Genomic DNA, 72,089 nt, shown 5'->3' with positions numbered 1-72,089 from the left:
CCTCACCATGGGGGCCTCGATCTGCCCCTATCCCCCTTCCCTCCCCCACACCCTTTCCCCCCACACACTTACTTGCTGGGCACTGCTCCACATGTGCTGGGTGGCATTTCTGGCTACCTGCAGCAGGCTGTGGCTGCATGTCTGTGCTTTGCATACCCCTCCCCATCCTGGTGCAGCTGCCCAGAGCCCCCGCCTGCACTTCCCTGCACCCCTGCAGTCCTCTGCACTGCCACCACTGCCCTGCGTTTAGGGAAGGCTAAGCCCCATTAGTCCCCAGTTCAAAGGAATGCCCTGTGTGGGGTTCCCCCCACCCCTTGGTAGGGAACTCCAAGTAGAAAGGAAAACAAAACAGAACATGTCCAGGGTACTTAGCTTGCTTCCTATGCAGGATCTGGGAGAACCTCTGTTCACCAGAGCGCCCCAAGGGATGACAAGTTTGAATGATCACAAACTCCTCCATGATCATTTCAGGTTGGACATAAGGAAGAATATCTTTACTGTCCAAACCCTCAGGGTTTGGAATAGATTGCTGCCGGAGGTGGTTCAAGCACCTACTCTGAACACCTTCAAAAGATATCTGGATGTTTATCTTGTTGGGATCCTATGATCCCTGCTGACTTCCTGCCCCTGGAGCAGGGGGTTGGACTCAATAATCTTCCAAGGTCCCTTCCAGCCCTAATGTCTATGAAACCTATAACCAGGAAACCAGGAGGAAGAGACCTCTACCAGGAAAAGGATGCACTGTCAAACACACAAAAGATAAGAGAAGAAAAGGTGGAGGGAACGTGAGTAAAGGAAGAAAAAAGGACCAGGTACTCCTGGATATCCTTCCCATTCTAGTAATGGGGTAGGGGCCCTGTCACACTAAGAATTTGTCTTTTCTTAAAGTCTTAAGGTATTGATTCTAGGTCTTCTCATTTTTAGCACAGGTGTCATACATCACTTAAAGAATATGTTTGATTGAAGCTTGAGCCCAAACAATGCAGTCATAAGCTATGGCCCCACAATATATTAGTATAAGCTCCCAGTGTTCATAATTTACCAGGTATTAGAAATCCAGGAGGTTAGACTTCTTTCTGAATGTTGAGGAACAAATTTAGTCAGACACAAGAGGAATCTACTGAGTTTAATATTTTCTCTTCACATTCATGATATAAAGAGAGGATTTTAACCTCAGGATATTGTAATGATACCTTTTGCAATAATAAGAGGAAAATGTCAGAGGAAAAGTAAGGAGGAACTAAACTTCTCGTACAAGTTGTAGCAAAGATTGTTTTTGTCAAGTATGAAGACAGAAGTTAGTGCTCCAGGGTAAAACCAGGCCATGGGCATGTTCAGATGTCCAGTTTCATTGTACATTGAACAGTCAAGTTGTAAGTACAACCTCCATGGTGTCCTATTCCAGGATGCGCTACTTGCCCTCTCATCTTGATATGGATTCCATTCTACATCCATTAGAAAGACAGAGGAGAGAATTCCAGGATTTTACACAAACAGAACGTAATAATTTTCCATGCTGCTTTTGGAGCATGAACTTCATCCAAAGAGTAAATGGCAAAACCCAGGCAAGTCAGAAACTAAGCCACTTAAAAGGCATATTCCTGTTCATTATGCTATCATTTTTTAGGTGCTTTTTAAGAAAAAAACAGTATCCTAGCAAGAGCTTCCCAACAAAGATTAAAAAAACCCCTAGGTGCAGATTAAGAAGCTCTCAAAGAACTCTGAATTCAAAATGGACATATGTGCCCAGAGCCCAATATGGCAGAAGACTCCTAGGGGCTGAGAGACCTGCCTTAAACAGTTCTTCTTTGTGCAAACAGTGAGACTGTCACAATCTGGGGTCAGGAATAAGGATATCATGCAGGAATAGAAAAGCTGAAGATGGTCTGCAGCTATATTGAGAAACTCTTTAATGATCTTCTCTACCTTATCTGGAATTCTCAAAGCTTTCGTAAATGACAAGAGAGCAAGTAAGTTTTGCTCCACACTTAGGAACAAGTGAGAAAAATCAGGCAACAGCTACAGGATTTCTCCACAGGCAATAAATCATCAATTCAGCCCAAACTATCTGACAGGCTACGTGTAGCTGTAGCATATACCAGTTTCTGTAATGGATCTGGAATCTTACTTATTAAAAAGCTTAGAGATGCTTCATCTACAACATTCAAAAAATATCTCTCTCTATTAAGACAATAAAGGAATAAAAAGGCAACATTGACTGTAACTCCCCTGGAATATGAAATAATAAGTCCTGTCAAAAACAAAGAAAAGTACATACAACTGCCATTCCTGAAGTAATTTATTTCTCACTGTTGCTCCCAAGGAGTGATTCAGGTCAATTATATAAGATGTTTAAAAAAAAAAAGAAACACAGACATTCCTTCCTCCTGGCCAACATGATTTCTGCTGGCACTTCAGAAAGCATAACACTTTTAAGAAGATCCCCTCAATGTATTTAAAGAACCCAAACCTGGACAGAGTAGCCTAATTTTAGTCTTCTTAAAATGTGCACGCGTGCACACACGTGCACACACACACAGACACAGACTTGGAGAAGAGTCCTATTTTGCTTTACATAGCCATTTGCTACCCTGTTCCCTGTGTAGGGTGAACATACAAGCATACATGCACAACTCCATACCTGAATGTAAATCGCAAAATAGCCAGACAAAAGACACAGCTGAGGGGAAGAAGAAAGCCCTCCCATTTTTTAACCCACCAAACTAGTTTTTAGGGCATTACCAAGAAGCAGAAGACCCTGGGTCTAGACCAAAAGAGAGCCAAATCTTTATCTCTTGCTAACTACCAGGACACTGCTTAGGCATTATCTAGTGTCCTTTCTAGCCCTTCTCTGGAAGATGAGCCAGTGCACCTTGTATTTAATGTATTCTAGAAGAGCAGGAGATAATTTTCTGCCCCACTAGTAGCAAGGGTCCAGGCTAAAACCAATAACCCTCTCACTTGGAGAGCAGAAGTCATGCACCTTCCAACTCATTTTCTTTCCCATGGCCTCACATATCTCACATATCATAGGGCCAGCTTCAAGAGGAAGGCTGGAAAAGAGTCTAGAGTTACAACTCTTTGTAACTACTATTTGGACCCATATGGTAAAACATGTTTTTTTGGTTTCCATCTTTGACTTGCTTAGACTGTAAACACTTTGAGACAGAGCCAGTTTGTATTTGTGTCATATCCAATACCAAGAACAGTGGCATTGATTAACAAGTTTATAAACAGTGAATATAATAATTAATATTAGGGCATGATGGCAGAGCGGTTGAGGCCTCTTTCTACAGTTCCAGAGGCATGACAGCAAGCCCTGCTCTGGACTTGTGCTGAACACTGCCCCTAGTCAACCCATTTTTAAAGAATACCAGGAAGTCAAAAGCATCATGATGGCTAGGGACAGAAGTTACACATAAACCAGTTGAAATGATAAGAAACTGGTTTAAACCTATAACAGAACAGAAGCTCAGCGCACATACCCCAGTTTCAAAATGGCTGCAAGTGGTTTAAAATAAACTTGGTTGAATGTAGTATCAGACTTAACTGATTTGGGTCAAACCAGCTTATGAAACTTCTGTCCCAGACCCCTTCCTGGTTCAAGTTAAATCACAGTCCCCCAGAATCCCAGCATGTTTCTCACCCTGGGCTGGGCTGTGCTGTCTCTTCCTTAGAGGAGGGCTGGCCCTGCCCCTCTGCTCTCTAGCTGAGCAGTGAGGGCTAGCTAATGAGAGGGATGGGGGGGCAAGCCCAGCTGGGGATGCAGCCCAGTCTGTGGGGCAGGGGGGAATGGACCCCCTGCCAGGCAAGCCCCAGCTGGGGTGCAGGGAGGGGGTTGAATACCCCTTCCCCCACTCAAACTTACTGCTGGCTGCAAATACAGACTACAAATCCCAGAAGAAAAAGTGATGAGCAACCTTGCAGAGTCCTGCTGCTGTAATTCTGGACTGCAAATCCCAGAGAATTTGGGGGCAGCAAGAAGAAGAAGTGAACACAGCCAGAGAGCCATGCTCTAGTGCCCCCCAGCTTCTGCAGGCCTGTGGCTGTATTTCCTGAATCAAAGGAAAATGTCTGTTCACTTCTGTTTCAATTTAATCTGTGCAGTTTAGACTAACTTGCAAAGATAGAATAGATTCAGCCTCAGGCTTTTTGACTGTCTGTACTTAGCCGATGTGAATCACATTGCTCCTTGTGTGATGTGGCTCTTTTGGCTATGGAACCTGGCATGCCTTAACCAAACTAGCCCAATAGGCTTTTGTGTTCAGGCAGAATTTTGACTTGACATTTTACATGAATGTTAGTTGCCAATATAAATGAATAGAAAAATAATAATCATTCATGGGCAAAAACAGAAGTAATTCCAGAGCTGAGTTCATATCCTAAAACTGTGTTCCTTACTTCCTTCTCCAATTACTTTCCTTTCTTAAATAAAAAATAATGCACTAACAATACATATAACTACTCTGGATTCCTGGGAAGACCCAAAAATTGAAGGAAGAGCTAATTTCTCCACCAAATCCTCTGTGCTTCTTGCTGGTTTTTTGGGGTTTTTTAATGAAGTCTGGCTGCACCTCTTTAGGGGAGGTAAGCCAAACCCAGGAGAATAAAAATCTTAAAAATAAAGGAGTGTCTATCAGTGCATTTGTGCCTATCAATGAGTGTGTGTCTGTGCGTGTGTGTCTGGAATAACTGAAGCTCTGTTCTAGTCAGCAAGAACCTGAATTCCAGCCTGAACTTTGGGTATCAGATGATCATCATAATGATTCTTGCTGCCACTTTGCACTCAGTGGCAATGCATGTGATGCATCTGCAGCCGCGCTGAAATTAGCCCTATCCTGATGTCCCTCTCTAAATGTTTCCCCGTTATCTCCTACTTGTCTTGATAGCTAATACAGTTCCTACAGCTGCTATATCATATTAGGTCAGAGCGATGAAAACGAATGCCATTTTCTTGATGGCTTATGCAGAATTGTTGTAATTTGAATCAAGTCTCCCTAGTCTCTTTCTTTCTTTCTCTCCTTTTTTTTTTCCCCAGACTGAATATATATTGGGGCCCTGGCGGGCTGCCATTCTAACTGCACATTAGAAATGGTAGAGTTTTCCTCTATCTGATTCTATAAAATGAGTTCACCAGAAGGTGCAGACCCAGCACATTTGTGGTTTTTCCTATAAATTACTTTAACACTGTGTCCAATCATATATATAATTTCAGATTTTCAATTTCAACTCACTGCTGTGTCAGCACAGACTCCACTGATATGTCTAACGTATTTAGCTTAAAATGAAACGGATGGCATTTCATTACCAGGAAGATAATATTTTTGAATATGTTTGCTGCATGGCAGGATCCATCATTATTCTGCCATTTTATGTTCAGAGTGTGTAATAGCTTTTTAATGCTTTGATGTATTTTATTTATATATGTAATATTTTTCTAATACCATAGGGTGGTTTAACTCATTGGACACATTATAAAATCTTAATTGAATGCTTTTAAATATTAGTTAGGGGGGAAAGGCTGAACAAATTGCCAATATTTCATTTGAAATTTAATAAAGGCTTGCTGAAAAGCCCCCAAAAAACCTGTCTCACTCTTACTCCTTCCCTTTGCTCCCCTGTTCCCTTCAATACTAAAAACACTTTGAAAGGGGGAAAAAAAAGGGAAAGAAAATCCTATGGTCCCCTGAGATGCTAGCAGCTGTCAGCATGAAGGTAAGTAACATAGGAAATCATGAACGTGCCCAACTGTGAATGACAGAAGCCCTCTTATTGGCTGAAGCTTCTGACAGGCCTGAAATCCTTAATATCTAGTTTCTCAGTCTTTTGACCAAAGTCATGGAATTTTAAAACTACTAAGAATTTCCTCAAAGTTTTGCTTGCAAGGAAATGGTGCCACTTATGTACATTACTGTAATGCCATGGCTAAAAGCATTCCAGCTGAACAGTTAAGTATGAAAGGGCATTTCTCGATATTAGCAACAACAAAAAAAGCGAAAATAAGCTATGCTAACTGTGCCTTGCACTGGACTATTCGTGTTGTTATGTTCTGCATGTGATTGAAAAGGAATGCTCTCTTTAAGTGGAGGTTGACATACGACACTGTGTCAGGTAAACTGTGCCCTTCTATATCTAAGTCCATAAATTAATACTTTGTTATAGCTTTTCCCTTTAAAATAGCTTCAGCAAGTAGACATCAATTTAATCCTCAAGTATTTTTTGTGCATTTGTCTTTCATGAAAAAACACATATTCCTGATTTTATATTTCATATACCACAGAAATGGCTTTATTAGTATTTACTTCTGTGATACAAACAAATATTATTATCCCAACCACAGATGAGGAAAGTAAGAAACAATGAGATTAAGACCATTTTTGCAAGCATGGATGACTAACATTAGGTAATTAAATCCATTTGTGTGCTTAATTTCAGTGGGGGTAAGCAACTTCAAATACCATTGAAGTATATTACATACTCCTGAAAGCCATGTCATTGATTTTGGTATCTGAAGATGAGGATAAGCACCTAACTTGTAGTACAAAATTAGAATTTTTTTTTGTCCATTATCTAGATCCTCAAAGGGACTGAAATCAAAATGAATGGAGTACTTAAACTGTTTAAAGAACTGGAGCTAAGTGATTTGCCAAAGGTTATACAGCAAGTCTGTGGCAAAGCCAGATTTTGATTTGCCTATCTTCCGTTCTAACTTGAAGTATAAACTCCAGTGCAAAGCAGTGTTTTATTTGATATCTAAAGGTAGAGAGAAATAAATAAAACATAGGGAATCATTGTCATTTAGTTTTTTGCTCTTAATTTCATTTTTTAAGGTCGTGCCTATATGACAAGCTAAGGAAATATTCATGACTGAAGAAATACTACTAGCCTTATAATTGCTCTTTTTGTATCCTTCTCCACACATCTAAGACTTGAAGGTAGTCAAGCATCGGAACAGGCTACCTAGGGAAATTATCGACTCTCCATCCCTGGATATTTTTAAAACAGCTTGATAGACACTTGGCTAGGGTGGTTTCCTGAAGGATGGTCCTGCCTTGAACAGAAGGCTGACTTGATGACCTCATGAGGTCTATTCTAGCCCTACTTTCCTATGACTCATAGTGGCCCACCACTTACCATTTGCATTTTTCTTTCACTGCTCCTTTTATCCAGACTGCTTACCCAGCTTTTACAACACAAGAACAAAGCCTCCAAGGGGTGACCTCTAATTGACCTATGCAGCCTTGTCTAAAGCCCAAGAAACTCATAAAAAGATTCCCACTAATTGTAAGGAGCACTGAATCAGGCTCATACACAGTATACATTTTCCAAATATCATGACTTGAATGCACAGCTTTGAGTTTGTGTTTGTATGATCTATTGTTTGGACATTCAAACAACAAGCTATCAACTGCATAAGCTGGTATTAATACCCCCAAATTCTGGCACATACTTCAGAGCTTGCAGGGTTGTACATATCAAGGGACCAAGCTAAAACCTCACTTAAAATTAGTCTTTGGGTAGGTTAATGGAGGAGGGGTTCCTTGGTCCTTAATTCAGAGTTCATTCAGCCTCTTTAGCCACATGCAAAGGCAAATCCTATTATTCAGATCTCCAAGATATAGTTTCACATAGAATTTAGATCTAATGCATTTGCTGCAAATGTTTTTGAGAGTCCCAGTAGTGAATGTTCACAATGGCCTTGGGCAAGTCACTTCATCTCTTTGTGTCTTACTTCTCTCCCATCTCCCCATGCAAAAAGAAGTAACAATGCTTGCCTACTTGAAGTCTGAGCCAGCCAAAATTCCACCAGCATAAATCCTCTAAAATCTTCCTAGGACACCTAATGCCATTCAAACTTTGTTGCACCCACATCACTCAACACAGGGCACAGTCTTAAAGAAATCATTTTGCCTTTAAAGTAAATGTATACAATTACATATATCTTTATTTAGAAGCCACCCTCAATTAGCAGCTGCCCTCATTTTGTAGTTGTGCAAATACCCTGCAACCCTCAGGGGAAAGTAATTAACTTAATAGAAGCTGCCCTCCATTTAAAGCTGGAGAGAATATTAATTAAATATTGTAGAAACCACAGATTCTAAATGAAGATATATGGCAAATGCAAATCAAGGAACACGTACCAGCGCCTGGACCAAGGCATTTTAACCATTTTGAGAAGTGGGCTGTATTATTTACCTATAATGTACTATAATACAATATAAGCCAATGAGCGTCACAGAAAGCTACTGTGAAACACTCTAGCTTCCTGTTCTTTCTGAAATTAAATTGTAAGGCAAGGAAATGGTTCCAGACTGTCTTTAAAGAAGCCAACCTGAATCTCAGCTGTTGTAACCCCATTCTAATATAATAAAGGGCTTAGTCTGTCTTTCCATAACCCTTTTGAGCAACTGTGCATGCACCCCTGAAGAGGGCCGATGGCAATTGGCTGCACAGGCTCTGCCTCCTCAAGCAGGGAGAGAGCCACCAGGGCCTCAGGCAGGGGAGGTAATTGCAAACCCTACTGCTCTGGGGAAAGACACGGAGGCAGGCAGGGGGGAGGGAGGGAGGCGGTTGTGGTTGCTCTGGGGGAGGAGACAGAGGTGGACAGGTGGGAGGGACCGCCACCACCATCACCACCACCTCAGGCAGGGAGGCAGTTACAAGCCCCACTGCTCCAGGAGAGGAGGCAGAGGTGGACAGGCGGGGAGAGAGCCACCGCCACTGCCACCTCAAGCAGGCAGGTGGGGGAGGCTCTGCTGCTCTGGGTAAGGAGGCAGAGGCAGACAGCAGGGAGGGCGCTGCTGGAGCCTGGAGAAAAAATGCCCGTCAAGAATGACAGGCAAGGTGTGGCTCCAGCAGAGTGAATCAAGTGGAAACAGAGTAGAGGAGTGTGCTGTGGGGCTGGACATGGTGTGGCAGAGGGCATGGGGACATCACACAGAGCAGTGGGGGGGTGGAGGGACACACAGGGATGGATGCAGAGTGGGGGGTGGTTCACACGGCTAGATGCACAGCGGCAGCAGAGCAGGCTGGTAGGTGAGGGTGGCAGCCACTGCATGCAAGCTTCCGCCCTCCCCCCCCATTCCTGGGAGGCGGCAGTGGCGCAGGGTGTTCGGTGCCAGTGCTCCTTTCCCACCTGCCCCCTTCCCCCATCATTCTTGATGGGCAATTGGCTAGTCAAGAAAATAAAATTATTTTTAGCCAGCATCATTTAAGTCAGGGCTTTCCAACTTTTAAGTGGCCAAGGATCAAACACCCCACAGCCTGCACTAGCAGAGGTTGCAAACCTGCAGGCCACACCAGGGCAATCCACAAACCCCGCTCAGGGCACCCCCCCCCCCCCCACTGCACCCCACACTCATGCAGCCCAGGTTCATCCTCAGCTCCCTGGGCTGCACTGCACTGCTCTGCCTCCTTGGACAAGGACAAGCAAAAAAGCCAGAGAAGGGAGGCAGGGGGAGCCTAGAGCAACTGGATGCTGTTGCAGCTGAAGTGATGAAGGGAACAGCAGCCAGGTAGGAAACCAGGGACCACAATAAACCCTCCCAGGCTGCATCTGGCCTGTAGGATACTAGTTGAACAGCTGTGTCTTAATGTTTCAAATAAGTCATGTTGGATATACTGCATGCCCCAAATCCTCAAAAGGTACTCAGAGAGCTAGGTGCTCTTGAAAATCTTAACCTACATCCTTCCGTCATCACTTAAACACATGATCAGCACTCTTAAACATGTTTGGCCAGATCCTCCATGGGTGTAAATCAAGAGTGATCAGATGAAGTGAGTGCTGCTGACATACCCCAGCTGTGTAGACAAACCCTGTATGTGCATCTAGCTGTTAGTATATCTGTTGTAAAGCTGCAGGCAGAAACTGGCTTCCCACCTCTGTTCTTTCGTATGAAGCATCATCTTTTGTATGATGTGCCTCGGGAAGAACTCATATCTAACTAGCTGTGTTCACTCTTAAAATACAGCATAAGGCTCAAGTAGCTGAGTGAAAAAGCACAACACAAGGCAATTAGTTGGCTGGGCAAATCTTCAATTTCAGGAAAGTGACGCAGAAGGCCAATTTTCATTTTCAGCCTGGAGCCAGGCATGAATCTCACTCAATTAATAACAGGATGCAAGTAGAACATCTAAAACCACAAATGTTCTGCATTTGCAAAGTGCAGAAAATGTGCTTGGTGCTGTACAATATGTAGGGAAAGACCATGTAAATACCTTTTACGGCACCAGTGTTGTTAAATAGCCTTCATGGCAATACAAATCATATCTTCTAACCTCGTTTCAAGATCACACTTCAAAACTGGCAGAAGTACACCGCCTGTGCTTTCTTGGAAAGCTTCAAAAAACAAGGGATACTTCTGAAATTTGCACTGGTGTTTTCATTGTGTGTGCTGTCCTCCATTCCTAGCACTACCATTCAAAGTTATGAGGACACTGAATGGTTTCCCCTAGTTTTCGCTACTATGAGATAGAAGATCAACACAGAGAAACTGCATGATTAGGTAAAATCAGACTTTGATTTATATTTCTTTTGCAATTAGCACCCTTACCCCACTTTGTGCATAGCATGGCTGCAGATCAATGAAAAATCAGGGTCCAATAAACCTTTGGACAGGGTGGGATAGAAATTTAATAAATAAATAAATAAACGTATTGGTTGCTTTGGCCAGAGAAGCTATCTTCATTTTCTTTCCTGTAGCTTAAGGTAGCTTTCTTCGGTGCTTCTGGAATTTGTTGTGTGGAGTTATGCATTCGTGTAAGAATTTCTGTTTCCTAATTTTAAAGATGTATTCAAATGCTCACATTTTTCTCCTCAAAATAAAAACATTAGGATTCCAGAACATAATTTGATTATGTGTAGGTATGGATGAATATATTGTACAACAAAGAACTAACTGAAAATCATCCTTATTTTCTTACTTCCTATGGAGCAATGTTCAGAGAAATTGAACAGTTTCTTAAATTGCCTATGTGGAATAAATTTCAGTGCTATGCATTGATTTCTGAAGGCCAGGCCTTATTTTAGCCTATGAAGCAAAAAGTGGTCATACAACTACCTTAACTGAGCAAATGAGGATTCTTTAGGTATGAGGTATTCCCAAAGTGGTATCATTGCCACTAAGGTGGGACACTGAAGATGTGACCAGAGTACTGCAACACTTTGATACCATCTGCCTGACATAGCAGATAGCATGTCCTTTTACAGCATCTAATGAAGTGAGCTCAGTCTAACAGAAAAGCTTATGCCATATGTCTCTGATTTAGATATCTCCTAAGCAACAGGTACCCAAGTCCCAGTCTCACCAAGGCACTGTGCCCTCCAATGGACCCAAATGCGTTCTGTGCCCTAACATCAATACAGACCACATCATCACTGGACTGAATATATGGATTATAACATCTAAGGTTCATTCATTTGCAACTCCACCAACGTCATATATGACATCACCTGCTTAAAGTGCTCTTCTGGGCTGGGGACCAAAGTTACACATTAACTAGTTGAAGTGATCAGAAACTGGTTTTAACCTGTAACGGAACACAAGTTCAGTGCACATAAACCAGTTTCAAAATGGCTGAAACTGGTTTAAGATAAGCCTGGTTAAATGTGGTATCAGACTTAACTGATTTGGGTCGAATCAGTTTATAGAACTTCTGTCCCAGACCCCTTCCTTGTTCAAGTTAAACCAGAGTCCCCCAGCATCCCAGCATGCTCTGTAGTCTTGGGCTGAGCTGTGCTCTCTGCTCCACAGAGCAGGGCTGGCCCCGCCCCTCTGCTCCCTAGCCAAAGCAGGGGATGGGCATAGCCAGGAGCCAGCGAGGCATGGCCCCCTAAAGCAAAGGTGGCAGGGACGGGGTTTATTCCCTGACACGGGCTGCTGCACCCAGCCAGGAAGACCTGGGCTCGGGTCTGTGCCAATGGGACAGGCAAGGAGAGGACAATTAAACCACCTCCCTCCCCCCATTCACTTGAGGCTGCTGTTGGGGCTGGCCATGCCCCCCACTGCTCCAGAAGTGAGGGGAGGGGGAGAAATACCTGACAGGGACTGCTCTGCTTCAGCCAGGGAGACCCTGCAGGGGAAGAGGAGGGAGGGGGAAATATAGCCCCTGCTTGGCCCCTTCACCTCAGTGGCCCATGCCAGGCCAGCACCTGGCCATGTCCCCAACCCTTCCCCTACTGCTGTAGAAGTAAGGGGGAGGGACCCTGACATGGGCTGCTCCACCCCAGCCAGGCAGATCCTGCCTTGGGTCTGTGCCACTGGGACAGGGAATGGAGTAGGGAATTAAAACCCCTTCCATCTCCTTTTGCTTCATGCTGCTGCTGAGGCTGGCCAAGTCCCCTGCTGCTCGAGCAGCAAGGGCAAGGGCAGAAAATGCCTGGCAGGGGCTGCTTCCCCCTTCCCCCTCTAGGCACACCCAGACTGGGGTCGCTGCAGGCCAGGGTAGGGGTTTAAATCTCTTCCAATCATATTCAACCTGCCAGGGCCTGTCCATGTGCTCCCCCCACCCCCCCCCACACACACAGCTTCCCTGCAGCTTAGGGCTTGTGTAGTGCCCGCTTGCTTCTAGCCTGAGCCACTATAGGCATGTGCCTACATTTCCACAATCAAAAGTGAATGTCTATTCACTTGCAAATTGGTTCAAGCCATGCAGGTTAGACTAACTTACAAAGATTTAATCAATTCAGGCTCAGGCTTTTTGAATGTCTGTACTTAGCTCTGCTGTCTACATGGTTCAGACTGGATGATCCCTACATTACAGGATGAATGAACACCGCTTTGATATCAGCTACAGAAAGACACACAAGCCTGTGGCAGAACACTTTAACCTCCCTGGACACTCCATCACCAACCTGAGGATGGCTGTTCTCAGACTGCAACTTTCAAAAAGCAATTTGAACAGGAAATTGCAGAGCAAGAAATCATCCATAGACTGGGTTGTGTTAAGTATGTCTTAAACAGAGGCTATGGACTCTTATTCTGCTACCTAGTTAGCTTTAGTGATCCCTTTGTTACTATGGGTTTACTGCTTGTTTGCTTGTCTCTGGCAGAACTGTCCCCTCCCTCCTTTTCTCTCCTTCCCTGCCCCAACCCTCATTTTTTGTATTCTAATTTCTCTCTCCTTCTTATACTCTGCTTCAGAGTATAAGACCCCTTTATCAGGGGTTACTAGGAATAATGGCCACAATTGTTAGAGAGAAGGTTTAGGCTGGACATCAGGAGGCATTAGTTTACGTTTAGGGCTGCCAAGCTCTTAAATGGACCCCCAAGGCAGGTGGTGCTTTCTCCTACCTTGGGGGTCTTCAAGAGGAGGCTGGATAAATATTTGGCTGGGGTGTTATGACCCCAGCACTCACTCCTGCCTGGGGCAGGGGGTCAGACCTGATGATCTGTTTAGGTCCCTTCCGACCCTAAGCACTATGAAACTATGCTTTCTGCATGTCCTTTCACAGCATCTGATGAAGTGAGCTTCAAACCACACAATCTTGTGCCACACACACACACACATATATATATATATATCTCAACTTTGGTTAGTGTATAAGGTGCAAATCAACCCTGACTTTTCCTTAGTTAGTCCTTAATGGTGGTTTTCACACCATGTTCCAGAGAACCCCATGGCTCCATAACAAGCCATCAGGGATCCACAAAGAGATTGGAGGTAATGGAGGAGAGGTCTGGGAGGCAGTGTCCCACCATTGCCAGTCCAGATGACCTGGGTCCACATTAGTCTTTTAGATAGAGGTAGGAGTTCCATAGCAGGTAAAGTGATACAAAAGGGTTCCACGACTTTAGGAAGTTTGGAAGCCACTAGTCTATAAGGTGCAAACCTACCCTGCTTTCTTCATAATGGACTCTTAACAGACTAGTTACCATTGTGTAATGTAGAGCAGCCTCACAGTTTCACTGACTTACAATAGCACTAAGCTAGCTCCTGACAACTTCAAGAATTAGGGGAACACAAAGGTAGCTATTCATTCCTAAACCTCTTCAGACTTTGTGCGGAGCATTGCTCTCACAGATTAGATTTCAGGATTAGAGTCAGTGACTTCTGTCTGTAGTTGGACTTTTTAAACAACATGTATACTTTAGCTATTCAGCCAGCACTTTCTTTGTCATCACCAGCAAGCTCCAGTAGTTCAGCTGACTGTAGCAGGCCCTAAAATGATGAAAATACTATTACCTCTTAGTGCTATTTTAGCTCTTAGACTTCAAAATCCTAAACTTGGGGCTTCCATGTAAAAAAAAATGCCATTCAGTTCTAATTTCACATACCAATCATAAAGTTAAAAGTCATATATTTGATTTTAAGCAAGGATTCACTCTAGCTTTCCTTAATTGTCATCACCAGATTTTAGAATAACGATTCCATAACATTTTCTTTCTGTGTACAGATGATATAAATGCTCAGGGACCATATAGTCTTCCAATAGCCCAGTCTCCATTGTTTAATAGTCAAAATATCTCATTCTGCACACCCCAAGGAAAAATGCCAGAGACCATTTTGAGACTCTCTGCTATCAAGTAAAACTGTCTGTACTTGTCATAACTTAAAGGGCAGGGGGTCTTACAAAATAATCTCGCCAATCAATTTAATTTGCTTATTGCTGTGAGTTAAGTAAACCTGCAATAGAAGTAGAGTATCAAAAATGATTTTAGAAAAATGTCATTAAGACAAAATTATTGAAAGAGAAACTTAATTGCCATTTGCTTCTGTGAAAAGAGACTGTAAAAGAATACATATATTTTAGGGACATTTAAAGTTTGGCATATCAGTCCTTGACTTCAGTCTTTGGCACTACTGTTAGAGCTATGACATTTGAAATGTGACCATCCCCAACAGCCCAGTTGCCAGACATAAGTCACATTGGCAAGAAATAGCTCCATAGGGAAGAGAAGAAGCCTTCAACAGAGGATTAATAAACGTCTGTCTGAGTCCCTTTATCAGCTGGAACAAGTATATCCTTCCAAAACCTTCTCCTATCTGACAGATCCAGAAAAAGGAAGGAAGTCCAGGGAAAGTCATGCAGGAATTAAATAGGATGAGTAAAAACATTTTTAAAAATACAGAAATTAGAAGAAATTAGATGAAGTAAGATTTTACAAAGATCTTTAATGACTAGTTTTCAAACCATTGAACAGGTTGTGATTTTACAAGTGTTTGCCTTGTCTTTAGTGAAGCTGGTATTGGTCTCAGTAAGAGCTCAAAAAAGAACTGGTTTTTACTTTTCTGTATTTTGCATTCCATAGTCCAATTTGCTTAAAGTACTCTAACATGTTCCCTCTTCCAAAGAGCTGTTTTGGTTTTATTTTTTCCATTATGGCTGCTGCCAATAATTTATTTTTGTTCAATGTTACGTTTAGAAATGGGCTGAACTAATTCAGAGTCCTCCAATTTCAAATTGGGATCTGACCTATGACCTTGAGTTTTTCATCCTCTCATTAACAATTCCACAAACGACTCCCCCACTCAGCTAACTTTTAAATCAAAACACATTGTTCTTGCCCCATGTCATCTCATAGTGTAGCCCTGCACAAGCAGTACAGGGCACCACAAATCAACTGGCAGAAATTTTTTCTCCTTTTAGTGGAGTAATGTTTGAAAATCTGATTGTCAAAAGCAGGGACCTGAGTTCCAGAGGTAAAAATGTACATGCAATGTCCACTTATAGTTGCACACTTATTGACTGCAGTTCTGCACACAGATCAGTGGCTGGCACATATAAAGGAGCTACTTAGACCCCTAAATGGTACTTGAGCAAACAAAATCCCTAAATTACTATAGTAACTGAATGCAGCAGCAGATTGAGAACAGGGGGGCCACAGTGATGTGACCACACACACCGCCTGTGATTGTGCTACACATGTACAGTGAGCTCTGAGTCCACTGCCTGCTGAGCATGGGCTCCTACCAGGGCTCCCCATGCAGTGAGCACTATGAGCTCACCTGGTACTCTATGCAAGATCAGGCTGGAGCCACCAATTTCCAAAGCCCAGGAATGAGCACTATTGCTTCTTGGCCCCTCTTTTCCTCTGCCACTAAATTCAATGGGAGGGAAGGATGGAGGGAGAGGGCAAATAGTGGCACCACTCACCCCATGGGCTCTTGAGCAACGTGAAAGCAGTGGCTCCGGCCAGAGCTTGGACCAATCAAGTGGCAAGCCCATACAACTCTCTGTAGGAGCCCAGGCACACTAAGGGGTGAGCTCAGAGCTCACGGTGCAGGTGCAACACAAGCAAAGCGGGTGAGGGGTACAACTGCATCACCACACCCGCTTTGGATCCACCCTTGACAGCATGCACCAAAGTAGGCATGAAGCAGCATTCACATTTGCATGCAGACCACAGACAGTTCAAAGAAAGAGCTTTTTTAGGGGACAGTCCAAGACTGAGAAAAAACTCCCACAGAAACTAAAGACCATCCAACCCTCAACATATTACTCTCTAAAAGCAAGCATGCTTAATTGACCTTGTCTTTTCTCATACGAAGATAAAGCAGCACGTGCATTTAAAAAAATACTTATCAAAATACACTATATTGAACTAACAATTTCCCTTGTAGAATAAGGGCAAGAGAGAAAACAAACCATACATGACAGAGATTAGTCATGGCACTCAATATGCAACTGGAAAGCAGTTAAATGCACTGTGGTGATATGGCCAATGTAGGAATTTGTACAGACAAGAATAAGCTTCAGATCTCTGTTCTTTAACTTTTTTATGTTATAGACCTACATAGCATGTTTGTTTTATATGTTGATTTATAAAAATAAAATAATAAAGCAATAGTTTTATAACATGTAGAGTCAATTCCTCACTCATGTAAGAACACTAACTTAATTCAAGCACACACCAACTGCAGAAACTTCCTCAGCCTGACAAAGGGTTTTTAAACATGAAAGCTTGCTTATAATTCTTTTTCCAACTATTTAAGTTGGTCTAATAAAAGATATCAGATTCACCCAAAGAATCTCGTCTTCAAATCATTTCTGCTTTTCAGTGAAATCTGGAATCAGCACCTCAGTTTTGTTCATTTCTAAACCTCTTGTTAATATGTAATATTTCTACATTTTTTAAGTACATCAATCTCTCATGTACTTTTAGTGTATCATTAATGTATAAAGCATGTTCATATACATAAATGTATAGACCTGTGTTTAGGAAAGGGGCTCAAAACCCAGAGTAATGCTACTAGTAACTCCCCTCTTTGGAAAGCAACTCCTAACTCCTAGTCTTTAAAGATACTTACACTAATACAGTATTTTACAAGAAAAATATTTCCAAAACCAAACATGGACATTACAGAAAAATTCTATGAGATAACAAATTATTTGTGGATCCTTTATTTGAAATGTTTTTCCTTAAGATTCAGGTGGAAGATGCCTCAAGTATATTCTAAGACACAGAGAGGCTTGAATCTCTTTTACTCATGGGCCTCTCTCTACTGCTACCCCTATGCAAAGGGGCCTGAAAGTGAGTATAAACTGTAAGTCACACCAACTTTAAAGCCCCTTTACACTGCCAGAATTGTGCAAAGGAAAGTTAGTGTATGAGGCTTCTACATCCTGGAAAGCAATGGTTCTCAATCATTTTAGACACAAGGCACTCCTCCATAACTTACCTGAATTTGGCAGCAATCTGGGCGAGAACCACTGTTTCAGCTTACCTCAGTGATTTTCAACCAGGGTCTTGCCACCTCCATGGCCAGGTGAAACTGCTCTACACACCTTGTATGGAACCAGACTGGGAAGACCTATAAGATGAGTTGGCATTCCTGCCTGCTTTACGTTTATCTGAAGACCCTAATTCAGGCAGGAGTGCCTACTCCTGCTACAACCCTACCTGATCTCACCCCTTCCCTGACTCTGCTCCTCCTAGAAACAGCAGTCCAGGGGCAGTTCTGCACAATTGGTGGTAGGGCAGCTTAGAGATCAATCTATGTGTTTCCCAGGATGGCACACTGCCACCACCAGGTGGAACTGACCTACAAACCTGTTCCACCAGGTGGAACTGTCTCCACCCAAGAGGGGCATGGAGAGGTGAACTGGGAAAGGTGGAGGCACCCTGAAAGGGTCTTGCAGCATCCCAGTTGAACACCACTGTTTTAGAAAGTAGGGGCAAAACAAATCAGCCAGTGTCAAACCTAAGATGCCTGGGAGTTTTAAGAAATGCCTTTAACACCATCCTTTTAAGCACATTTTTACGGCAAGCTATATAAGTAGTATATGATTTTTATCTCTGTTCTATAACAGCCAAAGTGCTAATCCCTCATGCAGTATTACTGTATTGGTACAAAGTTCATAATTTAGTAATTCATAGATTTGCCATAAAATTCATACATTTATTAGCTGGATTTCTATCTGGTGCTACATGGTTGGAAGTCACTAAATTTTAAATGACCTAGATGAGACACACGATGAAACAGTGGTTTATTCAGATTAGCTATTGCACACTGATGGAAAAATTCTCCATTATTTTAGTATATGCTACTACATCTGAATTAAAGAACAGTGTCAAGTTTAACATCAATTCCAGATCTCACTCTTGCCTATTTAACATGATCTGTATTTGCAAAAGGAAAAATTATTTACCAATAGGCCATGTAGCTCTAAATAGGACTGCCTTATAAAATTCATAGATGTTCTTATTTGTATCTGTATTGCACAAATTGGGTGGGACTCACTCCTAGCTGACATCTGTTTTGTCCATCTCTTACCACTCAAAAACTTCCCTCCCTTCCTCTCCCTCTTCTTCTCTGTCTCCCTCTTTCTCTCTCCCTCTCCTTATTAAATACCAATGGAAACTAAATATTCTTCTCTTAATGCTCAAAGCTTTCAATTGCTTAGACCCTTAGCAACTTCCAGAACTGTTTTCCTATTTTCAACCTCAGTTTTGGTTGAATTATTCACATGTGTTCATGCATCTTTGTAGTGTCTGAGGTCAGAGCCCTAGAGCCAGCCTCTGGGTTTCCCAAAGCATACCTCTGGGAATCCTATCTGGATAGGCCAGTGATGGGAGGAAAAACATGTATTAGCAATTATTAGACTTTATGGTGGACCTGTGCTGTTGTCCCTGGTGCTCGGTTACTAAGACAAATGTGTGTGATATAAATGGGGATAGAAAAACAGAAATACAGAATTTTCTAATTTTTTATTATATTTAATAATGGGTGTAAAAAATCTGTGCAGGAAAGAGGCTTGGGAAAATATATCCATTCCCCAATACAGCAAAAAATACATTAGGAATCACCATCCAAAGTGCTGCATAATCACAAACACAAAAAATTGCTGTTTAATGGTATTATGGGACACACAAGCAGAGGGATCAAGGTGTTCAATATTGTGGTTATGCAAAAGAAAACAGGAGTCATATGGTTTATAAGTGGAATAGATTGATTTCTCTTCTATAGATTTTGCTAGTGTTTATTGTCAAATGCTTCTGCACAAAGACAATTGTGAGCAACTTGACCTCATTGTTTTTGCTAGATTAAAAGGACTATTTCACGTCACCTTGTGCCTCCTTCCCAGTGGCTCTTGGTAAAATTACGGTGGACGTACTGCAGAACTTGCAAGCTATGTAAAGCTGCCTAGATGATAAAATATATTTAGAACTGGAAGTCCGCTGAACATAACAGACAGTAAATCTACAAGCTGTATTGTTTCATTTAAAGTCGGCAGGTCTCAGAGCAAATAAGGAAAAATGTAACTTCTGCTTAAAAAGCTTATGCCTCCTGAGCCATGCAATTTCTTTGGGTAATTTGGTGCTTGCTAATTATCATGTCATGACAGTTTTGAGCACACTAGCAAAACTGTTAAACAGATCTTAGCACAAATTGGGCATTGATGTTGTGGGTCCCTTTAAACATGTACATTCACACTGTTATGCCATTACATTTATTGGTTATTATAGTAAATGGCCTGAAATAACCTTCATGTTACATGTTACCATGGATGTTATTACCACCTATTTGGCTTTGGTATTCAGCCATAAAAGAAACCCCTGCTAAATTGTGTATGATAATGGCCCTTAACTTACCTCTGCTGACTTTGTTGCCTTCCTGCAAGGAACACATTCGTCATATAAGTTCATTAGTATATTATCCTCGGTCCAATGAGGAAGTTGAAAGACTTAATCACATCCTACACAGACTATTAAGAATTAAAACAAGCCATGGAATACAGTTGAAACAGATTTTCTTCATCATCTTGAGACTATACCAGATGCCTGCTACTGTATCATTGAACAAGCATTTTTCAGAGAAAGGTCCTTAATGACCTTTAGAAGGCTACTTTCTTCTTTAGCTATCTGTTATGTATAAAGATAAAGTTGCTTTCTGGTGGGTTAGACTCTGGACAGGAGGGTTTGAATAGGAGAGAGGAGACAGAACAGTAACCATGGTAAACTCAGATTCTTAATTTTTCCTTTCCTGTGTTTTCCAACAGAAGCCAAACCACTAGTGGCAAGAACTGGTTGGGAAATCGCTTCCCTAGCCCACAGACATTTTCTACAATAGATGAAACCATAAAGCACAAAGTGAGAGAGCAAGACAGCAAGCACAATTGTGGGAGCCTGTTTCCCTCAGAATAATCAATAGCCTAATGGCCAAGACACTCAACTGAAATGTTGCAGGCCAATATTAAAGCTTGTGCCTTGCCTGATTCCATAACAGAGATCTAAACCTTAGTTTCCCTCACACCAGGTGAGTACCTGTACATTTCTTCAGAATATACCTGCCTGGTTATACTGGTGACAACTTTCATTCTATCATGAATTCATCCTCAGGGGGCACAACAGGATAGTGAATCCTGATGCCCGAAGTTTCATTTTTATGTATAGATTATGACTAAGTACAGACATTCAAAAAACCCAAAGCAGAATTGACCTAAGTTGCACAGTTCTCTGTAAGCATCCTAGGTTAGGTCAGCAGTGAACAGAGCACACATTCGCCCTTTGGTGGGTGAGGCGCACGCAAGCTGCCTGAACTGACAGCAGGTTGGGAGCGCTTAAGCACACCTCCTAGCATGACCCATGGGCTCTCCAGGCTGCTGGAGACTGCCAAACACAGCCAAGTTCCTGAGCCACCCCTGATTTGCTGCCAGGCATGGGCAAGCACATCCCCAATCTTGTCACATCGTTGCAGACCCTCCCCTGTGTCCAAGCCAAGAATTGCAGGAGAGCCCCGAAGTAAGTACTTTCCATTATAAGCTGCACATCCCTCCATGTCTCAGCCTGCCTTCACCCTGACATAACATCCTGCTGCCCAAACATGGAGACCCAGGACCTGTGGCACGTCCTGTTTATCACCCTGTGTGACTCTCACCTGAGGTTGCAGGACATCACGCGTGCCCACCTGGACATGATACAGCAGTAGGTCACCATGGCACACCCGGCAGTCCAGCAGCCACTTGCTGTTCACCAGAGCTCCAAGGGGCCCAAACCTTCCTTCTGCCAAGCACCTCCTTCCCTGCCCCCACTGGCCAGGCTGCTGGGGTCACACTGCAGCCACCACAAACCATCCTTCCTCCCAGTAGTTTCCCAAGTGCTCAAAAGGCTATAAAGGTAGAACAGCTTTGCAACTATCCCCTTACCCATGAAGGATTACTCAGAAAATTGCATGCTTTTGCTATAAGACAAATCTTTTTTGAGGTTGTCCCAACGTTGCAGAGACTGAGGACATCATTGTTCAGCTATTTTTTTTTCGCTTGTACTTTTTGGTCATAAAGCAAAACTGAAAATGATTATACTACTGCTATTTGTTCTGTATCCATTCAGATAAACAGATCAGTCCCTAGGATAGTCACTCTGCCAACTCATTATGTGCTCTAAATAGACACACTGACAACATTTGCTGTGCCTAATTTATTTAGAGAAAAATACTAAGCTACATAATGAGCTACGCTTAACTTCAGTATTAGGATGAAAATAGGGTTAGAAGGGTCCTCTTAAGGTCATCTAGTACAACACCCCATTCAAGACTGGATCATCCCTAATTGAACCATCTCAGCCAAGTGTCTGTCTAACCAGCTCTTGAAAACTTCCAAGGATAGCAACTCCACAATTTCTTTAGGTAGCCTTTTCCAACGATTGACTACCTCATAATCATAAAGTTCTGTCTAATCTCCAACTTAAAATTTCTTACGCTGCAGTTTGAAGCCATAGCTCCTAGTCCTGTCCTCTATGCCTACAGAGAGTCCTCTGCCTGCAACACAGAGGCAGCTGGCCACACCCCACATGTGCCTGAGGTTACCAGGGGCATCTGCCTGTTTGCCCCAGCTTGAATACTCAGGGTCCTTCACAATGCCTCTCCCCCTGCCCTAGTATTTCAGGACCCTGCAACTGTAGGCCAAAAAAGGCTTGCAGCATGCCAGATGTGCATGGCCTGGATGCCTGCCAGCAGTGGCCTGTGTCACAGAGTTGCCTCTGTGTAGGCCTAGTCCCGATGTTCTGCCCCCTGCCACCATGACCCACCAAAGGTGAGCTACCTGCACTGGCTCCTGGTTGTGGGGGGTGGGATGGGGGTGGGAATGCCATGCTAGGGTCCAGCTGGCAGGGTACCTGGCTCTGGCCTGTGTGATGTGGTATGCAGAAGCCAGGGTCAGGTCTGTGGGCTGTGCCCATGAGTGGGGGGGTTCTCCTGGGCTCAGTGTCAGGTGTGTGTGTACACTGTGGGGGGTGTGGAGGAACAACCCAGGGACACAGACTCCCAAGTCCTTGGATGCAAGCAGGTGACATAGAAGCCTCCTTTCCTCTACCCCCCACACCTCTCCCTGCTGCCTGGCTGCGGCTGACAGATGGCTTGAGGCAGGAAGTGGGGCTGGGAAGAGAGACTGTGCTTGCTTGGGTCTGGGAGAACTCAGGGGCAGGGCCTGCTGGGCACTTAGCTGGAACAGCTAAGCATAGACAGAATGCTAGAGTACCTCCCTGCAAGGGGGGCTAGAATGGGGCCGCAAAGGAGCCTGGGATACCAGTGGATAGTGACCTAACTCGAATCAATAGGGGAACTGATACTGAAGTTTGATGCACCATTCTAAACTAAATCAATTAAGTTGAAGTGCACATCGATCCAGGTCTATCCTAAACTGGGTTCTACCATTTTTAGACCAATCTATGTGCACCAAACTTCTGCTCTGTTACGGTTTCTGATCACCTGGACCAGTAAAAGTGTAATATCTGTACCTGGTCTGTATGTGGTTCACTGTATATTGAAGATAGACGTTCAGAACCAAAGGTAACACAAGCTGGATTCTCTTAACTTAGCTGTCCTTACACATAGTCTAAATTAGGGAAATTTACACAGTGAACATTGAAACGTAAAGGAAAATTAAAGTAGGGCACATCTACTTTAAGGTGCACTTTCTTACACCTTATTATTCTTTACAGATTTTGTTAATGTGTGGACCTTCTGGACCTTCCACATCTGAAGGAAAGTCCTTTACTCACCCTACTCAATTGATCAAATTCAGTTGACATGAAAATGTGGTTTGGATGCAAGTTACCCTGGTAAATGAATGCAAGTCTAGAAAGAGCATAATGGGAGTTTAAGATGAGGTCACATAAACAGTGAGGAGACCAGAGATGGTGAAAATTATCCCAGCTTGGACCCAACCTAGAGTCACTTAGGCACATCTCTGTTTTTTCCCCAGAGTCTTCATAACATTTGGGTATGATAATGACCCAGTGATGGGTTGGGGAGGGGGAGTGAACAGGGCAGCCGAAGAAGTCTATGCAGTCCGCACCAGCTGGGCTGCTCCACCAGAGTGCAGCAAGCCTGTCCCTCAGCTACAGCAGCCAAGCTCATGCTGCTAGAGCCATTGTAGTAGCTGCTGCTCAAGAACAGAGAGCAGAGGCGGGTAATATTCTGCACCCCTCCACCCCATCCCCTCTCCTGCTCGCCAGTGGTCAGCATAATTCTGACATATCTTGCTACACCTCTGAGCAGATAAGTAATTTGGCTTGTCCATGGAGTCAGCAGATTGCAGCCAGGCCTTGCCCTCTTCTGTTGAGGTTAGTCAGCAAGTTCATTGTTCTCCTTTGTATTGCTTGGGTGATTTTCAGAAAGTGAAAATGCTAGTAGCACTTCCAAGAAGGATACATTGGTAAGCAATCTGATAGTAAGGACTGAAATTCTCCTGACACTTTTTGAGCTACCAGGCTCTAAAGTAATTGCTTTGTTTTAAGACCAGTGAGCTCACAGAAAAATTCTGGAGGGTTTGTGGAAGGCTACAAAGAAAGGGATTTGAAGTGGGAATGGGTGGTGGTACAGCTATCCTTTCCTTCCTCCACAGTATATATTTATTCACCATCATCATACCTATCTTTGGACTAGAAGCAAGAACATACACAAGAGTAACTGAAGACTCATCTAACTTTCATGGCACTGTAGAACACCCCAGATGTTGGTCTGCTTTGATCGGGCCTATGGTTTCCAGGGATGTACAGAATATTTTAGTAGATGCTGCATTTAATAAGAGTTGGACACCCTTTACTGCAGATTGACAAATGACTCCCATATTTTCTTTCATGCCACACTCCCACAAAAAAGACGCACACCTTGGTTTTGAGAAGGCAGATTGAAGGAAAAAAAGATTTTTGCTAAGTTATGGCTACATAGAGCAGGAACAAAGACTAATCTTCATCTCACTCACCCTCTCTCTCCTTTCTAACCAAAAGCTGAAACATTAACTACTCCTGAAGACTGGTCTCCATGAGTAGTTCTACAATTTTGAAAGGATCTAAAAGGTCTGTAAAGCTTAGAAATAGGAGAAGAGAAACCAATAGAATATCAAGACCATTAAACAGGAAATACAATAATTAATACCTGTAGAGTAAAAAAAAAAAAATAGTGAACCATTAAACCAACTGACTCCCTTGGCTGCCTGAATAGAAGTGCCACTGCTGCTGCTGAGCAGTTAGTTTTGGAGCAGAATGCTTCTATTCTGGGCAGAAAAATAAGCTTCCTCACTTAAAACACACACCCCAATATTGGGAACTTATGCAGGGGGGCGGGGGGGAAGTGAGTGTGATATATGAGAAAATATAGTATTTGAAATATATTTGGCTGAAACTGTAGACTCCTCCAGTTTGTAGATATATGAATTTTCAGCTAGCTTCACTTCTATTTCAAGATTAGGTCAGAAGTAGGTCCCCTTATTTATTTTCTTCAATAATCAAGGGTAAATCTCCTTCTCCATAACTTTGTTTAGGGTATCACATGTGTTCCAGTGCTTCTTAGAATGCTGGACTGAACTTGATAAAAAAACTAACACTGAAATACTTAAAGATGCCATTTTTGTATTAGACTTAATGCACTACTCTCCATCAAATTCTTCTGGCATGTTTGTACCAGCATCTCTCTTTCACAGCTTGCTTACAATTTGTAGCTTGTCTATAATTGTTACAGAAACATGCTTTCACTTAACTGATGACTTTGTAGTGCTCCACCAGAAAGCATTCTGATCAATAAGAAAGGAGTGTTTCAAAGTGTGCCAATGGGAAGAAATTCTCTGAAACTCTCAGATTGCCAGCCTTCAGGGATGTTACTGTACAGATTAACGGCGTTCAGTGATAGTTTACATAATAGTTTATCATTACACTAGTCATGCCAATGATAATACTCTATATGCTCCCTTCTGTAACTCTGAGACAAGCATATCAGACTTAGGATGTGCATTTTAGTAACTAAGAATGGGAGAAAAAGTACATGAACATGATTACTGTTCATAACAAGAACATCCTCATAAACCGAATTTCAACTCGCAGTTTGTCATACTGACCACCCACACACACACTACCCACCTCCCATTTCTTTATCATTGTTCAACGCAGCAAAAGACTTAATTGCCCCAGGGTAGTGTGGTCAATCTTCCTGGAGATTCAGCTGCCTGCTTTCATCTCACAGACCAGGAAGAACTAAGCATTTCCCTTCAGGAAATCTATATGGTCTAGCAGTTCACTGTGTAAGTGATGCCTTATCGATTTCTGCCATAGCTTCCATAGCTGACTCAAGGATCAGAGCCTCTGACAATGGCTAACAAGTTTAAACCATTAGTCCCATTTGTAACTACTCGGTGAAAGGCTTGTCAGTCACAACATACCATATACTGCAGCTTTTAGTGGATTTCTAATCCCATTCATTTTGCCACAATGACCCCTGTAGTTAATGGGGGTTATCGGGAAATTATTTTTTTCTTCAAAAGCTTTTCCTTTTTTCCCCCTGCTTCTTCTTTGGGGAACATAAAAGCCATTTAGGTTGTGATGTTACAAAACAGCAATGCAGGCAATAATCTGTAGTTCTCCAGTGAGAAAATCTGTACTCGTGTTTTAGAATGTTGTGTCTGATGCTAACAAACACCTTTGCTATTTAGGTGCCAGCAAAGTAATTCATTCTGAATAGTGAAGCTTCTTGAGAGTCATATTCTTCCTTTAAGTGGCCATATTAAAAACCCTAACCCTCTGCAAGGTTGAAGAGGCATCATTACTATAATTTTATCCTATTAAAAATGTTTTCTTTTTTTCTGCTTCACTTCCCACCAAGTAGTAGCTTGCACATTGTCATATTAAAAGAGAAATGGCTTCCTTAAAATTGTTTTTGTGATAAAGGTGTTTAAGATGCCTAATCACAAATGGTCCACATTACGCTCACACCAACTAACCCCTTACTCTGCAAGTAGTCACATGGGAATCTGAGGGTGTCATTCTGGACATGATGGTGGGTAGCAGAACCTGGTGCTACCAAAAAGTTAAGACAAAATTGGAGCATTTGAAAATTAGCCCCTCCTTTATATGCCTATGTAGACTTGCACAGAAGATTCTGTGTTGTATCTGCTATGGTAGGTTCTGTTTACACACATTGCAAGAGAAAGCTTTCCATCATTCATACATTCATTAGATACTTATTCTCATCAAGAGACATACTGAACCTCACATTCAGACTGGACTTTACCTTCAGCTTGTAAATAGGGTACAATGTTTTTGACTGGCCTAAATTTAAATACAGGGTACTTTAGCCCACCTCGTGCTTAAAAGCTGAGAAGACAATTTGCCTATAAAGTCTCATAAAGCATGTTTTAGGTAAAACTTCCTCTTCCTTGCTCAGAGCTGAAGTAAGATGAAGTGTTCATTAGCACTGGGTTTTCCCAGAGAACATTTTCTGACTGCATTGCTGGCCTTATCTTGAAGTTACAGTACTTTATTTATTTAGGCAGCAGCCATAAAGAAGCATAAGTAGAGACAGCATGGCCTTATCTAATCTTCCAGAAAAAAAAGTTAACAAATCCAGGGCAAAGATGACAGAAGTGTAAAAAATAACAGTTCTTCTTAAAAATAAATCAGAGAAAGAGAGAAAGAATTAGATGTATATATATTTCCTCTAAAACAGGAATATAAGAAATCAAATCTTCTGTTGGTGATTATCCTTTCAACCGATTATCCCTGGGGATGACATCCAAAGGATGCCATATTATGACTGCTTAATTGTACTATGCAATATAGGAAACTGCACTTGTTTTTCAGGATTGGAACAAGTCTTTGACATTTAAATACTGTTATATACTTTGTTAACAAACTTACTGGTGTGTGTGGAATGTGGAGCTGTGAAGGTGGTAAAACAAGAAAGACTATTTCTCATTAGTATTTTGGGAGGATGAAACAAGGATATTGAATGTTGAACCCTAACTCTTTTTAAAATGGTGTTGAGACCTGGTGCACTTAAAAAGTTTGTAGAATCCGAGACCTCAAGAGCAATTTCCATAAAGATTGCTGGAGAATCTCCCAGACACTAAAAAAGCAGGGAAGTTTTGTTTTTGCCCTAGTCTATCACTTCTTAGTTAAAAGTCAAGACAGTTCTTCACAGTAGTTTATTCTATGAGTTTAATTTACTGTTAAGAGTGCACAAAATAAATGAACATGCTGCATGCTCAACTGGTCCCAAAAAGAGCAAAAATGATAATGGATTGTCTAGTGACATCTTGTGGTGCAAAGAGAGAATGGCACATTAGGGAGATGAGAATGGCTATTATTATTATTATCAGCACAACTCCAGAATGCATAATAACACTTCGTGTCTGGCTTCTGACTGCTCTCACAGAGGACTGTTGCAGGATTACCATCACACCCTTTTCATTATGCCACCTAAAATAATTCTGCTGAATGGGATATTAACTTATAATTAATCATCTCACATTAATGTAAATTTATCCGTGCAAGTATATTTAATCAGAGCTCTTTCATTTTTCATAATATTTTAATAACAGAGAACTAAAGTAGACTTGCAAGATATAAAAGTTACATACATAGTGTTTATAATCTGAGCCTATTCAAGGGATTCAAACTCCAGGCTTTTAAGGAAGATGAAATATGACATCATTTGAAGCCATGCATTATCATTATGATTACCCTGTAAAACGTATATACTTACAGATAGGCACACACTGCCCATTTTTAACTATACCATTCATGAAGGTCCTTTGTGACAATGAGATGGTTTTCCAACAAAATAATGATAAGATAATGGGTCTTAAAATATTTTAGGAACCTCAAAATAGCAATCTATCACAAGGAGTCAGAAGGAAAAGCCTTTTAAATAAAGGCAGCATGAATTCATACCAGTGTAAGTATGTGCATAGGTGTGTTTTTGAAGATTACTTTTTTCCTCCTTGCATTCATTTTTTTGAATGATTGCTTGGTAGCTCTACAGATACTGTAAGGTTCCAATATTTCTAATGAGTATTGATGGTAGCTGTCTCTTTAAAGGAACGGCTTGTTGTGAATAATAAATCACACCTCATTGTAGGAAAAAGAGCACAACACTTAGAGCAATATCATTTCCACCCCGTCTCCTCTCAAAATATCAATGGAGCAGATATGCAGTATTCTGATTCAAATGCGTCTGTTGTCTAAAGAAAGGTCAACAATATAAGTATTGTTGAATATGCAGGTCTTTGTAAGGCTCTACTTATCCCAGCTTAACTGAGAGAAGAAAGTGCCCATTGCTGCTTGTTACCCATGTCTTCCCTCAGTTTGGATTAGTTTTAATGTGTTTTTTGTTATTTGTTTTCAAGCACTTACTTTGCTTTCCAAACAAAGAAGTGCTCCTTAATATAATAGTAGAGCAGCTAACAAATTGATCGACAGTGACTACCTTCTCTAAACACAATAAGCAAAGAATTTCATAGACATTACGGCTGGAAGGGACCTCAGAAGATCATTGAGCCCAGCCCCCTGCCCCAGGGGCAGGAAGTCAACTGCGGTCACAGGATCCCAGCTAGATAAACATCCAATTGACTCTTAAAGGAGTCCACAGTAGGTGCTTGCACCACCTCTGGCGGCAGTCTGTTCCAGGCCTTGGGGGCTCAGACTGTAAAGAAGTCTTCCTTATGTCCAGCCTGAAACAGTCTTGGAGAAGTTTGTGACTGTTTGACCTTGTCATCCCATGGGGCGCTCTGGTGAACAGGCGTTCCCCCAGATCCTGATGTACACACCTTATATACTTTTATAAAGTTACATCACAATATGAAGCAAAACTTGTTGGTACCAGAGGATATTATGCACTATGTATTGCTTCTAACTGGTTTCCACTCCATTAAAAATAGTCATTGCCAAAGCAACAATTGTTGATGTACTGGATAATCTTCTGGAGGGAGATTATGATCTGATGCATTTATATAAAAACCATTAAGGCAAGTTCTTAAGTAATGCTAAGGTAATGTCCAGTGCTAAATTATTCCTGCTCAAAATTAAATATATATTTCTGGAGGACTTCCAGTTAAGGATCTCAAAATACTGTATCAATAGCAATTAACCATGTGAGCTATCATCCTCTCAGTTTTACAGATAGGGAACCTAAGACATGGTGCCACCCAACAACTTACGCAACACTCCAGAGGAGATCTGTGTCAGAGCCTTCATTTCCTGACTCCCAGTCCTATGTTTTAATGTCAAGTTCAAAATGGATTTTTTTTTCAAGTGATAGTTTCAAGAATTTCCAGTGAATGTTTTATACCGGGAGGCAGCCATATCACTTGAATCACCTCTCCACTTTCCATTTGGTTTATAGTTGTTCTGGCTGCCTAAGACGCATCACTTTCCTCAAGTTAGAAAATAAAAACAATAGCAAGTGGTATGTTCTATGTTCAATGGCCTTGTAATATACATAAGAAATGGATTTTAATTTTTGTAGATGAAATAGGAAATGATTTTCTCTTTCCTTCCCCTCCAACAATTTTTATAGGTTTCCTTCATAGTTAATGGATAAATAAATACAAAGTGGAGGAGAGGGAGGATGAGAATTCTTCTAGTTACTTAAATCAGAAACACAGTCACAATGAACAACACCCAGTAATGAACCGCTGAGCCTGCAGTGAAAAAGAGATTTCATGAGAAGAGAGCAGGGCCTTGTTTATTACAGCCATATTTTCTCCTTGAGAAAAAAAAAAAAAGAAACACAGTGATGCCCACTGTAATAAAACATTTAAAATAAAAAAATGAAAAAAATCAAAGTGTATGACACGTAACATGATTGCAAAACTGGAATCTTATAAAGCTATCTGAGCTAGAAGAGGTTTGTAGCAGCATTGGAGGTTATCATTAATTTTGGCTCCCAATTCCCCAAGTATGCTGCGGGGCAGAGATGCTGTGAGGGACAAAGTGAAGGTTATTCTTCCCAATAAAGGACACTGGAGTGGCAATGAGAACTGGAATGAAACAAATATTTGTTATAAACTCAGGGGATAAAAAGACGTTTGAATTATTTAGAAAATCGGGCACAGTGTCTGCCCTTTTGCTGTGTCCGTATTGTGCTGAGGGAACACCCGCAGATACCCTGCCCTGCAAGTAACAGGCTATATGTGGTATACAGTGCTTCCAGTCAGTCTTCTTATCTTTTGAAAGTACGGATACCAAGGAGCTGTACTCATACAGCACACCTCTTGTAATAGAGCTTGTAAAGGATTGAAAATTCTTTTTTCCAAATGCACTGAGGCTCATCTCAGTTAGTAAAGTTAAACATGAGTAAATCATTCCCCAAGTTTGATCATCATAATTCCTTCTTAGATGGCTTTCACTCCTCACTTACAAGACATCCAGAAAGTTCATATTATAACACTGATTTGTTCAACTATTGTCATATTCAAACCCACCTTTTGTCCTTAATGTAGGCTAGTCTAGGCTGTAGTAGCCCCTAAGTTGCTTAATGGCAATATAGTTTACCATTTGATTTCATTTGCTTGACCAAAGTTTGGGTAGAGAAGAAGCAAAGTCAAGAAAACATCACAGGTGAGAACAGTCTTAGAAAGTGGAAGCAAGTCAAAAGAAGTCAACTAAAAGTTGGTTAGATGTAGTGGTTTTATACAAGTTAAATCTAGTTTAAAACAAGATATAGCTTAAATAGTGGATGAAAATAGGCATATGAATAATAATAAGACCTACTAGGATTTTTTTTTATATTTTTTTAATCTTATTTAGTAAGCTTTTGATATTGACCCAGGTCATAGAATATAAAAATCCAGATTCAACTCTTTATTCTTCAGCCTTGAACAATGGTGCTTGCTGAACAGCCCATCAGTAGATGAACCAAGATAAGCAGTCTTTTAAAATTTAATTTTAAACCTAGGTAAACATCCTTTCCCTAACAGGCTGGCCACCTGCTAGAGGCCTTTTAAGACTTTAGGACCTAGAGATTTTAAAGCTAGTATCTTTCAAATGTTAATATGACTGGTATATCTTTAATGAATATGCATTTTAATATTTGTAATCATTTGCTTCATATGCCTTGCCTGTACTGTTTGGTCATTTATATCTTATTATATTCCATAGTTAAATTTCCTATTAACATGTATTTACATTTAGGTTTTTGAGTATTTAATTCTGGTGGGATTGGCTCTTCAAAACTTCTTTGGTTCCCACAATGCAACTGGGGAGTCAACACCACCTACAAAATGGTTGACTGTTGCCACTTCTCACTGCTCAAAATCATGAATTGGGTCCCCAAAAACTTGTGAGATAATTAATGTTGGATTCATTGTTTTCTAAGCCTATAGCATAGCTCACTTTATCTGTTCAAGCTTTTCTCAGCAATTATAAAGGCATAAACCTTTTTTTTTTTTTAATGAAGGGTGATATTCTCATGTAAATCACATGATTCTAGAACCTGGGGTTTTTAAGAAAGCACCAAATACAAGATGTGAAGTTCAGTAAAGCCTGTGTTTACTGGCATTTTAGTAACTGGCTTTTCTATTAACCAGAATTTCCAGTTGGCCAGCCAGACACTGGGGGTGGGGAGGGGAGAAGGGAGGAAAGCTCACACGCAGCCGCTGCCACCGCTGCCACCACCCACCACCCTGCGCTGCTGCTGTTCCACATCCTGCCACCACCACACACCCCCCCACTCTGCATCCAACCACTGCCACCCTCCTTCCTTCCCCCCTACCTTAAAAGCCAGAATAAGAGAGTAGATATTTAAAGGATCATTAAAGGCCATTCTGAATAATTAGCAAGCAACGTAACACAAGTTACTTAAGCACTATCCACAGCAGAGAAATAGCTACCGATATTTGCAAGCAACCAAAACCAAACCATTATAGCTAATGATCTTCCAAAAACTTTCAGGGTCACTTAATGCATGCCCATAAGATACAGGAAAATAAGACACAGAAAAATAAACACAATTTCACTAAACTAAAATTATTTGCTTCTAATTTTCCCTGTCCTTCTATTGCCTCATTCTCATTTCCTTCCATGCCTCTTTTACTCATTTTACTTGTCTTCATACTACTTCCTTTATTCCTTTCTAGGATTTCTTCAAATCATTACCCTCTCTCTATTCTAGCCATGCATTTCCGCTTCTGTCTTTCAAAAAGCAGCATCAGCTTGTCTTTGTGCATCACATTTATATTACCATTCTCTTTTTTCCAGCTTCCTCCCTTCTTCCCTATTTCCTATTTATTTGTTTCCCATATGCTCTACCTTGTTGTATAAGCTGTCCCCATTATTTCTCCCTATCTTCTCACCCCAACACCACAGGTACTTCTCCTTACTTGATCTCTCTATATACTTTTCATTCTCTCCCTTTGCTTTCCATCTGCCTTCTCACAGGTTCTCTTTCCTATCTCCAGAGTTTGACTTATTTCTTACTCTCTTCTTTGAGAGGGGATCTGGGTCTTCTTCTTCTCCCAGGGCCTCTCAGCTTCTAATCCCTGAAGGAGCACTCCATGGTTCCCAGACATTAATGCTGATTAGAAGCTGTGTCTTATGCTGTTCTTCCAGGCTTGTACCCAAATTAATGAAGCCCTAAAATTTGGGGTGGCTTCCATCTACTCTGTTCTGGTTTAGTACGCTGGGAACGGCACAGATAAAAGGGTTGTGGTTATATGATGCACTTATTCAGTCCTCTTCCCCTAAGTCTGCTTAGGAATTCAGCTCACCTTACGCCCTGAACCATTCTTTCTTTCGTTACAAAAATTCATTGCCCTCTGTCAGACTGAAGAGACATAAGCACTCCAAGAAGAATGTGTGTGCTTACCTGTAATTCCTTCCTAGGCTTCATGCTGTTGACAATTTGTTCTCAAATGGTTTTCAAATATCTGAAAGGCTGCCATTAGTAAGAGAGAGAACAGTTGTTCTCCCTTTCTGCAGTGTGCAGGACATAAAGCAATAGTTTTAAACTACAACAAAGCAGAGGCAAGGCCTTGCTACACCTTATACTGTAACGCACATAAATGTTAATCAGTTGAACGTTATTTGGCTTAGTGGAGCAGTCAGTCACACTTTATGGCAAACAACCTATTCTGAATGTCTCTCACCTGCACAGCTGTGACTTGCCACTAGAAACTTGGTAAGCAGGGCAGAATGAGGACCTGTACACATCCCCAGGTGGAGGTGGTACTCCTGGGGACCAGGATGCTGTCAGAAGCATCGCTGGCAACCCCAGGTGATTCCAGAACCTGATGCATACAGGGCCTGGGGCACCTGTAGCGGGGTGGGGGGTGCTTCTGACTGTGGGGGGCAACCCCAAGCTCAGGACAGGAAGGGGGGGGATGGGGAACGCCCCCCTCCCAATCCAGCTCCATCCAGAACCTCTCCTCACAGCTGCACCTGAGCCCCCTGCCACTGGGGGGGGGGGGAACCACACAGTGCCCATGCACTTGCCTTGGGGGAAGGGGGTGCCTGGCATGGGGCATGGTGGAACCCGGGTACAGTGGGAGGGGATGAAGGAAGGGAGCCTTTGAGCAGGGGATAGGGGGGAAGACCTGAGGGAGCTGGGTCCTGGAGATCTACCTGAGACACCAAGATTTCCTAGAGACCCCCCCAGGTTCTCCAGAGACCACCAGAATCTCCAGAGACCCCAGAACTCCTGAGATCCCCAGATCCCCCAGAGAACCTGAGATCCTCAGGGCCCAGAGATGTTGAGACCCCCCAGATCCCTGGGAGATCCATGGAGGCCCCCAGATTCCCCCCCCCCTGCCTCCCACCCCCCACCAGACTCTAGCCAAAACCCCTGGTGCAGGGTCATGTGGGAGGCCGCTGAACTCTGGAACCTCAGCTACTGAGACAGGAGCAGCCATGGTCAGGCTTGCCCAGCCTGGGTGTGCCCTTGAGTTTATCAGCAAACACCTGGGGAGAGTAAGCAAGGGCCTGGGGTCTGCCATGCTCCCAGACACCCCCAGCCCACAAGGGGTGCCTGGCACAAAGAAGAAGCCCCTGGCAGGAACCTTTCCCCGTATCCCCATATCAAACACCTACCCCTGCCCCGTCTTGGGGCTGTGAGACTGCTGCTGCTCTCTGATTGCTGCTGCTGCAGGGCCAAGGTCAGGGGCTGTAACTACCTGATGCTGGCAGGAAGCAGCAGTACCGCTACCCTCAGAGGTTTAGCATCATGTGCAGACTCCACTGCTGCTGGTTGTGCAGACTGTGCAGTTTGCATCGTGTCCAGACTACACTGTTGCTCCACTCCTGCCCAACCCCTATCCTGGTGCAGTGAGAGGAGCAAAATGGTCTGGGCAGCAGTGAGAAGCACCATGACCCCGCGGTGCTCCAGGCCGCCACAGGTGCAAATTTAACAAGGTGTTCTGCCCATTATTACACATTTAAACTGTAGCTAGAAGTCTGGAACAGTTGAGTTTTTGGAAGGAAATAAAACAAACTGTCAAAAAGTAAATCAACAGGTTGAAAGGTTCATTTTTTAGTGAACTGCTTTGTATGAGAAATCCTACCTGGAAGCACATGATAAAGCTGCAGTCAGCACTTCCCCAGTTGGAAGGACTGATTTGCCATGGGACAGAGTTATTTATTTCTAAGTTTCTCCATGACAGTGTTATAAAGGAGAATAATCAGGTGAATGGTTAGCACTGAGGGTGGGGCAGCACCAGTAGCAGGCAAATTAAGAAGTCATAAGAAATCTACTCCACAAAGAGGGACACCCTCTTCAAATATTTGCTATTCTGATGACCTTTAACTGTGTGTACGAAATTAACATTGTTAATTTTGCCACTAGGTCTATATTCTTTCTTAATGACTAAGATCAAAAGGCAGCCTCCCTTATTTATAGGCAACACAAACTTGTCATCTCTACCTAATTAGTCAAATAACCAGACAGCGCCGTATTCATTTCTACATAACGACTTCCAGTGTAATCTGAATTTGAAAAAAAATTATTACTAGACTCCACTTTTCTGAGTATTTCCTTGTTTTACAAATCAGGGTCAAGTCAATGCATTTTTTCCAGTGTAGTCAGAGGCAAAACTCCCATTTGCCTTCTTTCAGATTTAGACCTAGCCCATGATGTCAGCTTAATCACTGTATGGCTGGCTAAGTCTACACTGACTCCCCATCACTTCCTTATTTCAAATGAATTCTGGACCAGGCCCCACAGCAGATATTTAGCAGATAGAAAATATACAAGCTGAGCACTTTTCTTTCTAGGTTTCAACATTACCCTAAATTTACTATAATTAGTGCAGTTTAGTCATTCGAACCTGGGAGAAATGGAGAAGGCAGAAGATAAAATACAGACCATATTTGTAATGTAGATGTTAAAGTTCATTGGTGTTTTTCATCCTCTTAAGTGCTGCCTTGAATGTCTTCAATATTTCAAGTTCTCTCTTCAAAATTGCATCAGACATCTGGGATAGCTGACTGTTCTTGTTAATTAATTCTTATATTTAGTGCTCTGCTGTTGTCACCATTTGTTCATGGGCTTTTCTTTTGATTATTATCATAATATTTGTTTATCTGACTAAATAAAGCAAACAATAACATTTTGAAGTGCAGAACAGTAAATGGAGCTTCCAGCCTGGGCGGAAAAGCATACATGAAAGTCTCTTTAGGAAAACATGTCCCTGCCAAACCACACGCAGGGATGAATCTAAATGAGTGAATTTAGGTAATTAACACGCAGCCAAGCCAAAGAAATACAGCAGGAGAGCTGCCAAACACCAATTACCTGTATAACTAAAAAATACGGACAACAAGAATTCCCTAAAGCCTATATATCAAAGCCCTTTCTTCTATTATCAAAGCCTCTTTGACTTGAGGCCAAGAGTTGAGAAGGAGGGTAGTAATGGCTAGCAAATAAAAGCCACCCCAATTTCAGCCCAGACCTTGAAGCCAAATCTGAACCTTCTTGTAAGGTTTATAAAGTTACAAAGTGCTCAGTGTGCTTCAGTCTCGGAGCTGGACATGGGTCCAAAGCAAGCATTGGACAATGTTAGCACCAGACAAGCACACATCTCCTTGGAATTCAATTAATGGATCCTCTCTGCCAAGTTATAGCAAGTTTGTCTGATGGGAAGCTGCCTAGTGAGCTTCCCATTAGACAAGAACTCTTTAATAGAGAGTCTAGGAATACTCTAAATTTGTTTATTTACATGAAAGCAGTTCTAGAAACAGAATTAACCATAAATTGTATGCAGACAATCCTTGCTTTCAGGAAGCTCAGCCCAAACTACAACACCAGAGTCCAGGGAAGAACTCTGCCCCAAGAAAGAACTCTAAAGTAATCAAAGAGACTGTACCTGCAGGGAAACCCATAAGAGCAAACCAACACAGCATTTTTTCCATAATAACAAATGTATTTACATATTAAAGGAAACAAAAAGACCTGTTCTTTCTGTAACAGTGCTATCAGATCAACTGTGCCTTAATATTACCCATTTGGGTGGATAATGTACTACAGGATCTGAATTTCCCTCTTGATTTTGTAAATTAATAAGATCAAATTCTTCTCCTGACTTCTTCATATAGTGGCAGCCTATAAAATGCCAGTAATCCTTTATACTACTTTTCAAAGGGATTTATAAATATTAGAAGTAGTCTCAGACAGAAGGGTAGATCTGGGGTGTGGTGCAGCAGTGCAATTTCACTGCATTTCAGTTCTTGCTCCACCCAAACTTTAAAACTAACTACCTGGGAGGGGCAGCAGCATTTGTATTCAGGAAGTGCTGAGAAAGTCAACTGACTCATTGACATTTCTCTGATTCCTGCTAATCTCTTCCCACTCCACAAGTGTTAATGACCCTCTATCTTTTTTTAATGATTTTGCTGTTCTACTATTCAAACCATGCTTTCTTCTGCAATTTTGCTGTCTGTTAACCATTCCTGGTATTCTCTCTCTTCTATTTCACATCCGTGCAGACTGTTTCTAGCTCTAACTAAAAAAAAAACCTATTCAGGCATGGTAAAATTAACTAAGATGGGGAAATGACTAACAGTGAAGTATTGGAGGCGCTGTCAAGATGTTCAAGGAGGCTAGATTTTGTTTCATGAATCTGAATAAGGGATGTACAACTATGATGACTACAAGACTAATGGCACTATATCTTTTGACTATTTTCAGCCTAATTTGTTTTGTTTTTCTTTAATTTTATATATAATCTAGCAAATTAGTGCACATTCCAATACTTCTATTTCTTCTTGCTTTGATCTTAAATTGAATAATATATTGTTAGTCCCCTAGCATATTAGTAAATTATTTAATTTTTCTTTAACTGGAGAAAATTATGTGTTACATTATGTGGGAGATAGAAGAGCCCCAGAGAAGTAAAATGGCCCCACCTGTATTGCAAAGACCGCCGCAGGGCTCCTTCTTCACCTGGTGTTTCAGGAGGGGAGGGGGAGTCAGCCGGAATGCCAGGATAAAAGGAGACATGGGGCAGGCAAAAGGGGGACACAGGAAACCAGAAGAGACTGACTCAGGCAGCAAGATGGCAGAGAGAGCCAGAGGTGCTAAGGAAGCAAGGGAGATCGGGCTTAAGGGAAGCAACTCTGTGGAGGAAGCTGCGGGGGAAGAAAGCCCTGAAGGAAATGCCCGGAGAGAGATAGAAACTGCTGGGAGGCAGTTAGAAAGTATCATAAAGACCCTAATAGCAGGGCTGAAGAAAAAGGGTACCACAAAGTTGGGACTATAAGGGCAGAAGAAGTGCCAGATTGTTATTTTGTTCTCCTTTTCATTGGGGTGAGAGGAAAGTCACCCCAGAAAGTGTGTTTACAGCTATCAGGACAATAAACCAGGAAAAAGACTTGCTAGGATTACTGGCAGGTCTGTGCCAGGTTCCAGCCGGGCGAGGTACACCCGGGCCCATCAGGGATACTAATTGGCCAGACCTAGAGACCCAAGGAGTATTTTTTTGTACTGCTCAAAGGCAGATTGCAGAGACAACTGAATTACCACCCAGTGGAACAGGCGAGGGTGTAGGGGTTGGTGGAGCCCTTCTACACTAAGACAAATTGCAAGAGCCAAAGCATCAAGACCCACACACCCTGGCATCCTATTTTCTCCCATAATAACAAGTCATGGCAGGTGAGATCACAGGTGTGGGAGGGGCCAGCAAGATGTCACGGTGGACTTCAGCTTGTTAGCTGAGGTGCTAAAGTTGTCTTGGTGTATTAGATAAAGACACTTGTGTGAGCAGCTTTTTTCTTAAAAGCTGCTCACACAAGTGATGAGCTCCAAGGATTGATGACACCTAGATTGATAGAGACAAGCCTCTAGCACAGATAGGGGAGGGACTTTTGGGGTGAAAGTCCACTATTGGACATATTTTGGTGCACTGGCTGGGAAAGTCGGCAGCTGCAGCCTTCTCCAACAAGTATTGAATGGAACACCAACCAAGTACGGAGGTGCCTGATACCCTCCAACAGACTTTGAATCTGATAGCTCAATTGTTCCAGCAGCAACAACAGCAAGCAGCAAGACAGACAAAGGTAGAAGAGTATCTGATATAGCAACAGGTGTGGGCACACAGGCAATTTCTAGATGTAAAGATGCCAAAGATGACAAAAGATGATCAAGAGGCATTCTTGGAGATATTCAAGAGGGCAGCCATAGCTTCCGGGCTAAAAAAGGTGAGATGGACGGGACAGTTGGGCCTGTCCTACCAGGAGGACTCCCCGGTGGCCTACCGTGCCATGACTTAGAGAGAGACACAGGATTATGACAAGGTGAAAAAAGAAATACTGTTGAGACTCAATATAACCCCAGAGAGAGACCGATAGGCATTCAGGGGAAAGAAGAGGAAAGAAGAAAAGGTACCCTGAGTTCTATGGCAGTGCCTGGCAGACCTGCTAGACAAGTGGCTGAAATCTGTGATCAGATACTACTAGAGCAGTTCCTCGCAGACCTGGAAGACAATACCCAGAGGTGGGTTCAGTGCTACTTCCAAAATCGTCCCTCAAGGCCCTTCAGTTGGCAGAGGACTTTGATACAGCACAGGGGGAGCTCAGCCGAGACAAAAGCACCAGGGGAGCTGGGACCAATTATGCCCAAGAGACGGAGCACAAAACTGAAGGAGAGGGCCGTGAGATTAAGAGGGGAAATCCCATAGGAGTAGTGTGCTTCAACTGCAGTAGATATGGTCACGTAGCCAGAGAGTGTCCCTGCGGCCTGCGGGTGACTACGAGACTGAATGAATCCAAGGAAGAATCTAAAATCAGTTGAATGGGGCCAAGAGAGAGCCATGAGGTGGAGACGATGGACTGTAGCATAGGAGATAGCATGGCAGAGACCCTACAACCTTTGCCCGAGGTAACAGTGCTAGTGGCTGGCCAGCCAGTATGAGCTGTAGTAGATACAGGTTGTGCTCAATCCATTGTAAGGCCATCCCTGATATCTTGGGAACATGCACCAAGGTGTGCAGGACTGAAGGTGGTTTGCTTACATAGGCAGAAGGGCCCACTATGAATGTCAGCTTTTAGAGTTACAGGTGCAGGGGGTCAGTAGGAAAATACCAGTAGGACTAGAGGAAGGGATTTTATATCCCATGATATTAGGCAGGGACTGGCCAGAAATTTAAGAATTACTAGTGTCACTCCAGCCCCACAAGGGAGTTAAGGAGGGATTATTGGGTGTAAATATAGGAAATGAAGAAGAGCTGGATTTAGAGGGTCTGGCTAATAGCAGTCAATTCCAAGAGGCCCAAGAAACTGACGAGGAACTCCAAGCATTGCGGGAGGCGGACCTAGCAAAACAGGAAAAACAGGTAATGCACCCCAAATGCAATAATCACTAATGCACCCTGAATGCAAGTACCACAGTGTGAATTGTGTGGTGGGTTAATGTATCAGAGTAAGAGGGGTAAAGCTGAGGGAGAGGAGGTCGCTCAGTTGATCATACCTAGAGCTTATAGAGTACGACTACTTCAGCTAGCTCATAGGAACCCATTAGGGAGACATGTCACGGCGGGGTCCTGCAGGAGGGCCGTGATCTCCTTGAGGCCCCCTCTCCGTGTCAAATCGGCCCAAGGGCACCCTCTATTCTCGCCCGCCACGTCTTTGATCTTAAGTTAAGTTGGGAGGCTGCCTTATGCCCTCTTGGACACGTAGACTCCTGGACCCCTCGTGGGTCTTGTCCAGCACAAATGGGTGCTTCAGGGCACCCTAGCCTTATGGGCTACATGTGGCTCCAACCACCCCTGATACCACGGCCCAAGCCTCGCAGATGGGATAGACGTTGGTGTGTCTCTCTACATACACTGACGCCCCCTCCTGGGGCTCTCCTTGCCCACTCCGGGACTTCGCTGCGCCATCGCCCTCTCTTGGGGCCTTCTCTGCACTGTTGCCCCCTGTCTGGGCCTTTTCAATAGTGCCCTCTCCTGGGGCCTGCTATGCCCTTACTGGGGCTTCTCAATAATGCCCCCCTTTCTGGGGCTCTCTCGGTGCCCACACTCGTGCTTCTAAAATGCTACCCCCTTCCTTGGGGATTTCCGCGCCCACACCTGGGCTTCTAAAGTATTGCCCCCTTCCTGGGGCTCGTCATGCCCGCACTGGGCTTCTCAATGCTGTCGCCCTCTCTCGGGGCCTTCTCAATAGTGCCCCCTCCCTGGGGCTCGTCGTACCCACACTTGGGCTTCTAAAATATTGCCCCCTTCCTGGGGCCATCACGCCTGCACTGGGGCTTCTCAATAGTTGCCCCAGTCTGGGGCTTGCTACGCCTGTACTGGGCTTCTTAAAGAGGCTGCCCCTTCCTGGGGCTCCTTGTGCCCAACTTGGTGCTTCTCAAAGTTGCCCCTCTCTAGGGTTTGCTACGCCCGCACTGGGGCTTCTTAAAAAGGCTGCCCCTTCCTGGGGCTCATTGTGTCCAACTTGGGCTTCTCAAACGCCCCCTCCTGGGGCTGGCGTCTAAGCACCCCGTAAGCTGCGCCCTCACTGGCGCCAGGGTCCACCCGCCGCTGTGGGTTCCCCCTGAGTACGCTGCACCCTCACTGGCGCTAGGGCCCCCACACCACTGTGGATCCCTATGAGTATGTTGCGCCCACTTGCGTGCTGGGGTCCTCACCCTCTGTTGTGAGTCCCCAATGAGGCCTCCTCCAACCCCTATAGCCTCACCCAAACCACCAGTGTAACAAATAACAATGCCAAAGCAAAACCACAAGCCCCTAGGCTGTAACACAAATTGAAGCCGCGTGGCTATAACTTAACACCACGGCTCAAGCCTCCCGAGCTGCCTTCTGTAACTCTGCTCAAGCAGTACTTGCGGTTCTCATTGCTTGTGTCATGGCTGAGAAAGCTCCTGCCTCTCCAGCTGCTGGCAGGAAACTGCCAGCCTAGCCTCAGCCCTGGACTTTATAAGAGCCAGGCTCCGCCTCCTACAGGCAGCTGACCGTTGGCAGGTGTGGGTCATTTGCTCCCTCCAGTTGCCCTGGCAACCCACAGGTGGGCTCCTATTCCCTGCTAGGGCTCCCTATGCACTGCCAGAGCTTTTCCTCTGGCAGTTTCTGCCCCTCTAAGAGCAGGGCACCCTGGTGCTCTGCGACAGGACATCTAGGTAAAACAAAAATGGAAGCTCGTTTGGCCAGGTGGTGCTTTTGGCCTCATATGTATGAGGAAGTTGAAGGGTTCTGTCAAGTCTGCAAAATATGTCAAAAGTGAGCAATTATAAACCACCGAGAGCTACCATTGCAGCCTATGCCCATTGTGAGGGAGCCATTTGCACAGGACATAGTAGGTCCACTACCGCGAAGCTCTGCAGGACACCAGTTTACTTTAGTATTGATATATTACACATCTAGATTCCCAGACGCCATACCGCTGCAGGTGGTCAAAGAGGCTAAGGTAGTAGAAGAGCTTATGAAATGGATGTCGAGCGTTGGTATTCTGAAGGAAATAGTGACAGACCAAGGGTTGAATTTTACATCTCTACTGTTAAGCATCATGTGTAAAGTTCTCCAGATCCATCATTTAAAAAGCACAGTATATCACCCTCAGACAAATGGGTTAGTTGAGTGGTTTAATAGGACCTTGAAGAGGACGTTGCATAGGCGTGCTCAAGTTGAACCCCAGAGTTGGAACCTGTTGGTACCCACCTTGCTATTTGCAATAAGAGACGTCCCCCGCAGGCATCTTTAGGGTATTCGCCATTCGAGCTGATATATGGACACAGCCCTCTCAGTTTATTAGACATGGTGAGAGAGGGATGGGAGGTGGAACCAGAGCCAGGAAAAATTGCATCAAATCATGTGAAGGACTTAAAAGGTTGCCTGCAGATAGCGAGAAACGTGGCATGTGAAAATTTGGGGCGGGCACAGCACAAACAGAAAGAAAGATATGATGTTAATTCAAAAGAAAGGGAACTCCAGGTGGGTCAAAAGGTGTTGGTATCACTACCCAATACAATTCACAATAAGCAATCCGCCCCCACAGAATTCACCAGGATATCCTTGACACAGCCATGGGAAACTAGAGATGTGCACAGAGGGATGCATCAATGAATAAAAGCCCACAGGGATTACAGCCCTGTTCTTGCATTTGAATCACTAGAATTACTAACTCTGCCCCTAATGATATGAGAGAAAGACTGAGAGACCGTAGCACAGGAGAGAACAAATAGGAGTTCCATTCTGTGGAATTACTTGTATAAATTATTTTGCTAACACTTTTATTTGCCCCATAATTGTATTAATCCATTTACTATTATTCACTGTAATAACACTAATCACAATGAATTCATTTAGTATTAATGCAGCTAGGAGACATACTTCCATGAGAGCTCCACAGTAATTCAGAATTAGTTAAATGTACCATTAAAATAAAATGTGCCTGTTTCATTTTTGTTGTTGTTTTCAAGGCTTATTGAAGGCAGGCTCCTTTTCAGTCAACTTTCTTAGACATTCATCAATTCTGTAGTTTCTAAGTCAGGATATGTCTGTCATTTAACCTTCATCCTCCTTGAATTTTCATCCTGATGCGTTTGGATTAAACCACAGACTGATAAATGAGCATTGCTTTGGCGACACATAAGCGCAATCATTAAAGAAATCTCTCATAAGGTATGAATCAAAGACAGGAAACCTTTACCCTTTTCTCCTCTGATTTCCTCTAGTTCAGGGACTGCCTGAAGCAATATGCTTCTCTTATTTTTATTTATTTCCTCTCTGTGTTTCTGTTTCCACACAGGTTTCATCTGAGTTTTCCAGTTGTTTTTTTAAAAGATATACAGGTGTGCCAGAACATAAGACAGTCTGCTTTTTATGGCACTAAGGTGGTTTAGCAAGGGCATGCTTCTGAAATTTAATCCAAGACAAGAAGGTATGCAAACAAGAAGTGAATGAAGTCTGAGTAACAGGCCCTGATGTGAGAAACACATCTAATAAATGGCATGGAGACGGATATTAGGGATGTGCGAATCTTCAGTCACTGATTTGATTCAGTGGAGATTTGGCCTGATTCAACCCCTTAATCTCTATGAATTGAATTGGAGCCCTCATGAATGCTGAGATGCTGGGGCAGACGGAGCATCCCACAGGAGTGCGGGAGTTCCCCAGCGCGCTTGGCAACAGACTCGGAAGTGGTCCAGAAGCACTTCCGGTCTGCTTCAGGGCTTGCTACGGGGCACGTGGGGGACACTCCTCTTCCCCCCAGTTCAGCAACTGGTGCCTTCTGTGTTGGGGGGGCACTCAGGGTCCCCGATAGCTGATCGCAGAGCCGGGGAGGTGCAGGCCTCACCCCCACACACTTGGCGGCAGACCCAGAAGTAGACCAGAAGTACTTCCAATCTACTTCCAGGTTTGCCACCAAGCACGCAGGGCCCACACACCCATTCCTGTGGGATGCTCCATCTGCCCCACCATCTCAGCATTCATGAGCCATGCCTGGTACCTCGAGGTACGTAGAAAAAACATTTAAAGCTGTGTCTATGGCCAAATCGCTGATTCTTTGAATCAGCATCAAATCTTCAGATTTGGATTAGGCCAAATCGAATGGGGACAGTGGTCTGAATCAATTAATTGAATCACTGTCCCTGATTTGGGCCGAATCCGAATTGAATACGGCCTATTTTGCACACCCCTAACTGATAAGGCTTAGCCCAAGGCTAGGCAATGTTTTTTGGCCGGAGTGCCAAAAAAACTCATCTGCCTTGTAAGAAGCCGTGGTGCCAGCATGTCACAAAAACAAAACTGGGGCAGAGGGGGTACATGGCAGGATGCACTGCATATTTAATACAATTAATAATCATTAATGTTGCTCTTTTTTTTTTTTTTTTTTTACAGTAAATAGAGAGCTGGTGTCAGGCGGGGAGCAGGGGCTGCCCCAGGGCTCCGCTACTCAGGCCACAGCAAGGAGCCCAGCAGCACTGGAGGTGGGGCCCAGCTGGCTTGTGCAGCTCCGTGGAGATGGAGTGCAGCCACCCTGCCCACAAAGGGATGCTGCCTGGCTGAGGCAGGACGTCAGGCTCAGGGGGCTCCCTGCTTGGTCTCTGTGCCAGCCAAGTACAGTGCGAGTGGGAGCTGCAGCCGCAAGCTGTTCCCTGGGCTCTGGGAACAGCCAACGCAGCCGGTCCTCAAGACTGAGCCAGCTGGGGGCCTGCAGTGCAGCGGCTCTGTGCAGTGCCTGCCCCAGCCCTGGCCCCTTGAGGGAAGCTGTGGGTGGGCAAGGCTGGGACCCGGGCAGGCTGAGGCAGCTGCGGTAGCTGTTCCCAGGCTCCAGGGGGCTCCCGCAGCCAGGCCCCTGCACCGGGGACAGCTCTGCCCTGCCTGCACTGTGCCCAGCATGCAGGGAGGCTGATCCAGGAGACGGAAGCCCCCCAAGCCTGGAATCGTGCCCCAGCCAGGCAGCATCCCCACGTGCACAGGGTGGCTGCGGCCTATCCTTGAGGAGCTGCGCGGGCTGGGCCATGCCCAACTACAGGTGGTGCTGGGCACCCCCAACTGCCCGCCCACAGCAGCTCGAGCCTGCAGAGCCCCAGGGCTGCCCCCACTTCCCGCCCAGCCCCCACCTTCCTAAGGGCCCGACCAGGCTGGCTTGCCTGCGGCGCCTCCCCACATGCCACCCAGACCCTGTCCCAACTGCCTGGCCCCAGCACTTGGTGGAACAGGGCATCTGCCTGCCTGGGCAGCTCCCTCCAGGGGCCAGCCAGGCTGGAGGGTGCAGCCTGGGAGCAAGGAGCGGGGGCAGTAGAGCACAGACAGCCTCCCTGCCTGCATTTGTCTGGCTCTGCCCTAGTGCCTGCTGCAGCGCTGGGACTTGTGGCTACACAGCCCAGAGTAGCGATCTAAAAAAAATAAATAAATAAACAATTTCTTTGCATGCCTCCTGGTGTGCCGGGAAAAAAATCTCCACGTGCCACTAATGGCACGCGTGCCAGGGGTTGCCAACCCCTGGCTTAGCCTGATGAAGTTCTTGTTTTGGGAGCACAGAGCAATGGGACTGAAAAACCAATTTTTGCCACTTGCTATGTATTATTTCTCTTCCTTCTGAACAGTCCAGGCAAGTTCCTTAATTTCCTTCCACCCAGTGCAGTCACTCATGGCTGTGCAAATGAACCTGAAGGAACAGAAGGTTAAAACCCTATGATCCTGCTTTCTAGGTTGTTCTGCATATCTACCCCCTGTTTCACTTTAGTGCTTCTTCTGGTTCTTCCAATTTTAGTTCCTTTTTCTGGAGGAGGCTGGGGTCCTCTATCTTCATATGTCTTTACCTCAAAGTGAATCTCTCTCCAGAAGTCTCGTTTGGCAAAACACACATTACAGGCCTACCAGGGGTAGGTAACCTGGTAAAATTCTACAGCCTGTGACAGTGTCTGAACTAAAGGATTGAGCAATACCTCTTGGCTCTAATATCTGTGATTAGGAATATGTTGGGCAAGCTGGCCCTGTTCTTAAATGAACTAGGCCTGAAGCAATGGGCCATGTCCTCAGATGGCATAAGTCTGTATAGCCTCATTTACTCACTTGAACTGCGCCAGTATATACCAATCATCAGGCCCAGTGTCTTTTTTCAAGTGCAAAGAATGGCACCATGCCTTCTTTTTCCTTCAGTGATGTCAGTGGAGTTGCACCACTGTAAAGCTGGCATAAAACAAGAAGAAAATCAGGCTTGTAGAGAGTTAAATCGATTGAATATGGATTTCCAAAGAATACCACCACAGGCAAACCAGAGAGCACCTTGAAAAGGCCCTCCATTCGAAACCCATGGGGGGATATTTCCAGAAGCCCATTTCCAAATAGATCAGCATGTGTACATTTCTTCAGGCTCAAAGCTGAATCCAAAGAAAATAGCAAACAGCAGATGTTGTTACTGGCACAAGCATATTATTAGCTATGGCTTGCCCTCCAGATCTGGGGCACCCCAAGGTATCCCTGACTACAGTACCAGCAGTGACATATAAAAAGGACAAGGAACTTACAGTGTAATTTTATTCTTGAAATACAGGCCATGTAATGTTCAAAAATAACATGTTTAAATCATATAACACACAGGGCAAGATCCTCAGTGGTTTAACAGGCACAGCTGTCTTGATTCTCATGGAGTTACACTGACTTATGCCACCTGACAATCCAGTCCAGAATTTGGAAAGTATGTTACAAAGGTTTGGAGCATATTCTCTACTCACCAACTTCATCCTTGCATGCTACTATCCTTTTTGGTGGAGTTGCTCCTTACACCAACATGAATGAGAGGAGTTCTTTAACTTATGAAACAGCTGGGTACCTCGAGGATAGCTGAAATCTATTGTTTCCCTTCACAGACAGGATTAGAACTCAGCTATACAAGAGTTGTTACTACTGCATTTTTTAAGTAAACCATACACCAAGAAATGAAAGAAATTGCTTAAGGGGTTACAAGAAAAAAAACAAAACTGAACAAGAGAAAATTTGGATTAAATAACAGGAAAGATTTCCTAACAATGCAGTCTGGTCCATTTTTGGCACAGCCATTTATAACCAAACTGAATAAAGCCTGTGGGGTGTGTAGTTAAAAACCATTTTGCATCATCAGAAGGGTTAGGCTGGATTTTTCTCCAACTTTAGGATTACAAGAGCCAGGAGGCAGCTCAGTAGTGTTCAACAGCAAGGAACGGGCCTCTGATACAGATTCAAATCCTTACAATAAGGTTGTCAAACCAGTGTGTTGAAGAAATTGAGCTGGAGAAAACAATGGCAACTACCTGGCGCAAGCGTTGTTTAGAACCAAATGAAACTTAAACCCTTCATTTTAGGTTCTGGAAATAATCAATTAAGGACAAACCCTATTTTTACTCTCCTCCCTAAAATACCACATTGAATATACACATTGAAATAAATGGTGCTATGATGATTCAGACTAACATAGGATCTGTCCTACTTACATGCTGAACACAGAGATTTCCTCTCAAACTGGGACACTCAGTGCATTGCCATCCAATTAGTTCATTAAAAAACACAGAAATTGAAGGTCACCTCTAAAACAATGAAAGCTAATATTTAATATAGTAATAATTCATTTTTGACAGGTAAGGCAACTTAGACTCCACAGATAGAAACAACATTGGTGGAAAATTTCTCTTCTCATACACATTTAAAGGAAAGAAGGGTTATACACTATGAGCAGACAAGGCAAAGGGACATAAGCGGGGAGCTATGCCGAATATATTAATAACGCATCTGTTTAGTCTAAAAATATTGTTTTGAAGGTGCTAAATTAAAATGCAAACAAACTCAGCTTTTGAAGAACCAAAGCAATGACATGTTGATAAAGGAGAAAGAAGTGGGGGGGAGGGAGGGAATTGAGCAAAAATTATCTCCCTCAAAAAGTGAAGCTATTAAAAAAAAGGAATTGTACAAAATAGAAGCAGAGACCTAAGGAGAGCCTCCATGTTGAGCCAGAATTTTAAAAAAATTAATTGTTGGTATTTGTTGCTGCATTTCCGGGAATATCTACTAAGTATTCAACTTCATTCTATGAAGTTCCATGTCTATCAAGCTCTGGACATGGACACATTACCAGTGAGCAGAAAGATGAAATCAAAGGGAATGACAAAGGAATGAAGCAATTTAGTTTGTCACCCCTATGTGGCAATTCACAGATATTGCATAGAACTATTATTACATGGCAGTTCTATTTTAATAGTGATTAAGTTGCCATGACGGAAACTGTGACAAGAAGAGTCTTGTACTGCCTCCGTGTAAAGGATATATGATAAACTGGACAATTTGCTAATGCCATAACTTAGTTTCCTTCTAGTTTTGGGGGCCAAGCAGGGGTGTCATGGTATGCTTGAAAAAAGAAGATACTCTTCATTGGGATTGTAACAATGGCATTAAAGACTGGTATTAAAAATGTATCACTTGGGAACCTTTAAATATGTGTTCAATTTCTTCAGATTCTTACAGAGGATAAAAACTGGCAAAAGTGCGTTGTCTGTAAATGTATTGCATAAATGTTGGGAATGAAAACCATCAATATTAGGAAACTGTGAAATGAGTAAGTTTAGTCTTAGACGTGATAATGTGATGGCTTCCTGCTTTGTTTTGTTTATTCTTGTGGGTGCTTAATAATTGCTTATGGAAATTACATGGTGTGGTTACTACCGTAAGAGTAGGCCAGGGTGCCTTTTATGCAACAACCTACAAACCAAAATTAATTATTTTAACTTTGAAAAGGTTTCTAGAACCATCAGCAAGCACATCTTAACATGCAGCATGACTCACAAGATTAGAACAGGGGTTCCCAAAGTTTTTATGCCGTGGCCCGGCAAAGTGCAGCCCAGCAGTCACAGCCAAAAGCGGCCGGAAGACAGGTAAGGATACCCCCAGTCCCTGGGTGGACGGAGTGGGCCAAACCCTGTACTGCCATGGGCCCTGCAGAAGGAGCTATGGCCTCTCCGCCTGGCTCTGGGGGGCTGTGTTTTGCCAGTCCACAGCCACTTTTGGTTCAGCAGCCGACCGTGCTGCAGACCAGCAGCTGACCCACCACAGCCTGGCACCAGGCCACGGCCTGGAGATTGAGAACCCCTGGATTAGAAATTACTCCCATTTGTTGATCATCCTAACTACATAGCTGGTCCAATAAAAGATATCACCTTAAGAAATTCTTGCATTTCCCATTTCTTGATGCATTTACTGCCAAGGATTTTACAGTGCAGCCTCTCTCTTGTGGAAAACTCTTTTATATGTCTTTAAAATACTTGATCTGTATTGTGAAATTCCAAACTATATCTTTTTTTATTTGTAGCTGTCCCTGAAATTCATTGAAATAGTTCTTCACTGAAGCTGGTTTACTTCTGTAGACCATATGAATCAGCTATCAAAAAAGTATGTTTCCATCTGGAATTAGTTGTTTCCAACTATAGTGCTGACATTGCCTGCACTTTAAAGGCCAGTGTTTTTTCCCCAAATTCTTTGTTTCATCCACTCCTTAATCTTCTAATGCACTATTTCCTTTCCAATAAATACTAACTGACTGAAGAGTATTCCAGTAACACATGGGATGCCTGTGGAGCAACTTCAGTAAAAAACTCTCCTAAAGTGGGACTTCACCATTCAAAAGCAAGCATAGTCTATGAATATGTCTCAGAATGGAAATCTGCCAGAAACATTTTATTAACTTATGTAATACATTAAAGTAGTAATTGTGGTGGTATTTATTATTTAAAAAGATGTTTATATTATTGGCACTGTCCATGATGCTTTGCAAAAGCTTGCAGTAAGATAGATATCATGCCATGGGGAGTTTATAATTTAATATAAACAATATGATTATTGGTTGAGAACAAGGTAGTAAGAAGTATTAGAAGAAGATTTCAGGGAGAAAGGAGGGATATGGCAAAAGCGGAGTAAGAATGTTTCAAGCATAAAGAGGATGCATACTAGAAAGTGCAAGGACAAGAGTAGCCCATGGGATGAAGGAAGCAGTGGACAAAATGTACACAATATTAACTGCCACTGCTTCCCTACTGCCAACTTTTCAGACCCATGAGAAGCGAACTGGATGCCATGGCTCCACAGGCTAGATTTGGCCCACAGGTCAGAGGCTGAGCACCCCTGATCTAGAGCTTTACTGAAGCTAGATAGAAGAAAGGATGTGAGAGTAGTTAGATTAGCCTGACTGTTTGTGTTGTAAGTGAAATCACCCACAATAAGGGTAGATAAACTGAGGAAAAAGAGAAAGGTATCAGGAAAAAGAGTAAATCAAGCTTCTTGATTACCATTGGGGAATGTTATACATACTATTCATATAGATATTGTTGGTCTGTTTTCTCCAAGGTGATGCTGTATTTTCTTTCTCCCAGACAGAGTTTTGCTTTCATCCTAGACAGACTCGGAGCCTGAAAGTAAGGAATATCTACTAAGAGCTCTCAGAAAATATGTGAATCAAGAAATTCTGGATTGGGGCCCATATTAATGGAGCCTGTTAGTTTGAAGAAGGACCCCTTGCCAGTTGATGCCAGACCTTGCGGCTGACGTTAATCATCTTCCAGGAGGGTTACATGCAAAACTATTGAAAGCAGACTAACCCTTTCAGATGAATACTAGCAAAATGGAGCAATGACAGAAAATTCTCAGAAACATCATGGAAAATGGACTGACAGAAGGTCAGAAACTATTCCACACAATCAGAACTGGATGACCAAATATGGGTCACAATACTCCCCAAGAAATATATGGGAAACAAGGACCTGCTCCAAAAAGAATTAAACTCTCGACAACTTAAATATTCCTACTTTATTCTCTGATTATACCTGAGAAGTATGTTACTTTACTAAAAGACATTATATTCATAGTAAATGTAACTGCTATATTTTCTGTTAAGTGTTGCCTAATTAGTTGTCTGGAACATAGAAACAAAAATAAGGTGTAACTAATATATATATTATATATATATTTATATATAAAGGACTGATGGTGTGCTGGCAAAAGGTAGTCCCCTAGGCTTTCTCATTTAACCAGCCATATCAGGGTTTTGATGAACAGGCCACAGTGACTGTTTTTCATGTCTTTTTAAACAATGAACAGGAGGGACCATGAGGGCAGCTTTGTAGTGCACAGTTCTTGACTGATGCCTGCTTGGCAGTCCATTTGTGAATTCCACCTCCACCTGAAAATGTTAACCTTATCTAGTTTCCTGTTATTACTCTTGCATGCTGCATTTCTTTTCTGAGATTCTATCATATATTTTGCAAGGGGTGATATGCCTTTTTTAATGTTGGAGAAATGTGACATTAAAATGATGTCTCAACAACAGCCTACATCACTTGATATGGAGCCATGTACGTGCTATGCAGTTCTATGGGAATCTTATGGAATACATTTTTTTCACTGAAAACCTTTAACAAAGTAGTGTAATGATACCACATTTATTAAAACTCAATATTTCCATGTACTTCCAGAATATAATACAAAGCATATTCTGTCTTTTCATAATAAATCTTTTGAGTAGCTTTACATATGCTTTTTAATGTATCATTATGACTTGACTGGGTTTGCATTGCAAAATTAAATCAGCCTGAACATCCATCAATATTTTTTCAAATACATTATTTGATTTTTTTTCCATTTTTTTTCCAACTCTGATTACAAACATTGGAGAATTAAATGAGACAAAAAATAAAAATAACTGAACAGTCCCAATCCATAATACAATATTGTTATCTTTACTGCTTTAAGCAAAGATTATAGGAGCAGATTATAATTCTAAAATAGGATGCTGAAAAATCTATTTAGGATGGTAAACATGTATATCTCAAAACAACAAACAAGAAAACGATGATTTTTCCATTAATGTAAATTCAAGGTAGCCTGGTTTTTGAAAGGCATTCAGCCTGATCGAGTAAAAATTTGAGTCCTCTGCTGCAGGAAATGTCCCAGTGTCTCAGGCAGCAGTGAAACAATGCACCATTTTCAGGAACAGTCTTGGGGTCTAATTATCCTCTGACTTTCATCAGTTTTAAATCCGCCACATGTAGGATGAGAATCAGATTCTCTGACTCCATCTAACTTGATTGCCCTTTGGAATTGTGTGTCAGAAAACTCAGCTGCAGCATCCTTAGGATCTCTCTGACATCCTAACACAAGGGTAAGTTCTTCCTCAGCTGAATGAACAGAGCTACTACCTCTCAATTAATGAAAAAAAATATAAGAGCCAAATTAACATGTGGTTGATAACTCTGGAGAGGGAAGTTGTTACCAGTCTTGTTACTGACAGCCCATTCTTTGTTAGGCTTCTTACTCTTGTCTTGGTAATGTAACAAAGATACACATGGCATCTTCCACATGAGCTGAATGCTACTTTGTTGGATTATCAGGCACAGGGCCTGGTAAGTAGGGAGTAGAAATGCTACTTATCAGAGGACATACTGAAGAAAAAGCTCATTTTTCACAAATTATGGGCTTTTTTACTGCTGGTAATGCAGAGAAGATTAAAGTGAAGTCTATATTTCATAAATGGGAAGACCAAATGATTTAAACCCTTTGTTATAATGACCTGTTTTGGAGTAAAGAATCAATTTCTTTTACAGCAAGAATCTGTTAATAGAAGAGAAGTGTAGAACGTGAGACAGGAAGGAAAGGAAAGAGTTGGTTGAGTAGTTTCTTATGTCTACATTTTGATATGGCTAACGACAGCGGTCATAGCTATTATCTCTATGCAGTGCACTTAAGAAAGGCAATGACTAAAAACAAATAGAAAAATGCCTGAAATTTAGAAAGTATTATTAAAAGCAGTGTGGTGGCACTGTATTTTAAGCTTCTTTTATTACCAAACTGTAGGCAGTCAATGTCTTGCAAAAATGTTGTACACTTAATTAGACCATGCTGCTGTAATTCCAAAAGTATGTCCCAGTACACTACATGATATCTTAGATTTCTGTTTGTACTGTGGACCAAAATATAGCACCTAGAGCTACATTCTTATGTCAGCAGTGGAACAGAAGTGATCTGCTTTTCAAAGGTGTATCATTGCACTTCACATTAAAGAACTGAGACCTAGTATTTAATAATTATATTAGTCATATTCAAGTGCAATGTAACACAAAAACCATTGGCTATTCTCACTGAGCTGGTGGCTCACCATCTACCCCTATAGATAGAAGTGCAGCAGGACAGCTCTGCATCATGGGCAACTACAGAGCCCTGGCCAGAGCCAACTGCCATGGTGCCAATGAGGGCAGTGGCTATTTTTGTACTCCTTCCCATATCACCACCACCACCAATACCACACCTGGGGCTGCTGGCTCTGGCCTTGCCCCCTAAATTATGTCATTCCCTAGGCCCTGCTACTTAGTGACTGCATCTACATGAGACACTGACTGGGCAGTTGTTACTGCGTAGTCATTTAGTACTGGCATACACAAGTACTAAATGACTGCACAGTAACTGGAGTTACTGGAGTTACTGTGCAGTAGTATCCCCAAATAGCTTTTTGGTGACGCTGACTGTACTACTGCACAGTAGCTCATTACCACTGTGCAGTAGCATCGCATCACACTTTGCGACACACGATGCTACTGCGCAGTAGTAACAAGCTACTGTGCAGTTAGCATCTTGTGTAGATGCAGCCAGTGTGAAGGATCACCCCTCTGACTTTTCAGCCACGCCCCATCTCCTTATACAAAAACAGCTACTTCATACTTTCCCCGCAGCATAATTCTACTGACCTCAACAGAGTGCATTCATTTGCCTAGTCAACTAAGTGATTTACACCATCATGAAGGAAAAATCAGATCCAGACTGAGTTTTAAACTGTCAGCTGCTTCCACATGAGGCATCTACAGTATTGGAAGAGAGGAATAATTTTATGGAATTTAACAGAGCCTTGTGTGTCTGATCAAACAGCAGCCTTAACACTGATTTCAGTGGCATCTGGCTCAAATAGTATATCCTTTCTATAAAATTCTATAGGATGCTTAAAGAAAAGTTACAGAAAAGGTTAGAAAAAGTACCAATCATAAATAAGTTTTTAAATATACTATATCTATATCTATATCTATAGATATAGTATATTTAATATATATAATCATTTTATATATATATATAATATATATATATTATATATATTATATATATATATATATAAAATCATTTTATTTATTTATTTTATATATATATATATATATAAATGGAATCTATGTAATGGAAAAGTCCTGTAAAAGAGTGGAAATCAATAAGGTAATATAAAGTTGTTTCTCTACATATGTGAGTATGTGTGTCTGTGTGTATATGTATATATATACGTGTGTGTGTATGTATGTGTATATTACATACATATATATATGTGTATGTGTATATTACAATACATATATATATATATATATATATATGTATGTATATGTGTGTGTCTCTACACACACACACACAGAAACACACACACACGTAAAAAAACTTTATATTATGTTATTGATTTCCACCCTTTTACAGCACTTTTCCATAAGGGCAAAATGAAAATGGTAGATCTGAGAGGCAATGGCCAAATCTTTTCTAACACATTTCAAGTGAAAAGTTCCAGTAAAAAAAAAAAAAGAGATACTCAAGTGCCTATGGTGAGTAGACTTTGGCCGCAGTTAGGTTATAAAGTAGAAGTCATAGCTTTTATGGTTAGGGTTTCTGCCTTATAACCCAAATGCAGACGCTCTTCCCATTCAGACTAAAGTTATAGAAAAAGGTTGGTGGTGTATAATAATGTAAGATCCATGTAAGCACCACAGTGCTTCCCCATGTCTTCTCTGAAACTCTGAAGTTAATGTAATATTGGAACATCATGGCCCAACTTAGACATTGATTAAACAGGTGACCACATTTATTTTCTATTACCTCCATTTAAATCTGTTTGCAGTATAGTCTTACCTTTGGTAAGTGCTACCCGCCTATTAAAGCATTTAAATTAATTCATAATAGGAAATACTATTAGAGAAACAGAGATTAACATTACAAATCAGTTTAAACCGGGAGTGTCCAAATCATTTGACCACATAGGCTGGATGAATGGTGCGAGGTCAACCCTTCAGGCTGGACTGGACTCACGGACCCACTCTCCCCCCATGCCAGATTCAGCACCACGGTGCCTGCTCTCACCCGTCCAGAACTACCCCACACACAGTGCTCTCTCCTGACAGTCCAGGGTGGGCGCTGCATGCAGTGTGGATCCCAAACTGGCTGGTACAGGTTCTGCACATGGCATAGTCCCTGAGTGAGGGCTGGATCCAGCATGTAGGGTTTCACACACCTCTTAGGACTGCAATACACTTAACACCCACTCTGGACCAGGTGAAGCAGGTGCCACAAGCACTGGATCTGGCATGCAGGGGACCCACAAACTCCTCCCCATATGTCAAATCTAGCACCCACTTTGCCTGATCCAGGACTGCTGCAAAAAACACCTACTGGGACCCACACAACATGTGGCATGCATTCCAGGCTGGCCATGGGTGCTGGATCTGGCATGCTGAGTGGGGTGGAGATGGAAGTCTTGGAATAGTACTTCACAGATGCTGTGGGCAGTGCAGTCCTGGATTGGGTACTATGTGCAGCATGTGTCATAGGCCCAATGCCTGGGACTGTTCCCGCATGCACCACATGCTGCCTGTGGGTCAATTCAAGACCAGGGCTGGCACTGGGGGCCAGGTAATCTGGCTCCACAGTCTGGATCTGGCCTGAGGGTTATATCTTTGACATCCCTTGTTTAAATGATTTGGTAAAAAAAAAAATCTGAATTCCAACCACAGTTCTACTCATTCCAGCAATCTGAGAAACTCAAAGCATTCCAGAATTAAGCAGCAAGGCTCAAATGTATAATAATGAGCCAAGACCCTAGAGAGGCACAAAATAGGCTCATCCAGACTCTTTTGAAATAGTGAGCAAATTTTATTATTTGAGAAAATGCAGCGGGCCACCCTTTAAGTTGATGGAAACTTGGTTACAATGGTGAGAACATTTTCTGTAAAAAAAACTAACAATATTACTAGAACTATTCTAATGAGCAGAATTACTTGGATCTCAAAGAGGTCAATCTATACACAAACCAGTACATAACTGTGAAGCATGGCAGAAAACCAACCATGTTATCCTAGCAAGACATGGGCAGTTATACCTAAGAGTGAGAGCTAAGATTTGAAACTAGTCACACAGGCAGGAACAAGCACAAGGTACCCCACCAAGCCAATTAGTTTGGGTGGAGCTGCCTATCGTGGCTCCTAATAAATCCCAAAGAGGAAACAGTAAGAAAGAAGCTATTAGTTACAGTTGTCCAGATACTACACTAGTGAAAATCTGGAGTAATTCCATAGGTTTACATGTAGTTCCTCCAGTTTTACAGCAATTTAACTGAGACTTCAGTCTGGCCCTGCATTGTCTCTCTATAATATCATAAAATACCATAGATTCATGGTGACAGAAAATGGAAAATGCTAAAACAGACTAAGAAAAAGTTATCAGTAAACTAAGAATATGAATTCTTTCTAAAAATAATAAAATATTCAATAAAATAAATTGCTAAAAATGCCACTAATTTAATGCTTTCTCTGAGCAATAAGACATGTAATAGTTGAAACACTATAAGAGGGTTACAAACAAGGCACACACAAAGAGATTCTTTTGAAATACAACTTAATTTTTCCTTATGAATTTTCATGCTCTTCTGTGATCCATCACAAGCAGATATTACACCCAAAACTATAATACATCATTAAAGATATCATAGCCAGCCATGAGGCAGCAGCAGCAGGAGATGTGTGTAGCATTATACTGAGTGGATGCACCTAAGATTACTTGGATTCTTGGTTCATTTTGTAAATGAGAACAAGAAGATCTTCAACTAGTGCAAATTAGCATAGCTCCACTGACTTCATATATAGCTGTATCCATGTACATATGCTGAGGACATGACCTGAAGTGTCCAAAAGAATGAACTGGCCAGACTCTGGCAGATCAGTGTGGAAGGGGGAGGGCAGGGGAAGAAGAAGGGATAAGACAGAATCATCCCCCTAGAAGCTGTATGTAGAACAATAAACATGGCACAGATCCTCCATCTATACCCTATATATTCTCCAAGGCCATCGAGATGAGATTTACTCCTTCACAAACACAAATTGATTTTGCATGCAATAATGAGAAATTTTCACACACAAACACACTAATCCAGGTACTTAAAATTGAATTAATTGTTTTTCTCTGATAGAGTGCCAATTTTGAAAGAAAAACTTTCCCCTGAATTTCAAATTTCCCTCTGTGCATACTGCTGCCTCCTCACAATCTTGTAAGAACAGTCCAAATGAAAATAATCAAAGCTTTCTTTTAAACAAAGTGTAACTACTAAAGTGATTCCCAAACCTCCAATTTTTGCCAAAGGAGCTGCAGTCACCATAAACACATTTTCTCAGAAACTCTTAGATCCACATTTTAGATCACATTAACATTATCATTTAAAATGCCCACAGAGAAAGATAAATATAGAACCAATGATATTCTACGACAGGGGTTTTCAACCTTTTTTAGTCTAAGTAGCCCCGGTGGCCAGACGGCGACTGGGGCTGTGGGGAGCACAAGGCCAAACGCAGGGGGGGGTAGCACATGGCTGAGCATGGTGGGTAGCATGCAACTGAATGCCGGGGGGAGGGGGGAGAGCGCACAGCCAAGCACAGAGCAGGGAGGCAGGGATGGCATGCAGGCATGTGGGGACGGAGAGACGCCACTTCCCAGGAGCAAGACCAGAGCAGGGAAGCTCACCAGGCTGGGGTGAGGGCAGTAGAACCCCTTTGTAGGTTGGAGAAACTCACCAGGCTGGTGTGTGGCTGTGGCTGTGGCAGCCACTGTGTGCAAGTTTCCCCACCCTGGCCCTGCTCCTGGGACATGGTGGCACACTCTCCCCGCCCACCCGTGCATACCCCTAGGACCAGTACACGTACCCCTGGTTGACAACCTCTGTTCTATGAAATACCTCCCTGCTAGTCTTCAGATGGAACCTAGACCCATTCAGAAGTGTAATAGTAGGTAACAGGAAATTGGCATTATCTTATAATTTGGCTCACAAAAGAGGGGCCTTCAGTTAAGACATAGCTACACAAGACAGAAGAAATATGAAACACGGAAAAGAATTACAATATGAACTCAACCATCCCCAGACTAATTCAAGGAAAGATGTACATTAGCGGGCTAACTACTTGCAAAAGATTAAAAAAAAAAAAAAAAAAGAATGGTAACGAGCATACAGTCTTGACCTCAAAAGGAAATGCTAACAGAATAATTCTGGTGCTCCAGCAAGATCAGCCACTCCACATATCTGAAGTGCCAAGTCATATAGAATGATTCCACACTAATTTCTGCAAGTCTGTCTACACATGTATTCAAACACATGCTGCATTTTTGGGCGCCGCACTTCAACAAGGACATGGAAAAGCTTGAGAGAGTCCAGAGAAGAGCCACCCTTATAACCAGAGACTTGCAAGGCAAGCCATATGAGGAAAGGCTGAGGGACTTGGGTCTCTTCAGCCTAACACAGAGAAGGCTGAGATGGGACTTGGTAGCAGCTTACCGCTATATCAGGGGAATACATCAAGAGCTCGGTGAACAACTGTTCACCAGGGCACCCTTGGGAAAAACCAGGAGTAATGGCCACAAACTCCTGGAAGACCATTACAGGTTTAACACTAGGAAAAACTTCTTCACAGTCAGGGTGTCCAGACTGTGGAATAAACTCCCTCCAGAGGTAGTGCAGTCATCTACCCTGGAAATCTTCAAGAGGAGCCTGGACAGCCACCTCACTGGAGTCACCTGACCCCAGTTGTCTTTCCTGCCTGCTGCAGGGGGGCTGGACTCGATAATCTTGCGAGGTCCCTTCCAGCCCCTTACCATCTATGAAACTCAGGGGTTGTATCACTTTAAACTGATCACACAAAAATGAACTACCCCACTTATACAGCATCTAAATTTCTCAGAGCAGGGCCTATCTTTTTGTTTTGTGTTTGTATAGTGTCCATAATAAAGGGTCTATGATTGGGGCCCCTAGCTACTCCCACAATACAAACAAAAACAATAATAATTTCTTATAATGCCCTGTATATTCTGTGCACCTGTTTATGGTCTTTGTATCTTCCTGTGAATTGCTACTTTAAACACAAACGGTCATTTAACATAAACACAATCGATATATAGTCAATTGCAGGAAGACCAAGCTGCATCCAAAGCACTGCATATGGGTGGTTGAATGAGGCTGAAAGCAGTTTGCATTGACACTGGCCATGTTCTACTAAATCTCTGAATAAATTAAGAACTTCATTCTCCAGTTCTGTCAAAACATTTTATGAACACTATCCACCTTAGCTATTAAAAAGGGGCAAAAGACCATAGAAGAATTGGAAAGAGGTAATGAAGGGTAAAGAAGAAGAGAATCCAAGAGACAAAGAGTCAAGAAAAGGATGGAGGGAGGAGAGAAAATAAGCATGTATAGGAAAGGCTAAAATATAGAGCTGAGTGTATGGAGAAGGAAAATGAAGAAATGAGGAGGGTGGAAAGAAAAAGAAAGATGAATTTGGTATATCAGGGCTTATGTATTAAATGTTATAGCTTTATAAATTCTTGAAAGTACAAAAAGCTCTCTCTGTGTATATAGCACTTTAAAAGTCACAAAAGGAAATAAGAAATTAATTCAATGCACTTGCTTTCTGGTTTGATTTTTTTTCTTTTTAAGAGCAGATAAATGCTGCTAACAGAGCTCTTTGCAATGTTTCAAAATGAATAAATAAAACCATCCCTGCCAACGTTTTTTTTATTATGATGTCTGTCTCTGACTTTTTAAATGCTTTCTTTAAAAATGTTTTCACGCTTCTTTTTCCCTGAACATTTTACAGTTTTGCCTTCTTAAATTTCACTGGAAACCTGCAAATCAAGTTGAATCTTGCTGATTTGATAGCTGCTTTTACGTGGCCCAGCGGAAGGCAATGTGTTAGCATCACTCTTGCTGGGACAAGAGTTTATTAGCAAACCCTCCCCTGCTTTAACTGGCAAAGAGACGTGATTAGAAGGAATGCCAAGGAAGCTGTCTGCAGGTGACTGTAGCGAGATGTGAGGTGCCACCTTGCCTTCTTCAGCCATGACCTTCCCTCATATGACAACAGAAAACAAAACCACATCTTTGACACAATGTAATTAGGACCCACGCATTTCACCAGATCAGGGAGGGAGACAAAAGAACAATACTTGTTTTGCAGCCCCAGTAATTAGTCCTGGAGGATTTCTGCAACTGTTCCTGTTGGCAAGGAGTGTTCAGGAATAGAGCCTCCACTCTTGCTGTACATGCCGACTGTGGAGTCTGATTCCTGCTTGAAATTCAAATGAGCGCCGCTCTGACCTTTACTGTCACATTTTTTATTTCATAGACAGTTTACAAGGCCTCTCCACCATGCAGGTCATGTTTTAGTTTAAACAGAAATACTCTCGTAGGTGTTAGATGCTAGTTAATGATTACACTGAAATCATTCTAATTAGGCTCTGTTGTTACATGCTGCCCTTTGGGGGCTGCTGCTGTTGTCACATAAAGTATTTTGTAGAAAAATAATTGGTCTGAGATTTTCTTTTCCCTATTTTTTTCTTTTTTTTTTCTTTGCTTTTTCCCCCATTATTGATCTTTTTGGCACTTGATCATCAGGAATAGCGTGTACAACTTTTAGTGATAGCTTCTCCTAGCTGCCCCACAATTTCAAGGCACAGAGATGAGGTGAGAGGCTTTAAGGACAGTGAGATGTATGTGAAATTTATTAACTGTAGTTTGGGGAGGGAGAATTTCATTATGTCCTTTAACTAACACTGTCCCTCCATCCCTTTAAAGCAATTGGCTCCCTGCACACACACAGGGCATTTTTACACGTTTTGGGATGTGGCGCCAGGCGCTTTAATTAGCAAGTTGCGCTAATTAAAAGCACCCACACATCACGTGTATCAGCATTGCCACACATCCTCGCACTAAAAAAATGGTGGCGGGGCACTTTGAACTAAAACTCATCAGACATGTTTTATTTCAAGGCGCACCACTGCCATTTTCTCAGTGCAGAGACACACGGCAACACCGATATACGAGCTTGCTCCAACGTGCTGAATCTCTAGCGTGTCGGAGCAGGCTTCCTGCACATGTGCAAGACAGACTAGCAGGCCAAGGAGAAGCCAGTCTCTCATCCACAGGGGGGAGAACTGAAAGAAAAGAAAGCCAAAGTGAATCTCTAGTCTACTGAAGACTTGAATGATGAAGGTCCTTAACTAGTGGGAATAGCTGAGGTAAACAGATTAGAGGAAATATATTGGTTTGGTAAAATAGTTTCAACCTCTTATATCTGGTAGAGAGGCCTACCCCCACTGCTTAAATTCTAGGAGTGGATTGCAGTTTCTCTTTGCCTCGCAAACTGTTCCTCTGTTGAAATATGATCAGCAAAAGTAATGGTTGGTCTCTTTAGAATATGCGCCTTAAATTTTCAAATCAACTAGTGATTTTGGTGGCCTCAAGTTTTGGGTGCCTAACATAAAACACTTCAAAGGGGCCTGATTTTCAACAGGACTAAGCACCTCTAAGGCATTATGGGTGCCTATACACATGCATGATTAGAATGCGTCGGAGCAGACCTGATTAATGGAGCAATGTCGTCAAGTGACCTTTAGTTAAAGTGCCCCTGCCACCATTTTGAATCGTGGGATGCTGAATACACGTAACACTATGGTGTTTTAATTAGAGTGGCTCTAGAGAGTTGCTGTAATTAAAACGCCCCTCCTGCCCCACCCCCTTCCATCCCCCAACCCCCTACTCCTTCCAGAGTACATGTATAGACACCCTGTAATTTTAGCACCAAAATCAGCCATTTTGGAAAATTTAGGTAACCTATTTTGAGCAGTTAAACCCTAATCTATGTTTCATATTGTATATGTTCTATAAAATACACACTACTATGTTGTACTATCTAGGTGAGATTATAGCACAGGGGGTTCACAGGTTTCAGTGAATATGAAAGGCAATGTTGATAGATAGTAAGAGCAGCTACAGTAAGCACCCTCCTAATCCATAATGTAGTATGTCATATATCCTCACAGCAATCAGTTCTGATATGAGAGGTCAGTGGGATGCCAAAGGAAACAGGAATACAGTGTGCAGGTATGCATGCTAAATTAATATTCAGCATACATACATGCACATAAAGTACAAATAGAAAAGAATATGGGGAAAAAAGTTTTGCATTCCATTATCAAAAGTAACCTATACCTTCTTGAACCCATTTTATTTCCACTTAGATAGATGAAAAAATAAATATTTAATATAATTTGATCATAGTAGCTGTCTTTGTGCACTGGCATTACTCTGATTTACATTACCTATGGGGTTGTCCTGTTGAGTGGTATTTGTTCCTGACAGCTATTGAACTTTGTTTTCACAAGAGTATTTACCTTTATAAAATATTCCCTGCTATTGGGTGCTATTATCCCTAAGAAAGAGATTACCTGTTGTAAAACTAATCCATCACAGGTACAGTTTTCCACCAGTTGCTACTCAAAACTGAACTCCATACATTTGAAATCTAAAATGTACAAAAGTTGTCATGAGTACCTATGTGTTACTACAAAATAAGCCCATCTTGCAAGTGTATGGTGATCCCCAGGAAGTAATGATGCTACAGTGCAATTATTACTACATTCATTCCTATAAACAAAGAAACAAGTATCATAATGGTGCCTGTTTCAAGTTTTAGTTACTCACTTTTTCAGCACAGTTTCCTGAAGGACAAATAATTTGGTTTTTTTGGAAATGATGATTAGTCAAAGCCCCCATTGTGTTAGGTATTGCACAAGCTAAAATAATGAGTCCCTGCTCTCAAAGAGGTTATTTTCCTCACCAGAAAGCACACAACACATCTTTCAGATTCTTACAGAAAGGCAGGCAAAATGAAAGGTTCAACTTGCTCTCTTTTCTATCTGACTGGACTGGGTGTGTTGGAATACAAGTCAAAGGGAACCTTTCGTATTCATATCTCCCCCACCTAAAAATCCTTCTCTGAGACACCAACACTGACTGCACAACAAGGCAGGGACTTTAAAAGTTCAAGGATATGTTATGAAAAATGTCCTCTTGCAAATATAGTGTTATTCACTAACTCTTTATAACTTCCACTATTTTTCACTCATCAGACCATCAATCTATTCCATTTATAACACTCAGAGACTACATCTATACACAAGACAGTGGCTGAACCGTCATTTAGTACTTGCACAAAAATACTAAAGCTGCAGCGGTGCTGAACAGCTTTTAGATGATGCTGACTGTGCCATAGCTTGTTACTACTGCACAGTAGCATTGCATCACACTTCATGCCACACAACGCTATCAAGCAGTAGTAGCAAGCTACTGTGCAGTCAGCATCTCATGCAGACACAGCCGGAAGATATGAAATACCCCTTAAAAACCTTTATATGCAGGCCAAATATATATATATATATATATATATGAGGGAAATTTTATTTTTCCAAAGGGCTAATTTTATCAGGTAGATCAGCTGATGCTCTACTTATACAGTGTATTCAGAAACATTAATAGAAAAGATTTATATCAACAGTGGCATTAAGTACTCAGGGACTTGGTAGGGAGACTTAAACTCAGGCTTCTGCCTATTTACAATGGTTTTCTTTCTCTCCCTTTCTTTTTGCCCATTTTTTTTCTTGGATGAGCGAAACTTGGCTACTGCAGGCTGCCAAAAAGCACTCTATCTTCCACATCATTGACTGAATTTATCACAAACCCATCAGGTCAAATTCTGCACTACTATAAAAGTGTAAATCCAGAATAACTCAATGAAAACAGTGGAGTTATTCACAGTTTACATCTCACTAGCTGAGAGGAGTACTGGCCCATTATCTACAACTATCATCTTGGCTACCACTACTACATCCCTACAGCTGAGGCAGTACATCACTAACACATTTACCGCTGCTTAAACGAAGCATCAATAATTAAATTCCCATTTATGAAAACAGGAAATTATTCATACCATCAGCACTCACCATCAATAACAGAAGTAAACCTAACTATCTCATTATCCAATTGCAATGTGTGCAAACAAAACTGCCCATTGTTGACAATAAATGTTTGATAAGTGAGGAAACAGGAAGGATAAACCAAGGATGTATAGAGACGCTGCTTTACAATTGCCACAAGAATTGACCCAGATGGCTATGGTTTACTGTGCTCATACCTCAACTTTTTTTTTTTCATTTTAACAGAAAACTGATCCCAGCTGGGTTGGATGTATGTATGTAAACCATCTGTTCTCACTGTCTCTCTCTATGGTATTAAGTCAAGTTAAAACCCAAATTCCTATCAAATTCTATAAATCCCATGGTCATCCTAAATTAGCTATCAAGTAATAACTGTGGGGGAATCAATAAGCAATTTAAAATATCTACCAGTTAAGGATGAGGAGCATGTTCTGATCTTACCTATGTAGAGAATGGACAGTAGCTGATTTCATTATATACTCAGTTCATAAGTGAAGTTTTAATGTGTACCAATAAAATTTCTCCTATTCATTCTAATAGAATAAGGTTAAGTATAGCATATTTCATAGTCCAAGTATAACATATCAAGTTTCAAAGCAACTAGTAGCAAGCTGTGTTGCAAATCACAACAGCTGCTGTTGAGACTGGACATATCCCATGTTTTGATGCTTCCTCTGGTTTCCTTTAGAGGCCAAAAAGAAATCTTTTCCCCATAAATGCACTGTCTTCTAAAGCATTAAAATTGGTTACAGCAAGAGATGAGAGTTCATCTGGCATGCACTGGTTCTGTTAAAGGTATTTAGAAACCTCTCTGAAGCCTATTTGCTTGGTCTGACTGATTCATACAGAATCAATTGCTAGATTTGGGGTCAGAAAGGAATATTTTTCCCAGGTCAGATTGACAAAAACTACTTGGGTATTTTCAGCCTCCTCTTCTGACCTGGCCATAGTCATCTTCCTATGACCCCTGGCGCAAATTTTAATGTTATTTCCTGCCACTACTGTGGCAAAACATTAACCTGCCATTAGGGCCGAGTGAAATTTCAGCGGCCATTTCATTTAGTTTTGGATTCAAACGTTTTGGTGGCTGAAATGCTGAATCTGAAATGAAATGCAAGACTCCGAAACAGCTCTGAAATTAAACAGATCCATCCAAAACATTTTGGAAATATTTCAGATGTTTTGGACTGTTTCGGAGGCAGGCTTGCAGGCAAAGAGAAATTAAGAGGGAGGAGAAGGAGGAGGGGAAGGACTGCTCTGATATTGACATCTGTAGCTGGCCAATAACAATGATCTGTCCCAGAGGTCCCTTCCAATCCCAGTGCTCTGGGGGAGGGACAGAGAAGCACCATAAAGGCTGTTTGTGAATTGCTCTCTGCCATTTTGCATTTGCACCTGTGTCTGCATAGCAGCACGAACAGCAGCAGAGAGCAGCACCTGTAAGCCTGCAGCTTGGTAGTGCCTTCTACCTGGCTACCAAGTTGTAGCCAATCCTTTCCTATTTACCCTTGCCTACCCTCCCTATTGTTATCCCTTGCAAGTCTTTCTTCCCCAAAAATCCTGTTATTTGTTCTTCTTATTTCTTCATACCTCCCCCCCACCCCAACAAAAAGGAAGCAGTGCTTTGCCTGGCAGTGTCTCATCACTGTGCACATACATTACACGCACACACACACACAATTTTTTTTTCCAGCACATGAGATATGAAGTGTGCTGGAAAGATAGGTGCCAAGCCTTCTGGCAGGGGAGCCAGAGGGGGCAGAGGGAGAGCTGTAAGTTCCTTCTCCCCCAAGCTTAGATGCACCCTCTTTCCTAGCACTAGCAGGCATGAAGCTTCTGGTGCTAGTGGCAACAAGGAGGTGGGACCAGTGCCTGCATCTGCACCCTCTCCAATAACATCAGGCATAATAATAACCCTCAGCACCACTAGCATGACAAATAGCATCAGCATAACAGTCTCTTCCACCCTAATTTCAGTTCCCAGCCTGAGGAGGAGCTGGATCTGGAAAAAGGGGACCTGAGGGCCCTAGTAAAAGAAATTCTGGGGACCAAGGAGGAATCTGAGTTTGTGCTCCACTCTTCTCCAAGTTCTCCTAGAGCCAGGTCTCCTTCCCTGGAAGGCAGTTCAGAGGAGGTTGAAATTGAGGTTGTGGAGGCAAGGAACTCAGCTGAGTCAGCTCCTCCTGTTGTGTCTCTGCTCGCTGAGAAGGGTGATCGAGCAGGATCCTTACCCGCACCCCAGAAGTGAGGGGGTAGTGTGGTGTGGGATCATTTTGAGGTGAGAGATGATCCCACATATGCTATCTGCCTGCACTGCCAATGTAAGACTAGCTGAGGCAAGGAGGTGAAACACTTCAGCACATGGGGATACTGATGCATCTCAGGAGGCACCACCACCTTACCCTTGCTCCTCCTCAGCCTGGCACCAGTGGGAGCATCCCCAAAAATAAGTTCCCCTCTCTCTCCAAAGCCCCTATCCCCCAGAAGCAGAGGCAGGCTACCCTGGAACAGCAGGGCAAAGGTAGACAGAAAGGGAGATATGTTGCAAAGTTGAACAAGATCACCCAGAGCCAGGCCTAAGAACTTCACTTCACCAACCTCCTAGATACAGAAACTCATGGACTCAATATAGACATTGGATTTATGATGCCGTACTGTAGCAAAACCCCAGTTTTTTCTCTTTTTTTTCTTTTAAAATGCATTCTCTCCCCTTCCCCAACCATTTCTGACTTTTTCTTTCCCTCTCTATTCCCTATAGATAAGTATAAGTGAGCTAAGACATAGGATAAGCTTCAGCATTTTATTTTGGTAGGAAGTTGTATTTGTTTTGTTTTTTCTCCTCCTTTATATTGTATAATTATTATGTTTATATTGATTTTTACTGTTCTATATTACTGTTTTACTGGTATTATATGATTTAGGCCTACATATGTAAGTTAACATAAGTCATGTCAAGTTTCTATTTTGTTTGTCAAGTCTCCATCCTGTCCCCAGGCCCGGTTGTGTAACCCATGACTCACACCTACTCCTCCTATGTAACTTGGTTCCTGAATGAATGGGGATGAATGAGGGTGCTTGAGAGACAATGGCAGTAGGTCTAAAAATAGCTCCCTCTGAATGACCAAACCATCAACACCAATACCTGGACCAATGACCCAGCCCTTGGAACCACCCTCAGCATTCAAGACACAAAAGATGAGGCAACCCACCATTGTGCCAAGGCTGCACATGCTCAGTAAGAATACCTGGAGCCCTCTGGAACAGGACTGACCTTGCCTGGACAGGCCCTCCCCATAGGAGATCAGAGATGGTCTGCCCCATAAAAGGGACAGTGAAGACTGACTCCTTGGGATGCCCTCTCCATCTGGACCAGCACCATGCCACACCACCTAGCCACCCAGAAGCGCTGCCAGTGACCCCCCCTCTGGACAACACCACTGGACAAAGACCCCTTTCCAGCCTGAATAGGTAGCTATCACCCCCACCCCCTCTTCAACCAAGGACTTGGACTCCGTTTCTCTTCCCTACCTGGACTCCAACCCTTCCACTGAGTCTCTTTCTCCTGCTGCCATTGTAAGTGCTTGTGCATGTGTATGTGTGTGTACATGTGTGTGTGAACCAATAACTTCATGGAGCTGCATAGTGTGTTGTCTGTTTAATAAAACTGTTATTTGGACCCCTTAGTTGGGTTTTGCTTTACTATGGGGTTCGGCCCTGCTCCAATCTCTGCTCCTTGCCCCTCTAACTTCTGTCTCACTTCTTCCTCTCCTGCTTCTGGCTCATTACCACCTCCAACACTTGTCCTGAGCTTCTCTCTGCCTCCAAACCCCCTGCTTCTTTGCCACTGTCTTATCCCCACTGCCTTTTCCCCTGAGCAACCAGGTTTCTGCCTCAGTTTCTTTCCTGGCTGTCTCCTCCTTGCCACCACTTATCTCCACCCTCCCCCCACAATATCTCAGCTGTCTCCCACAGTTTCCAGCCCCAATATACCTTAAGTAACCAGTTTCTCTGTAGTCCACCGTTTCTAATCTCAGTTCTGGCAACTTTCACTCCCTACACTTTAACTCTCTCTCTCTCACCTTAACCTTCCCCCCAAGCATCCCAGGTACCCCCAAGCATATACATACATACTGTGCCATCCAAGTTAGGAACTTACCTATGTGTAGGTGGGTTGTATGTGTGTGAACTAGTGAGTTTGTGTGTGTATATGTCATTGTGTGTATGTTATATGAATTAGTGATCTGTGTATGTGTACTAAGTGTGCAGGTATGGTCAACTGATTTTTGTCTAACTTTTGGGGTGCATAATGTATGTGCTTGAATTGGTGATAGGTATGCATGTGCCTAGGCTAGTTTGGATGTACATGTGCCTGAGTAGTGTGTGTGTGTGTGTGTGTGTGTGTGTGTGTGTGTGTGTGTGTGTGCATCCAATTGATTTGTGTGTTTGTATATGTGCAATTGTGTCAAACCCTCCTGTCTAACAGCGTAATATTGACATCCTGAGAGTTGGCCTGACCCCACAGGGCAACACTACAACCTGCCTGACATCTGACTCCCCAGGTAGTAGGTACCTCTCCACTTTTACCTGCTACATCCCCCTTCCACCCACCCCCCCCCCGCCCCAGCCTGTCTCTCACCCCCTGACTGGCTGCATTCCATTTTCACTGACTGGCTTTTTTGCCTGCATTGCATGCCAGCCTCTGGCTTCTTTACTATTCCTTCCATCCAGGATGAGCACACACAGCAACTGCAGATGCTTCCTCAACCTGACGAAAGGCTTTTAAACCTGAAAGCTTGCAAAGAAGAATTTCTCCAACTATTCATTTGGTCTAATAAAAGGTATCAGATTGACCATAAGAACCTTGTCTGGGCTACATCCTTAGATCAACACGGCTACAACCTACATCCCTTAACACACACAAATGACATGAGTTTTGCTCATTCACAGAAACCCCTGCACTGCTCTGCCTGAAACCTGGCAGGCCTCCCTCATGCCAACACAAGGGGCTATGTATGTGACAGGACAGGTGCTAATGAGGACGGCCATTTAATGCCCCACTCTCACAGCTGGAGGCAGCAGTTTAGTTGCTCACTAGCCAGCAGGGGAAGAACATCTCCCTGCTGAGCTCCTGTGCCAGGAAGAACTTGAAAGTATAAGGGCTGGGGCTATATGGGGAGGAGGTGGCCCCGCATCATCCTGGGCATGACCTAAAACTGTACTCTGCCAGGGTAGGGAGGCCTGGGTGGGACTGCCAGTGTTACAGCAGCCCCAGGAAGTGCCAAGACAGTGAACCTATCTGGTGAAAGGTGGGTAGAAGCAGGAGGCACCTGATAACCTCCAGCTACTGCACAGTCCTGGCTGGGAAAAGCCCAGACCTGTAAGATCTTTGAGAGGCCTGAGGCTTACTGGTTGCAGTGGAGTTTTGAGGGTGAGGACAGGGGCTACCATCCCTGCAATTTTCATCCTGCTGTGCCTTAACACACACACAAAATCACACATGAAACAAGTTTTGCTTTGAACAGTTTGAGGTGCAGTTTCCCAGAAACCCTTATCTCCTTGAAACCTTGCTGGCTTCATGGCCTCAGAAGCAGCTAGAATTCCTGCAATTTTCATCCCACTTTGCCTACACACACACAACTGACATGAGTTTTGCTTTGAACAGTTTAAGGTGCAGGTTCCCAGAAGTCCCTGCACCTATCTCCTTGAACCTTGGTGGCCTTTATGGCCTCAGGGGGGGCTAGCATTCCTGCAAGTTTCATTTGAATCAGGCTTGAAATGACAAAGTTATAGGCAGTTTTGTGATTCACCATTATAGACTATGACTGAAACAGCATTGACATTCTGAAACAGTTTCAAAACAGTTTTGGCCACAACAAAATGGGCCAGCGATCCAAAACAACAAAATGAATCACTGTCCCTCTGAAATGCCAAATCCAAAACTAAAACAAAACACAACTCTCTCCTCTGCTCTTTAATTGTGGCATGTGACAGGATTTTTCAGGCAAGGTTCTTTGTGTGAATCTGATATCTTTTATTAGACTAAGAAAAAAATTTCTTAGCAAGCTTTTGGGTTTAAAAACCCTCCATCAGGCTGAGGAAGCATCTGCTGTTGGTGCGTGCTCTTGGCTTTGTGGATGCGGGGTGCGAGAGGGACTGGAGTAGACATTCTTATGTACCCTGTTGAAGAAATGGTTGCCTGTAGGGGCCTGAACTCCTTCTAGAGTTGCTTTCCTATATCCAGGACTTAAGAACAGTCCTTTGCCTTGTTTGAAATATGGTATAAATTCTATAACTTCCACATGGCTATTAGTCAAAGAACTTAAATGTACATCTATCCTGAGGCAACAACTCTAATGACACATGATATCTTTGTTACTCAGCTAGAATCATCTGGGTTCCACAACTGATTATACTGCAGTATAAACGATGACTTATGACAAAGTATCCACCATAGTAGACTGCAAACTGAGTATGGTCCATATGTCATATTGTTGTGGCAAAAGGGAACACCTGATTAGTTATAAAACAGAAGTATCTTATGTAAGAAATACAAAGTAAACCTTCTAGTCAGTTTGATATTGGTAAGACATTAGATGGAATACTAATGGGCCTAACTCTTCCTTAGTAATGGCAATACCTGCTGGGGTCAAGCAGTTACTCATATTCTGTGTCTGGTGAATTAGGCTATAACAGGCTGGTGAATTAGGCTATATCTGAATCAGACCCCATGCACCCAAATTGGGGCCCTATTTATCCACATCACCTTGGCCCCAAGATGCCTAGATCAGGCCCTGTACTGCCTTGGCCTAGCCCTGAGCACCTGGATCAGGCCCCATACTGTACTATGGCATGGCCATGAGGGTAAAATGTTGGTGGCTGGATCATTCCTGATCTGTGGTATACTTCTTGATGATGTGTAAGCAACTGGCAGTTCCCATGAAATGGGTACCCAGAGATCTCAAAACCATTCAGATCTCAAGCCTGGATGCATGCAGAAGCCACGTGTCTTCTCAGAAACCAAGAGGAGAATTCAGCATATTTGCTACAACCAGGTGTCAGCGGTGCTTAACGAAAGGATGAAATGAAACAGAATCTGTCCTCAGGAACCAATGCCACTGATGGAATAGTTAAACATTGGTACAAACTTTCCCAAATTTAATTTCACATACATGCAATGCCTAGTTGCCACAGGGATAGGACAATGGGGACACTAGGATGCCACAGACAGCACATAACATGTAAAAAGGGGGCATAACATGTAAGAAGGGGGAGAAAGATGCTTCTGCTATATAAAACTATTTGAGAACCCCTGTATTAACAAAGCTTAGTTAAGTACAGTATGTACTGGCCACCAAGCACATGCTCTGGACTGTGTTATTGTGCTGATAAAATT

Source organism: Alligator mississippiensis, chromosome 3, assembly GCF_030867095.1.
Source record: "Alligator mississippiensis isolate rAllMis1 chromosome 3, rAllMis1, whole genome shotgun sequence".
In the NCBI taxonomy this organism is placed as follows: domain Eukaryota; kingdom Metazoa; phylum Chordata; order Crocodylia; family Alligatoridae; genus Alligator; species Alligator mississippiensis.
The sequence above is the reverse complement of the archived record's forward strand: the minus strand, read 5'-3'. Positions refer to the sequence as shown.